General features: G+C 40.4%; 1 protein-coding gene across 1 annotated transcript; it reads right to left on the reverse strand.

Annotated features, from left to right (window-relative positions):
* Positions 1-17,350: 17,350 nt before the first annotated feature.
* On the reverse strand, positions 17,351-56,053 carry SPATA16 (spermatogenesis associated 16). The gene is given in 8 exon segments (XM_018079179.2): positions 17,351-17,468; positions 17,470-17,509; positions 20,525-20,672; positions 33,113-33,197; positions 43,274-43,363; positions 54,222-54,262; positions 54,264-54,340; positions 56,035-56,053. Coding segments are annotated over 8 exon segments (618 nt in total).
* Positions 56,054-72,089: the final 16,036 nt, after the last annotated feature.

The raw sequence follows: 72,089 nt of genomic DNA on the forward strand, positions 1-72,089 counted from the left end.
TGTCCCTACAGTGGGGCTGAATGTATTAATGGGACTCTTTGATTGCCTATGATTCTTTTGTATCACCTGAGATTCAATGGGGCAGATCTCATTTTCTGTTCACACACCCTCCCTATTCCCTCTGCCTGATCTAAAAACTTCACTCAGCACCAGGTTAGAACCTGAGCCACAGCTACTTCTTGTTCCTCTTGAGTCTGTTGCTTATTTGGAGTTAATCCTCCAGAATGTCTCAATATGAAGCCAATCTTTGGTTAACTCTAATGACAATTTTTACATTTCTACCTGGTTGCTCTGCTCTTTGGTTTCCTTCACTCTGTCTACATGAATCAGTGCCACTAATATTATTTTCCTTTCGCATTTGCACTTTTCTGACTTCATTGCACATTAGACATTACATATTAGACTTCCACTCCTGTTTCAGAAAAGGCTTTTCCTACCCTTTCCCATCCTTTGCTTTCCCTTTTCACAAGTCCATGCATTCATGAAACACCTGGCTGCATCACAGCCCCAAGAAAAGAACAAACCAGGAACCAGTTTCCTTGTATAGTTTAAGAATAGCCACGTTTGAGCCAAAAAAGTGCAACAAAACATGACTTTTGAAGCCTGCATGTTCTGAGAACAAGCACAGTTCTCAGTGGCTGTGGCGTGGGCTTGGATGACTTTATAAGATGTTACAAAGTCATATCCATCAAATAACTGTCCTGGTAGCCAGCACAAACTATTCAGCAACACGTCCACTTTCAATCAACATACCATGAATCTCCCTCCTTGCTCCTCGGACTGACCGAAAGCCCAGCAAGTCCGTGGCCCTTTTCCATGGTTTGACTTTCAATTAAGAGATGTGCTGTGGAACAGCAGTTTATCAGATAGTGTTCCCCTGCTGCTGCAGAAGGCAGAAGTATAGTAAGCAGAGGTCAACTGCTGAAAATCTATGTGCCTGGTTAAAACATTATATAATATGTTAGGCTAATTTAACCTCATTTCATATTCACATATATTAGTGCAGCTTTTGTTATATACTTATCCTTATGTAAGTTACATCTGTTCTTTTATTCACTCATCCATGTTTGCTCTGCTTTCAGATTTATGAAACAGGCATTCCACTGAGCTCAGCAAACGATGGGCATAATAACTTATCTAAATTGCAAAGTATGTGATGCCCTTGAGGTAAACTCAGTTGTGAAGGTTTTATGAAGTGTCTCACATGTGGAAGTGGAGGAAAGTGTTTATTTGCCAACTCCTGTCTCTCCTTTGGCTGTTGAAATGATGTTAAGAGGATCCTGTGAAACTGCTACAAAAGCCTAGGGGCTAAATGGAGAAGTAGAGCTGCATTATTATCTTCGTAGGGGAAGCAGAGCCATCGTGGCACTTGCACTTACACAGCTCTTCTCTCTTTGGATGTCAAAAGTTTCTGGTTGATAGGCTCTAAAGTATCTATTTATTTAATGAAATGCCTCTCACTGTAACAATATTGTGAGGATTTATTAATGAATTTATTGTTATGAGATAGAAAAGTAATCTCTTTTATTTCTTTATTTTTTTGTCTTACAAGGCTGCAGAGAAGCAAAGGCTCTGCAGAGGAAAGGGGGGGCCTTCCTGCTGTATCTGAGATACTCTTATCCCCTCTGTCCTTCTGTAGCTGCTGCAAAGTCCTGCAATGGGTTCCTTGAGTTACTCAAGGCTGAGCTTTCCCACTAGTCCCAGCACTGATGTGCATGACAGATGTCACCTACATCATGTGTAACTTTGTCAGCAAAGAAGGTCATCAATAACATTCAGATCTGGCTATTAGGAGAGTGTCCCCACCTGCTTAAGACTCAGTGCCTGGACTGATATTTATGGGATTGATCTGAATTATCATCCCAGTTCCCCCCAGTATCTCTTGGAAGTCTCCTGTTCATTGATGCTGAACCTTGTGCATCAGAGATTGCTTAAACCACTGGGCTAAATCAGACTTGTTGAAGTAATTCAAATTACATTTGACTTTATTAAGAAGGGAATTTACACTTTAAAATCCAGTAAGTAAAACCACATTTCCACCTCTGTGACTGGTGAAGACTTAAAGCCCCTTTGGAAGAGTGGATTTGGTTCTCTTTCCTTTAAAGTCTCCTGTTGGCTACTTTAGATGCTATGCATAAGGGGAGCTTTAGAGAAGTCCATTCTCATGCAATGCTGCTGGTGTGATATTTATGTACCTTCAAGACTCAACCTCTAACACAATTTGGACAGAGGCGGTAATGAAAAAAAATTCCCAAGCCCCAGTAAGGCACCTCAAACCTTCTGTAAGCCCACGGGTGTGGCCACCAGCAAGTTTAGTTTGGGAATTTCTGACACCTATAAAAAGAAGGATGGTGGTAAAATTTTTTTAGGAATACCCATAGCCCTAAAGTAGCCTGGGTATCAGTCCCTCTGTTAAATGCTGGAAAGTTCTGAGGGTGTTTGTTTCCCCAAATTTCTAATAGGAAGCTCAAATTTTATCTGGTGGACTGCAAGCACAACTGTTGGTAAAATCCTGAAGAACAGGCATTTTGGGAGACTGACCCAATCTATTTTTCCTGCCTCAGGCATTCTTCAGAAATATCTAGTACGTGGTAAAGGCTTTGTAGGAAGATGTATCTTAATCTCCCAAGGTAATCTAGGCTTTCCTGGGTCTGCTCTCCTTGTGGTTGCAGTCATAGCCCAGTAATACCAAGAAAGGCATCTTCTGCGCAGTGATGTTCTCTTGTCTCCAGCTAATTATGAGATCATTTTTCATTTCTTTGTGTTTAAGCTTCCAAAAATAATTAGCCCAATTAGTTGGCTTAAAAACGTAAATCTGTCAGTGATTTGGATGAGAGGCACAGCACCCAAAACACTTGAAGCTAAACACATATGAAGCTGCACACTTTGTCAGTCCTGCAAATTCAAAATTGTCCAAATTAATTTTAAACTGATTTGATAAACCCTCCAATGTGACAACAGGAAAAGCATTTGGGTCTCAGGCTTTGTGCCCTTTGATGTCAGATTTCAGCCTGAATGAATTTTTTATGGTTGACTCTGGAATATAAAACTCTGAAAACAGTGGTTTGTAATGGCAGTTCTGACAGACCCTTTAACCATTTGGAAAATAGGCACTGCTATAACTCTGCTGCATTAGAGAAAAATGTTGAGTGCTTTCATTAGGTGCAACAGCTGTTTCTGTTGCAAAAGCCAAACTTCACTGGTGGGAGCATAGCTGTCAGCTTTCCAGAGTTCTGCATTTACAGTTGTTTGTATAAATTCCTCTATGTTCTTTTTCGCTTTCCAGTATATTTGAGTTAATTCAATAGCAAAAATACAAATAACTGCCTTGTAACTAGATGTGTGTGAAGGTTCTTTGTCCTACAGTGTCATGCGATGAGCCAACTGAGGAATACTCAATTTTTGGGAATGGTTCCAGCACAAGTGATGTGTTAATCACATCAATTTTTAATAATCAGATTTAATCCTCCTTCTTAGTAACATGTTAGAGATCTTTAACCTAGTGTAATATTCTGATCAGAGCTGATTTAGAAAACAACCACAAACCACCAAAGAATCCAATAAACCCCTCTCCCCCAAGCTCCCTGAGTGTTCTCCTGTCTCCTCTACTTAAACTGAAATTTTTCCTAGGAACATGCAGAATATGCTGAAATGCATTATTTTAAAAAGTAAAGTTGATGATGCTTTTAATTTCTTTGTTTTGATACAATACAGAAAAATATGTTTGCATTATGAAGACATACAGTGAGTTCTTCTTGGAACAAGGTGCCTCCAATCAATTAAATGCAAACGTATGTTCAGAATGCAAACAAATTTTGAAGCACAAAATTTTACAATGGAAGAGAGCAGATTTTAGTGGATTCAGTAAACTTTTCTCCCAAATACTGACTTATGCACAGATTCATGTGGCATAATATGGGACACCAGTCTGTTCTTAAGTGCTAATTTGGTTTCTGTTAGAATTATACTGAAATTAAAAGTATCCAGAGAAATATAAAGGACGTAGGTACCTATAGACAAATACATCAAAGAAAATACCTTTTTTTACTGAATTTACAATGAAATATTGGCCACTTCCTATTGAAATATGTGGAAATAAAATTATAAGGATTTATTAATAAATATGTAAATATCTGTATCCTTGGACACAACCACAACCCATTCTCAACAGCTTCTGACCTGTGATCATTCACAGCTGTGAAAATTGGGCTGCTTATTCAAACACCTGGCAGTGGATTAAAATCCTGAGTTTTGGAAAAACTTTGAAATACCATCTTTGATATTTAAGTCTACTGTATGAAAATGGGAAGGCTAAGAACTAGAGAAGTACAGGGAACAGGCTATTTGTAGATCTATCATTTGCATTCATCTAGTTATCAGTGTTTATTATATATGGCAGGAAAAATGTCTGTAATTGTATAAATATATATAATTAATATCACATATAGAATTTGTGTTGCAAAAGATTATCCTCTGATCTGTAGGCAGGTGTGAGAGATTTAGAGACTATCCCGGTGCAATGTCAGAAAGGTAGGAATATTTATCCTTTGTTTTGCTTCATGAGCATTTGAAAGAGATGAGAGCCAGTCTATCTATAATTTGGGGCATTTAGGATTTGATTACTTTCTGAAAACATTCTGTTCTTGGAAAACTTTATTAAAAGCCACTGATCTGACAGCTAAGTGAGGCAATACACACCTACTCAGACTTTCTCTCAGAAGAGATAGATACTTTCTGAAATTTTAATTCAAATAACTTAGAAATATACCAAATATAATCACCTTGAAACACCTCAACCCTCCACCCCTGTGGATTTCTTTCAGGCATCAGTACCTTATTTGCTTACTCTGGGTGCACTGACTCAGTGCAGGCACGGTTTGGGGTTTTCAGTATCTTACCTGAAATCTGTCTGTAAACTCCAAATCCCAGAGAAGGACAATTTCAAGTTCTGCCAGTGCAGAAATTCAAACCCTCCTCCCATTGTATCCACAATCCAGAGTAAGTGTGCATCCCTCTGGGATCTGATGGAGCTGTAAGAACCATTAATAACATTTTCCCTTCCCGGTGACGCGCTGCTCACGTCCTTTTCCTCACGAGTAGCTGAAAGTCAATGGTGGTGAATGCCCAGAGCTGTGACTTGCTCTGCTTTGAAAGACTTTGTAAAAATGTAAGATGCTCCTATTACATCCCAGTCTGACCTATTATTCATTCTGTTGGGTGAGATTCATTTGTACAAAGAACCAGTGCAAGACTCCTGCATTTCACAAAGCCTTTCAGAATTAAATTGATCTGTTGCTGTGCAGAGACTCCAGAAAGGCATTTACATGTCTTTTACCTCTCACATCACCAAAGCCTCATTTGAGCTCCACTAAGAGACCTAATTTGTAGGGCTGAATTTTATTCCCTAACAATTTCCCCCCACACATCCAATTAGCACAGTACTGCAAATGACAAAGATGGAAGAGAATTCTAATTATCAGCAAAAAAGAAGCTACTCAGGTTGGTTTTTTCTTTTTTTTTTTTTTTTTTTATGTGTTAAACAACCCCATGAGACTGTTAAATGGACAAAGTTCAACCATAAGGGCTAAATCAAATAATAAATATGTATTTGTGGTTAGTGCTTGAGCACTAACAAGGTTCAAGGCCTTCGGTCAAGTTTCAAATGGCATCTACTTTCTTTCTACCTTTCAAACAGATATGACTCAGGTGGAAGTTACTCCCCAGGGAACGATATACCCTCGTGCCCTTTGCTGCAGGTTTTTACCTTCTGAATTTTAGTCCACACACAATCTTCTTCACTTCTTCCTTCAAGGATGTCCATGGCATCAGCCATTAGCGACTGCAGCTGTGGCACCGAGATAAAAATTATCAGTGTGGAATTCACACAGAAATAACTTCTCTAAATACACAGATTAAAACCTAATTAAAAAATCATTTGTACGCTGATGATTTTATTACTCATCTTTCACACAATGAGCACTGCCACCTCATCTTCGCTTCAGCCATTACACTGTTATTATTGTGGGTATAAAACACTTCACAATGGGAAAAAATCCTCTGGAAAATTTGTACTTCAGTCTATACATTTTAATGCAGTCAATGTTTATATTTAGTAAAGGAGGGCTCGGGTTGTAAAGAATAAAGGCTCCATATTTTATTCTTCAGCTGTCTGAGCTATTCTGTGTCGTACATGAATGCTTTTTAGTATTTTCTCCCAAGGCTAATGTATCATCATTTAAAGCAGCATGTAAAACCTCACAAGAGGACGACACTAAAGCTGAGATGCTTTTACTGTAGCTGGAAGTATCTAGCTCATTTTCCTTGCTTTTACTACCCTTTTCCTTTGGCAAACCCTTCCTTCTCCCCATCATTCAGCATAACAGAGCATAAACCCAAGGCTGACAATTTCTAGTGTAAACTATAAAAAGAAGCTGAGGGAAAATACTTGCTAATCAGTCCTTAGTGTGAGAGGGGAAACTAAAATTCTGGAGAGCTGTAGTGTTGTCTCACTCCAGTACCCTTCCAGGTTAGTCATAGCATTGCCTTGCCCTGCACCCTTTCTAAAAGCTTGGAAATGTTTCAGTCGCTCTTAGTTCACTAAGAGAGACACAAGGGTCAGATTCTTGAGCAACCATTAACATTGGTGTTTAGGGACAAGCTGGGAGAGACTGGTATTTAGTACCTGTGATATTGCTGTGCTCTAGTAGGTCTATTCCGAAATGTTTAGTTGGTTAAAGTGAACCCAAACAATAGGTTTTGGGGTCTCTTCCCAAATGTGTTGCTCATTACAAGGAATTGGGCAATATAAGCACTAGAATTCATGAAGAAATTGTCTCTTCCCTTGAGAATTTGTCTCTTCCATCTGTACCTAGATGGGCAGCAGTGTAATATGAGTGCATAGGTGATGAAACTTAAAACATCAGCATTTAGGCTCAGTGCACAAGGTACAAAATTCTGCCTTGAGATTGAACAAGCAGATCTGCATTTCCTCAAATTATGCTATGCACTCAGATATTTGAAGTTAAATTTATTTGTTTGTATCCCAAGACTGGATAAAGGACGCAGGAATCTTCTTTTGACTCATTAAAGAAATTTGCTGTGCTCAGTCACAGCCTGCTTTCTCTGTGCTTGTGCAGCCATTAAGTTGGATCTTGTTGGTCCAAACACTTGATAAAAACTTTTGGTGTTTTTAAGTCATGTATCAGCATTCATGAAAAACAAAACTGCAAATTCCTGCCTCTGGCTTCAATGAGAAAAGAGTTAACACGTCAGAAATTTTCCATCACAATACTTTTAAGACATATAATCTCCTTCTATGAATCCCGAATAGATACAGCCCAGATATTAAGGATATTAAGGGCAGAATGGGCAAAACACAAGTTCTGCATCAAAGCAGGCAGTGGAGTAGCTGGTCAGGGGAAGGGGAGGATGTTTCCATTGCTTTTCATAGAGTAATTCTCTCTGAAGACCTGGTTAAAGGGCACCCACTGGGGCAGGGACCAGGCTGCAGATTTCACTGCTTTGGGCAAGAAGATAAAACAAGAAATCTTTACAATTAAGGTTTCATTGATATTGATACATGCCAGTGAAAAGTGGCCAGCGTGTGCTCTGGTTTTAATTTTTATCATCCAAAGTTTTTCACCAGCTCTATTGGAAGATAAACCATGCCCCTACAAGAGTGGCAGTTGGCAAACCACAATAATTCTCCCAAAACTGATATTTTTTGGAAGATCCCCTCCAAAGAGAAATGTAGCTTTAAAAAATCAAACAAACTTGTCCTTTTCTGATTTTAAATGAAAATAGATTTTTTTCTTTTTTTTTAACAACCTTTCATCTTGATTTACGAGGTACAAATGTGGTGACATTGAAGTCATAAACCTTGGAAAGATTTTCTTCAGGGTTTTTTCTCCAGTTGCATTCAACTGTTCAAGCTAACTGAAGCCACAGAATCTTCATTTTCCCAGGGTCTGTGAATAAATACTGACCTAAAAAGGCCTCAGCTGAGGTTCTTTGTGCCATATATTAGGACTCTATTTAGTTACAGGAAGACATTTACACAGAAGAGTTTATAACTGAAATGCCTTTGGGATCCCGGAGAATTGCACTATTATAAATTCAGCGTGTTTTAAAATTTATACAACTTATTCTGTATGTGATGGCAAACATTTGGCATCTTTACCCTTTTCTAACTCCCACAATTTAACTGCCTTGCTTGGTCATAAAATCTTATCTCAGTTTTACCAGTGTAAAGTCAGAATGACCTCAGAGGAATTAGTTTAAATTTTTATTAGTCCAAGAGAGGTTAGAATTTGGCCAGCTCAGTTTTCTTTGAGGAAAAAATTTAGATCTCTAAAATGTTGGTGAAGAGCAAAAAGCACATGGGGTCAGCGTGGGTGCTGTGATTCTGACCCCATGGATATGGGGTTGCCTCTGTAGCAGTCATTGAGAGGTGCTGAATCACACCAGTACAGCCCAGTCCTCCAAACATTTAATCCTGCCTGGACCCCCGTGAAATGAGCAGAGCTGAGCAAGTGAGACTCTCTCACTCCCTGGGTGATTCAGGTGTGCAGACCCAGCGATGGGCAATGATGTTCTGTGCCTGATGATGTTGGGATGTGGTAGGAAACCGAACCCTACTGGCATAGGAAAAGCCTATGCCATGTGGGCTGGTGTCACCAGGAAGGATAAAGCCCATTAATCACTCCCTGGTGAAGTTACTCTGCAAGTTCTTGCCTGTAGTCTTGTGCCTCAACACTGTGGTGCTTTAAGTTTACTAAAATATTCCAGTTAAAAAGCAACTGAACCTCCATTTTCACAGAGAGAATAAAGATATATTTTACAGCAGGATGACAGAACAAAGAAAAATAAATGAGTTCTGAATTAATGCGGTGTAGCTGGTAGAGATTTTCTGTCTTTATTCTTTTAAAAAACATTTTTACCTTGGGCTCAGTAAACAAACAATGCATGTTTCGTTGGAAGATTTAAAGTCTGTCACTTAAATCTCCCAGCACAGACTCTTGTTCTGCCCAGTTCTACCCTTAAGAGACTGAAGACCTATGTCTTGGGTGGTCTAAGGCCTCCCCAGAAAGCTTTCCAGGAGGTCAGGCTTATGATTACTACATGACAGGATACAGACAAGACAGTAAGAGCCTCTGCTGAACGTGTGATGTACTGAAAATATTGTGCCCTGGAGAAAAATCTATCACTGAAATATGTACCAATAACTCAAGACCCTTTAGTCAGCCTTGAAATGTGGACCTGCTGAAGTTTAATACTAGACAACTTGCATCAAAAGGAGAATGTCTTTTAATAACACAGTTTCTTTGCAATGTCGTTTCCCCTTATCTCGAGCCCAGACTTCAAAGTCTGGCAACCACCTCCTGCAGTTGCAGGCTGCTGCTCCTCTTCCCTAAAGCAAGCTGCTGTGAAGCTTTAATTCTGCAGAGCTTAGGAGCTTTGCAGGACTGCAAACAAATGGCAAGGGACCGGCTTTGGGAAAACCAAGAGTTTTTAGTTGGATCATCAAAATTGGACCGCATTTAAATACAGGGACTGTGGAGGGACTTTTATTTTTTATTTTTATTTTTTTTTCTAGAATGAAACGCTTAAAATTTGCATCTACCTGAGCTCCCTCCTTCCCCCATCATAAAGCCTGACAGCCTGGAGGAAGAATAATCATACAGTGCTTTCTGATTGCAGCTTATTGATGTACTATCAGGTTATTAATGACTGGCATCACTGCCCTCCTTTCACAAAGGGAAAAACAAAGCATAGCAGGCACACAGGGTTATTCAGAGACAGGGAGCAAGTTGTGGATGGAAGCAGGAAAGAAAACCTTTTCTCTCCTTTCCCTCAGCTGTAACTAGATTCGGCCTGTTTTGCCGCAGGTGGCTTCTGATGTTAGATAACTTAAAGTAGCATGATCTGAATAATTGCAACCATTTTCCCAGACTGATTTGGGGAGGTTTGGGGGAAAAGAAGAGGTTTTAAAAATATGCCCACAGATGAGTCATGCTGGTTCTATAAAAGTCATCCTTGCAGGTGATCAGCACCTCCTCTGACAAAGCACTGAAGGAGGATTTAAAAACTACTTCAGGTCCACACATTGGAAAAATGACTTCCAGAGCAAATTGCAGTGCAAAGCTCTGCCCCTGCCCTTCCTTCCCTGGCTCCCTTCTTCTAAAGGCCAAAATAAGTGCTAGAAATAAAATTGACCAGTTTGGCACCCTCCCAAGAGACTTCCTGTAGGTAGGGAAGGGTGGCCAGCTCAGCCATCACTTGATTCATCACTTGGGACTGTTCCTCCACTCTCTGCAAGCAGCCAAGGAGGCTCATGTAATGGAACCTCTCCATCACACTTGGACATGGTCTGTGCTTGTCCTGTTTCCCCAGTAAAAGCAAGTGGATCAGAGGAGAGTCACAGAAAAAAACCCTTATCCTATAATCCCTATACCTTGTCAACCTGTACGTTTGTGCTGGTAATGCTTTGAGCAATATGGCATCCAGCAACTTTAAGATGATGTTGCTGACAATCTTTAGAGAGGGTTAAAAAAAAACACTTTCTTGCCACACTCTCACTAGCACTACTAGAAAAAATAAATATGCAGTCATAACATATGTGAAGGGGGACAGCAGATAACAAAACTTGAATACAATTTTCTCATTTGGAAATGGCTTTCCCATAATCCCCTCTATTAGATATTACCTGACTTTTATGGATTGCTTCTAAAGTTTCGGCGAAGAGGTTGAGGAAAGCACACAGTGTGTCAGCTTATGGTTTGTTTGCAGACTAGGCAAATCTAGAGTTTTCAAATATATAACCTTGAGGGACTAAAACCTGCAGAGGTGGTCTCTGATCCTCCAGGCAGCCAGGCACATGGTAAATTTTAAGTGTGTGAATACAGAAACTCAGCCAAGTGCTTGTATAAAATCTCAGCACCTGCTGAAGTGTTTGATGGATGGCAGCCTTGCCACCATATTTTCAGAAGTATTCTGATGCCAAAAATGCAAATAAGCACCCTACTGAGATTTTCAAAAGCAATTTGGCCTAGATTCCCGACGAGATGGAGCCATTGCATATCTGAATGCTCAGCCCTTCAGAGTGAGATTTCCATTCATCTAATCAGGGTTTTGAATGCACTTAAGTGCCTGAAATTCCAAGAACTGGCATCAATTTTCAAAACCACTTCCAGTATTTTTAGCAGACCTTTGTTCTGGCAGTTCCATATGGTGGCACCCTGATGCTGCCATTTCCATGCACTTCAGGTAGGTGATTCTAGGTCCAAGCATATATTGAAGAGAGTGAAAGGAAAGTTTGGAATGAGAGTGAAAGGGAAGTTTGAAATGACATTTATTGTTCAGTAAATGGTGTCCTGTTTTTAAATTGAACTCCTCTTCACAAAGAATCTTGATCATTTGGTTTGATCTTGATCTTGGTTTTGCAGAAGTTTTCACTAGGCAAGCAACAAGTGTTACCAAAATGACTATGACAGTGGTTCTTTTATCAAGTCTAGGAATTTAGTAACAGCTCTGATCTTGCTTTCTAAACCTCTTACAGGAAAAATAGTGGAAAAAACCTCAGTTTTCTTTAACTCTAGAAACATACAAATAATCCTGATACAGTTAATTTTACCCCCTTTAATATAATACCTAAGACAATGGTAAATTAGCATGAAATAAAAGACTGTGTGCTGGAGACCAATGGCAGGAATGGAGCTATAGTCTGAGAGTTCCAGAAATGAGAGCAACTGGAAAAGAAAGAGCTGAGCCAATGAACTGGTATTTCCATTAACTGAAGGAGAGAATCAGGCACTGCACAGGGAAAAGGAGCTCTGGTCAGCAGTTCTCTGAGTATTGCAGATAGCTCCAATCAGCTGTGTTTGGAGAGGTTAATTTAAACCCAAGCATCATGGAGCAGAGAATCCAGCACGGTAGGAGATACCTCTTTTGAGAGAAGTGTGCTTTGATTAGTCTATTAATGAAAATGCCAAGAGCTTATTATTCTTCTCAATAAACATAATGCAGGGCTAAATTCCAAAGAGAGCAAACAACAGAAAAGGGAAGGAGAGATAAAAGACAATGATAGCAGAAGGACCATTGTGTATAAATAGGTACAAATAAGACTGAGGTGGCAATTAAGCTTCTGATAATTCAGGTTGAAGGTCTGCAGTGTGTTTCACCCAGACCAGAAAAGACAGAAAGCCTAACTAGTTCTAAGATAAATTTTACTCAATTTATGAATAAGATATTTGGTGACACAAAGGTGTATAATAGCAGGTGATTTGACTTGAGGAGCCAGGAGAGTCATTCCAGACTCATCTTCTGATGAACTTCTGTTGAGCCATCTCTAAGAGCAGATCAGGACAACTTTCTTACAAACCATTTTTATCATTTGAGGAGTCAGTTTCTGAGGACCTGACCTAGTATTAGTGGGAGATATCAGCAAGAAAGAAGATTTCTGTGCTCTCTGATATGTGAAATTGTAAGTCTGACCCAATCTAGTCAGAGTGGTGTGAAAGCAAGGAACAAAACAGAGCTCAGTCTCCACCTGATCTTCTGTGTCTGAAAGCCAGCTATCTGTGTCCCCAGGTAGAGCTGTGTGCATTAAAATAGGGAGAAGCAATCAGTTAATGAGAAAGACAGCTCTTATCAACATGAAATAAGTCTCACAACATTTGAGATGCAGCAAATGGTTTTTTCCCTGCTATTCTTGAAATCCGCCCAAACCCTTTTTGTGTGAGCACTAAGAAATGAGTACGTTGAGTCATCAGCTGAGTAAGCAGGTAACAATCCTCTCTCATCATGCTGTGTCTGTTGGGGGCTTCTCCAGTGATTAAGAAAGCAAAGGCTAAAAAGAAAACAATTCTTTCTCTGCTTGACTCTTCGGAAAAATATGAGAGCAGACCATGTAGCTATGGGAAACAAATTGGACATCTGAGACAACACACTATGGACACAGCAATGCTGTTTGAGTTTAGAGTAGGTTGGAAGTAAATAAATAACCAAACCCAGTTTTTTTACGAAGGGATTAGAGGGGGTTCAACATTGTCAGAGGCGGTGTTTCAGTGACAATGAGAAATGCAGAAAGAGGAAGTAAATAACTGCTGCTGGCAGGAGAAAAAAATCCACAGGGAGCTGATCCACATGATGAGAATTACATGAACTATAGCAGAATCCAAGGGGCTACTAAACTGCAGTAAAAAACATAATAAAGTGACTGGGCAATCAGATGAGGATGAAATCAGCTCAGGTAGGCACAGTGAAGGTTAAGCAAATAGCAAACTCAAACGGAGACTCCAGTGGAAAAGAATTAGTTGCAAAGGAATCAACAAATGCAGTTTTATGGAGTCACAGTTGTATCCTGGTTAGAAATGCAGTAACATATTCAGATAATAAAAGACTAAATTATGATGCTGCTACTTTCTGGATGGGTCTCACCCCTATTATCTAGTATGCCAAGAAGGATTTAAAGGAAAAAATAAAAATGAGCAATTGATGGACTATCTCTTGAGGAATTAATTCATAGTGGGCAGTCTTGTCTGAGGCAGGGGTCCTCCCAAGTGGGAGCATTCCCTAGAAAGCTTTTTGCTGTACGAATTCCCTTCAAACTAAAAGCAAAAAGGGTGTTTATTCCCAGTGGCATCTTTGAAGACCTTCCTGCTGGGAGAGAAATAAGGTCCTGATGCCCGAGGATCAGCCCTGTGACATTCTCCTTCCTCTGACCTTGGGATGAAAGAGCACCCACACAAAGCAGATCAGTCAGTTCTGGAGGGAGCTTACCTGCTATTTCTAAATACCCAGCACTAACAACCAGAGCGAAGCTGGGACAGGCTTTCACTGCAAAAAGGAGCTGGAGAGCATGTGAGAGGAGTGAATCATTTGTCCTTTCATGTATTGAGAATTTCGGCACGATACCCCCACCTTTTGCTTTTCTCTATACGCAAGAAAGGAGTCATCCCTTCTGCCACTTCTATTTATAAATAAAGCTAAATTGCTGAGTGCTTAAGAAAAAGAAAAGCAAAGAGGTTGGTCAGCCTGGATTTTAAGGAGAATGTATCATATCCAAAATGCATGGTATGTTTAGCTCTCAGCTTAGAGTACCACTTTGCAAAAGCCTGCAATGCCCCTAGTAGTTCTTTTCTATTGTGGAGTCTTTGCCACTATTTTTCAGCTCAAAAATGTGAATGAAGTTATGCCTTGCAAGCAGCTCTGTAGTGTATTGCAGTAACAAGCGGAAAAAATCCATCATAATGTTTCTTTAATGCCCTTGGTATCCTTCAGAAAGTCTGTGTGCTGAAATCCATGTGAAATAAACACTTTCCCTCCACTTAAAAAATAGACAACAAACCAGTGAGATCTGTAAATATAAGCATCATGCTGTGAATCATATGGTAGGGTTTGTTCACCTTTATGATATGAGCAGTATAATAAGCCCCTCTGGCCACTGTTTCTCCTCTTAAGTAGCATCATAGGCCATCAGCATGGGATTATAGCAGGAGAAAAGCAAACTTGGTGTGTACAAAGCAGCAGAAATTACCCCAGTGAATAACTTGGAAAGAATAACCACTTGTCAGTGCTGGTAATCTTGGCTGGGATATGAGTAGTTGAAGGTCTGGCCAATAGCTACTTTTTAGGGCAAATAAAATAACCCTTGTGCCATGGTATGTATTTCTGGACAGAAGAAGTTTATGGCATTTCCCACCAGCCACAGATGACGCTGCACAGGGACCAGACTGTGACATTCTTTCTCAAATGCTTCTTGCTTTATGATACACAAATGTCCTCTTGATTTAAATGGGACTGACTGTTCTTTATGAAGAAGGGGGGGGCAAGAGAAAATTCTCTGATTTTTTAACACGAAACTTCACGTCTTGCTGACAGTGGTGTGTGTATAAAGCACATAACTAACTCTAGTTGTGTGGCTGCAAAACTGAGGTGACAGAATTGACTTAAGTATTGAGTGCTGATGTGGCTTAATAAGCTCTACTTTAGCAGTGTGATGTTTGTGTCAAAAAAATCTGATCAGGACAAGAATTTGGATTGTACATTTGCATCTTCAAATGAAAAAGAGGACAGAAAGGAATGTTGGTTCTATTAAAAAACAAAGATTTTTTTAATCTTTCTAAAGTCTGTTGTATAGCTCAAGTCTGTAGCTGAAGTTTTTAATTTAGTTTGTGTGTGATGGAAATAAGATGGGTCGTATTTCTAGCTTTAGAAAACTTCAGAATACTTTCAAGGAAGCAAAATTTGCCAAATCTGTCAGGCCCATAAAGAGATGTTCATCCCCAGTAGCAGAGCAGCTCTGGCTCTGTGCCTGCCTGTATTATCAGGTGTAATTGGCATTGTCATTTGCTCTTTGGGTCAGAGGTTCTGTCTTGCTTGCATCTTGTAATGCTATGAAAACTAAAGGGAAAGTGAATGATAATGAATATGGAATTAGTAGGTGTTCTAACTCAGTGGTAACTCCTTCCACCTGGGGGCTTCCCTCCTCTGCATTAAAGCTCCCACACTGACCCCCAGGGCTGGTTATAAATCTGTAGGATCGTGGTTCAGCCATGTTATCCCATTCTTGTGTTGCTGGAAGTGACACTGGGGTGGCCCTGGCCTGAGCCACAGGGATGCTGTGTTGACCTCCTTGAAAACATGGCAAGTTTGCTGCTGCCTATATAACTGTGATAGAGGAATCTCACCTCTAAAGTTCTATGTTATACCCAAAGAGAGAATTATGGACTCAATTTTTTTTTATTTGCAGTTTTACTGGGGCTTTTGTGAAAACTAGGGGTTTATTCTGTATCCAGTACCCAACCCACTGCCTGTTTGCACCTGTAGCTTCTTATAGTGCATTGAAGTGCAATGCCCACAGCAGGAACAGATAATTCACTTTCTCAAAGATGCTGCTTCTATTAGCCTGCTCATCAATAACTTGGGCTTTTGGTCATCCAAACCAACAGCACAAGGCCTCAGTAAAGAACTGGAGAGAAGCAGCTGTGTTTCCTTGGGGATGTCAGCCTGCTTCTGCTGCCTCCCAGCAATGCAGACACTTCGAGAGCACCCATTTTGGTTAAGTACTAAGCACCTTTACCTCCCACTAAACATGTGAGTGCAGGCACTAACTGTTGTTTCAGCAGCTGCTCTCTGAGACTAGAGGAGATAGAGCTTCCCCAAATATCTAGCTAATGTTTCTTCCTTGCTAGGGGTTGCTAAGTAGCAGTTTTTGTCAACCTCCTATCTAAGAATATAAATCCTGTGATTTGCTAGGACACCCCTGACGAGAAAATGGCTCTGATTCCTTCAACGTGCAGAAAACTCAAAACCAGTTATTGCTGGGGAAAAAGCATTAACATTAGCATTCACAATCTGGGGAGGAGAGGCTTCTTCCTCCTATTTTCAGAGGAATAATTTAAGAATTGCATTAAAACAGTCTAGTCTACATGCAAATTTGATTTTTGACCTTTTGTGCTAATCAACAGCCATGGTGCTAAGAAGCTGTGTACATTATTGAGGAAAGTATGGAGTAGAATTAACTACTATACCTTTAATATGGTTGTAGCAGATTTGAAGGTTATTTTACATACTTCAATACATAGGGTTCAGGATCTGAACCACTAGAAACGCTCTGGGTAGCAATTATTAACCCTTAATGGAGACCCTGGTGGTAGGTGTAGTATACTATGGGTATTAAACATATTAACAGTAGTTTTGGTGGTTATGTGAAGAAGGGATATAACATAATAGGCCATAAAGATTTGAGAAAATTGCATGTAAAGTCATTTTAAATAAACTGGGCACACTGTTAAATAATTAGGATTACTTAAAGGTATCTAAACCTCATTTGAGCTCAGCTCCTAATGGAATTCATGGAACACAATTTCTGGACACAGGAGGAGCATGTGCAGCATGAAGTACCACCAAAAAGCACAGGTCACACACAGACACACAGACACACACAGACACACAGACACGCAGACACAGAGGCTTCTGCCACCACACACACTACACACCAGAAAGGAACCTTATACTCATACTTATTCTGGTGTTTCTTATAAAATCCATTACTGGCATGATCTTTTTCTCACTGCTTTCTCCCAGTCTTTTTGCTTTTTCATCCATGGTAGGACTGAAAGGTGCTTTCTGGTCTAGGAAATGAAATCACAAAACCATAGACTGTGTTTATTCCATAGAGAATCTATCAGGCTGAGGCTAAACTGGAGGAGGAGTGAAGGGGATAGGGAGAGCTGTCTGGGCAGTCAGGGCTGAGAGAGAGTCCCCAAGAAACTCAGAGAAAGAGTCCCCAAGAAACCCCTCAACTCTCCTCGTCCATCAAGGATCATGGAGAACACCACTGAGCTATTCAAGCCATTAAGCAAGTTGGTGTACCTGAAAAGGTTGGCTGTTTTCTAGTTAAAGACCTTTCCAAGTTTTTTCCAACATATTTGTTTCTGAAATCTAGAGTAAGTAAGAACTGCTGGAGATGCAGCCATGTCTGGCCACATGTAAATTCCGTGATGACCTGGAAGGGAAATGAAAATAATTTCCACTAGCTCATTTTTTTCAGTTGTAAGAGAGGTTACTTTTTTTCGAGGAAAAAAAAAAGGAAGTCTAAAAAGGAGTGAAATGGATTCTAGAAAGCTTGACAGGAAAAAGGTGACGAAACCAACCCATCCAGCTCTAACAGGGTTTTGAAATTTCAGACTTTGCAACCTTCTGCATCTACAGCTTCAATTTTGCTGATGCAAAAGATAAAGCATGTTCTTCCCATCTATGCACTTTTCAGTGCTGATCATCCAAAGCATTAATAACTCAACCCTTCAGAACATAACATCTGGATCTTTAACTGCAAAAGAAGCTGTTTCGTTGTTCCCTGAATTTGTAAGGTTTAATTTCCTACAGATCTGTGCTTTTGCCATCATCACCACCATAATCCCAGGTTTCCTGCATGTCCTTTCTGATCCCCCCAGCTGGCATGTGACAGCCTGTGCTGTGGCATGTCCAGAGTTTGTGACTGCTGCTGTCAAAACCCCTTGTGTGTCAGCTGAGTGGGCCTCGCCCTGACCTCGGGAAGGACAGATGTTCAGAGCATTTGTACAAGCCACCTTTGTGTAGGGAACTGGACCAGTTCTATCCTCCCTCCCCTTCTCCTGCAGAAAATAAACCTAGATTGAATGTCAGTGTCACTTTTCACAAAGGAGTGCTCTGTTTGCAGGGAGCTCTGCTTTTAAGATGCCAGGCTGTGCGGTCACAGTGACAAATGGACAACCCCACTCGGCGCTCTCTGGACTTACCCCGATATAAATCAAAGCAAGTGGACCTGATATTTCCCTTGCAGCATATTCTGCTTCTGATGGATTCCCAATTTTGTGACAAACTGCATTGTACACTTGGATCTCGATGTGTATCTGCTCCTTTTCCCTGGCAATAAGAAAACTTTGAAATCAATTCAGTCCTTACACTCCAGCAGAACTCGGACTAAAATTGGACAGATATTTGTTACAGGATAGGAAGATTATTTAAAATAACATGTTCTTGAGATGCCTGGTATTTCACACCCACTGTTAAAATGGGACTTAGCTCCTATTTTTAATTTCACCTCTGTGAGATACAGACCTGCAGTTTGGATACTCAGTGCCACACTGAGCTTGGAGCTAAACCTGTTGCCTTTGTTGTCTTCTTTGGGTGGGCACTGTGATTTTAGGTCAGATCTGAATAGTTAAGTTGAAGAACCTCTATTGTCTCAGCTGACTTCACCTAACACTGTTTTATCTCAGCACCAAGTGTAGGAAAAGGAGCCATGTCTGCTCTGTCTGAGAGGGTTTCCAGGACAGCCCTGATACAGATATTTTTTTTTCCTTTTCTTCTATACCATTTTATTCCTAGAAACTTCAGGGGTCCTAAAACCCACTCTCAGAAAAACTTGTATAAAATTGAAGCAATTATTTTAGCTGATAGATTAAAACATATTTTAAGGCAGAACTGTTCAATCTGTCTTATAATTGACTATATATTTATAAAATTCTATAGGATTTGAATCTTTTACCCTTCCTTTTTTTCCTTCTTTCTTTTTCCTTATTGGGAGGCATAAGAAAATGACTGATGACATTTTTGGACTCATTCGGTGATTTACGAACAAAAAATCACTGAGTTTGCTTGTGTGCTTCTGAAAGTCTCGCCCTTGCTGTAAATTGAGGGAGTTTTATTTCATGCTTCTTTTAATGCCAGTGCTTTTGTCCCAGAATATTCTCCTCAGTCACATCAGCAAGTAAAAGGAAGACAGGGATTTTACAATTTTCATGATAAATAAGTCCTCATTTTCTCTCTTTGAACAACCCCAAAGCTCTTGCCAGAAATCCAATACATGGGTGCTCTGCAACTTGCAAAACACCACCTAGTTTTATACTGGTTTTCTAAAGCAAAACCAACACGAACAAAGCAAGTTTACTTGTGCTACCTCTTTGCACGGTTTTGTGGCAAACACTTGGTCTCCTAATTCCTATTTGTGTTTTAGAAGTAGATTTTATTTTCGTCTCCAAAGACGCAGTGTGTCTCCTTTTGGAAACCTGATTTATCCATTGAGTGCTGCTCTCAGTGGCGTCAGAGCTGTCCGACCTGGGGGCAACTCTTGCAGGGAGCAGGCAGCCTCTCAGCCTTTTGGATGGCTGTGTTGGCAGTGACAGTGGGAGGTGAGCTACACAGCCAGTTTGTGTGACAAAAATAGAGGCTTTCCAGAATTTGACGTGGGAAATGTACTTTTCCCTTTGTGTTTCTCAATCACCAACTCAAAGGCAAGCGTTATCAGGGTCAACTATGTTCCAAATCACCAGGTTAATGACAGGAAGAAATGCCTTTTATCCTCCTGGCTCTCTTTTGCCAAAATGTCATGTCCACTCTGCTTGAAACGAGCCCATGGTCACAAGAATTTAGGCATGTGTTTGTGCCAGGAGATGGTATTTGAGTTCACTGTGCTGGGAGATGATAACAGACCCTGATAAAGCCCTTTTTCACTCTGGATCCTACTTGTTGTCAACAGGCTAAAGGAAACCTGGCTGTCTATTCCCATCCATGCAGGTGAGATGCTCTCAAAGGTGGTGGTCAGCCCAGTAGAGCTCATAAAAGGCAAAGGTAATTTTGGAAAGGGAGGGCCCTGCTGCAGGTGTGACCATCAGTGGTCACGTAAATCCATGGAGGTGGGAATGAGCTTGAGTGTCCCTGTCACCACAATACGCTTGCAAACCTACCTTTGAACAAAAGATTAATTGCAATAATGAAATCCAACAACGGAAATATGGCGCTTTGTGGATAAAAATAATATTTATGGGGATTTGCAGTATAAAGTCTGTACTTTGCCTGAGTGCTCGTTCCATTACCTAAATCACAGACAATCACAGAGCAGATCTCAGAAGACAGTTTTCCCCCCTGGAAGTGTAGAAATATCTGGACCTCAAGCTTCAGAGTCTCTCAGCCTCTTTTTAAGTCAGAAATGCACACAAACAACACACAGTGCTTAAGAGCATGTGACATCTGCTGTTACCTGTAAATATGTGCTGCATGTAATCAGGGTGCTTTTTAGCAAAGGTTTTGTCTGCCTCCTTTATTTTGGCACTCTCATCTCCTTTCACAAATGGTTTGCACATAGCCAAAAAAGATATTTTTCTCTTGAAAGCTTCTTGAATTATAGCCTAAAAAAAGGCAAAGAAATGATACATTTCATATTACGAAATGGCTAGTTAAAAAAAATAAAATACTCCCCCCCCTACTTTCTCTGATGATATGTTCCCTTTAATAATTGCACAGTCATGCAAAGATAACATATTTTGATCTTGAATATTAATTAGAGGGGAATTTAAATTAGTTCCAGAAAACACTGCCTTTCTATACTCAGAAAATCAATTTAATGGAGAAAGAACATTTGTAAACAGTTTTCAGTGCAGTGAGCCTATGTCCTCAATGAGGAGAAAAGTATTAGCGAAATTATCTTTTAGATGAAAAGAAAAAGTGATTCCATGCTCTCTGAAGGTCACAGCTTTCATCTGAGGGTTTTATTCAGTCCTTGGGAGTTGGTTAAACAATGCTAAGCATTCACATTACCCCTTGGGTTGGCATGAATCAGACACTGTGCCGGTACGGAATATTAGTCTTAAAATATTGCATTTAAGCACCGTTTGCATTAAGAGTAAAATTCACTCCTGTGCAGAGGGCAACATGAAGCTTATGAACCTTTTCATCCCTTAAAAATGACTTACATGATGTATTGTGCTGGTGTGATGTGAAGAGGTGGATTTCACACTCAGTGGACCCCAATGAACTGGTGCTGGAGCTGCCAGGAGGAGCTGCCAGACTGGGAATAGCCTTGCTCAGCCCTATTATCCATCAGGGCCAGGGAGGCTGAGCTGCCGCTCCTCCTGGGCTGGGCTTTGGCTTAAGACCCTGTTCAGTGCTGCTGTGGCTGCATCTGTTGATAGCTACAATTTTGTCTTCTTGAGGTGGGCATTGCTTTCTGAAAACTGGGGGAACTGCAAGGCTTCATTAATGTATCTTGGCAGAAGCATAAACCTGGTTAGCAGTGGCAGGGCTAACACAAAGTTAATAGAGATGGTCAGAAAAGCATGACGTGAAAAGATATATGCATTTTTACAGGGTATATGAATCTCCCAGGTCCCCTCATCCACTGAAGTGATTCACAGAAGGCATCACTAGGGGTCCAGCTTGGTGTTTTATTAACAAGCCCTCATATTTGTTCTCCAGTCTATCCTCCACCTATGTAAAATTATCCAAGACACAGTGTGCCTCCATGAGTCACTTATTTAGCTGATGACTGTTCCCACCAAGCCAGAATGGAAGGCTGAGAGTGCCAATTAGTTAAGTATCTGTGTCTTTCTCTCAAATGGATTGAGACAACAGAACTTCTGATATGGTCTTATGCCAGTTTATTTCCATCCTGTTTATTGGTATGGGTTGTGCAGAAATACCATAGAAATGCTATAATTGTTTTGAGTAGATTTTGGGATAGGCTGCCACACGTGCACCTTGAGTGCTCTTACACTGAATACTCTGCCTGGATCTCAAGGGTGTCACTGGGGATCTGTTTATATTTTAGAAGTCTGTATTTAGTCAGCGCGTTATCCTGTATTTATTGGAATGGAAGCAGTCTGGAGTGGCCAGTTTAGCCCTGGAGAGTTAACAAGCCTCAAATGTGTGTAATAGTATCATGACCACCTGGGGCAATTCCGCCCAGGTGAGGAGAAGTTCCAGCTTTCCCTGGGCACAACCATGTTATCCATGGGCACAGTGGTGTTATCCATGGTTAGTGCCACAGATCTGGAGGTATCAGACCAGAAAATAGCAAGTGTGTCCTCCTGCAAAGAGCTTTGGGGACACACAAACGGATCCGTGCCCATTTCTTCCTGTGGGGACACACAAACGGATCCGTGCCCATTTCTTCCTGCGGGAATATTCACCAGTCTGCACTGATTCACAGGAAAGTGGTATTAGATTTTCTTATTTCTATGGACTTTAATTATCTTGTTGTTCAGGGCCCTTAGAGGATCAGCAGTAAAACAATGCCACCAATCTGACTTTCCAAGGTAAAATTTTTAAAAGGCAGAGGCTTACTTGTGCAAGTTTTGCTGAATTTCACGTGTAAATATAGGCACAGAATTAGGCCAGCCTTATTTTGTATGAGATGTTGGGTATTCTGCTTGTTTTCTATATCCTGGCAGCCCTTTCCTAATCTGGTTTGATAGGAGCATGTGAATGTGTTTTTGGGGTGTATCCATACACTTCAGACTTAAAATAAGTGTATTGAGGAAGATGAAAACGTGAGTGACTGGACCAGACAAGCTCTGTATTCTGTTTGCAAAGTTCACTTTTGGGTTTATCATCCTCAAGAACAGCTCAAAATCACACCTATGGTATCTTTGCATTGCCATGTGCCCATGGCTACTCTGCACAGAAAATAGTGACCAGCTCCGAGGGCTATAATGATAAAATGTCAGCCAGTGGGGAAAAGAACAGATTCAATTTCTGGTCCATACTATTCCTGAAGGTATTCTTATTATTATCCAAGAGCATTTATTTTCCCCAGGCTAGTGACCCTGGACATAGCCACTATTTGTTTTACTGTCCTCTTGGATTTTTATGGGGTAAAGTCTTTAAAGATATGAAACTTCAGCCCGTAAAAACTTTCGAGGAGAAAACTTTTTATGATGAAATCCCGAAGGGTTTTTCTCCTTAAGCCTTTATGCAGTGAAGTCCATCACTGTGGATGAATATCTGGCAACATATCCAGGAAACAGGGATGCCTACAGAACATTTCCTGTGCTGTACACTGTGCAGTTACTCAAGATACAGTCACAGTGTGGAGAGGATTGGAAGGGCTAAATGGACTTTCAGGAAAGTACTTGCAAAAGTGGGTAGTACAACTGTTTTTTCCCATTTTCATGTGTTTCGATGTCCTTTCATTGGAAAGCTCCTTTCTACAAGGTCCTGTCAGATACACCAGGGAGGATATTGCTGTTCTGCCCTTGGAGTGGAAGAAGTGTCAGGCTCTCTCATGAGTGTGGGGGCAGCTGCTAAATTGATAAAATGATAAAGAAAGAAGATTTGGGGTTTTATTTTTTGTGGATCTTGCAAGTGGTCTCTGCAGTGATATCTGGTCTCATGGTGCTACATTCCAGCCCTTTGTTCAAACAGAGTTAGAAAATGTGAAGTCCTTGGGGTGACCTTAAAATGGAAGAAAGAGCTCCTCTAACACTGTATTATAATGTAAGGACTATGACATGAGGCTACTGATTTTGGTGATTTACCTGGGTAGTGGACAGAATCCAGCTTCAGAAAATATGCAAAAACTTGTTTAAGAAGAGGCTGCAGAGTAATCTGGTGATAGGAAAGATTTCTTTTGTAGTTATGGGACTGACTCATGCTCTGCAATGTCAGGAGGTTTATATCCCTGTTTTGGAAGTGTGGGGAATCAGAGAAAGTCTGCAGAGAAACCATCTGGAGACAAAGTGTCTCAATGAGTATTTATATTGTCAGCACTTCTATTAAAATACAAATTAATTCCTTCACAAAGCACAAGCTTGAGGAATGCCTCAAATACGGGTTTGAGGGATGTACATTGCTATCATTACAAATAAAAAGCCAAAACCCCTTCATCAACAACAAACTTTGCTTTGAAAAAGGTTTTAAATGTATATTTGACTCAATCCCACCTCATACTCTTCTCTGAGCATCTGGACTATTCAATATCCAAGATTTTATTCCCTATGAGGGTGTGCACATATTTATTCCCTGGCACAGGTTGCCCAGAGAAGTTGTGGCTGCCCCATCCCTGGAAGTGTTCAAGGTCAGGTTGAACAGGGTTTGGAGCAACCTTGGATAGTGGAAGGTGTCCCTGCCCATGGCAGGGGGGTTGGAACAAAACGATCTTTAGCATCCATTTTAACCCAAACCAGTCTGTAATTCTGTGAGTCAACACTCAATAAAATTCTGTTAAGAACTCATAAAATGAATAGGTAGATGCACAAGAAACAAACCTTTCCCATGCCAACTTTTGATGGTAAATGATGTAACTGCTTCAATATTTTTAAGAAGCTCTTGAAATTTGCCTGCTTAGAGAGATATAGGCGAAGAAATATGGCACTGTAGTGAAAAAGTCATCATAACAGTGACAGTAGCTTTCCCCGCCACAGTCCCTAACCTTAAGCCTCTTTAACTATAGAAAGGTTTAATTTGGAAAATCCAATTATCTTGACATCTAGAATTAGCCAAAAATTTAGATATCTTCCTGGTGCCTTATCTCACAGCTGCAGTGCACACTCAGCCCCTGTCTCATTTACAGTACAGCAGGAACTGATGCTTTTATTGATGATTTTTATTAATGCAATGGTATCAGTCAGGGTAAAGCCATTAGCCTCTTCTATGAACTGCTTCCACTCCTAGGCTGGTAGTTAGAATTACGGGTGCACTGCAGCGCAACCTATGTGCTTTTCTCTATATCTTTCCAACCATAAAGAAGTCTCTGGCAGCCCTGCCACTAAGTCTGTGGCTGTTGTGATATGAATATCTTCTCACCAGCATGATCTTCTTACATAATTTTTTTTTTTTTTGTTCTGTGGGAAAAATAAGTAGACAGAATGCTAGAGCACATCCTTTTCTCAATATATTTATGGTATGAATAAATCATGCATTATACAATAAATGAGAACTTTCTGCTTATCTGCCATATAGTGCCTTCCCATTAATGTAGGTCACATCAAATATCAGCTTATTTAGGGTCTTAAGTTATTAACATATTTAAGTCTCTGTGAGTTATTTTGTATGCAGTGTATTTTGAAAGCGGATTTGCGGAGCTCCACAGCGATAGAACCATGTCTTCCCAAAAGCAGAGGCACTGCAGATGTGTTACCTTAGGCTTCAAGACCTGTTTGATACTCTATTAAGTCTCTTTTTATGTTTTGGAAGAAAAGAAATCCATGTTTTATATCCTTTCAAAGAGATCACTATTCATTAAAGAAAAATCCCGGAATACATAGCATATGGAAAGGCTGGAGGCTGCTCTGGAAACTCCCTGTCTGTGATGCCTCTGTGAACATGCCAATTATCCTCTACATTAATCCAGTGTCCAAACCCATGGTTTTTAACCAGTTTTGTTAACGTTGACACTTCTTTAAAGAAGAGAGAGTTTTTGCGGTGAGGAATACCCTGATTCCAGGGAGGCAATTCACTGTGGCTGCTCTGAGCAGCAGCTGCCTTTGCAGTGCTTGGAGAAGCCTTTTGCCATTCCAGGTTCTCAGAATGTGTTGGGACAGCTCTGCAGGGCTCCTGCTGGGTCAGGAACGGGTCACAGTCTAGCAGGTTTTTTTGTGAAAGGGGATTATAAACCGTGCTCAGCTGAACAGCTTTGGCAGCCTGGGCTCGGAGAGATGTCTGAACTCAGACAGGCAGAGCTAAAGCTTGAGGATCACTGGGTGCTTTATGTGGATGTAGTTACATCCCACTGACCAACATCTGGATGCTGCATCCATCAGGTGGTTCAGGCAAGTGCTTGAGAGACAGGGCATGAGCCTGGCAAGGAAATACTCTCGGGAGAAAGGTGGGATACTTGCTGTAAGGGGTTTTAAGGGTTTTTAACCTGAAGAAACAAAAAAGAAAAAGAAAAAGAAAAAAGCAGAAACTAACTGAAAGAGGTGTCAGTCCTTCCTAGCACTGAGCTAAACATCTTTTGGGAACTTGACTTGAATGTGAGGAGATGAATCAGACAGCCTGAGATGGTGACTGATGTGGTTAGCCTGTCAAATGGACAGCACTGCTGAGAGGGTCAGCGAGAAATCATGCCTGAGTCATTGCAACAGCAAACCACTTTATGTGGCTGAATGGCTGCTAATTTAGTAGAAGACAAGTTGACTGTATATAGAGTTGTTTCTGGAAAGTGACTCCATCTATTTTTGCGTGGCGTGCTCTGTGGTTCTACAAGAGCAACGTGGGGATGAAAAGCCACATCACCAGTAATGATCCTGGGAACAGCACACACTCCTGCCTGCAGCCTCATTTCCCCGAAGAAAGGAGAAGGTATACAAGAGAAAAGGGAAGAGGATAATGGATGTGAAAGTTCTTAAGGACCTTAGCAACTCGAGGGAACAATAAGGGCCTGAAAACAGCACCAAATGGCTGCGCTTCTGCACTGGTTTCTCAGGTTTCTTTTGTAAATCTTAAAACTCTGCTTTGCAAAGAGTAAAACCCAGAATGAATTGAAAATTCTGCTTGTGAAATATGCACATTACTTTCGAGCTGCCCTGTAGGATTTTCAAATGGTCTGGAGCTTTGCTGACCAGGTTGTTCCTGTTGAGCATCTTTGAGACATGATTTATGGGCCCCTGTTAACAGTTACAACCCTAATTGGGTTGGTGTTTTGTTTCATATTGGGATTTCAACAGCCCAGCTACAGCGAGGTATGTTTTGCCTATTACATTCATCTAGTACTAAATAAATCCATCTTTCCTCAAATTAGGGACAATTAGTACATCTGTTTTAATAATTGTGACATTTAAACTAATACCTTCTTTTAGTATTTTGATTCTATTAGTACTTATTCTACCTTGAATGATTTGGTACTGGAAGAATAGAAGTAGGTAGAAAATATGTAGAGGTTGATGTTATTAAAGAAGAAAGAATGCAAGACAAATGTTAAATTCCTTCGATTTGTACATGTAGAATTGTTTCTAGAATGGAAATATCAGCAATAACAACAGCAACGAAAAGCTCCCAAATCAGTATCAACATGATAGAAACTCTCTGCTGTGTTATTTTATTTGCTTTCTCAATCCAGTTTTCAATTACTCCATATTTTTACTACTGTACCTGGGAGCAGAATGATGCTGATTTTCTGCAGCTGAGAGTTATGTCTTACAAATAGTGTATTCCAAAGTCAGACTGCTCTGAGTCCCTGAAATGGCATACACAGGAAGAGGCCCATTCTGCCTTGACAAAATGTCATTAATTCTAATTTTAGCAAGTTGCTTCAGTCATGATGCAGTGAGAACATAGGAAACCCATGAACTGGTCAGAAGCTGCACTGAGATCATCTGGGTACCAGTGCACTGTCTTAACTGATCTTCCTACTTAGGGACCAAAATCATTTTGTTCTTTTGATATGCAGGATGAGGAGAATCGTTACTTTCCAATTTGCCACCAGAAAATTAAAAGCTCAGTGTTTCAAGGCAAGTGTTGTCCTTCAAAATGGCCATAGGTACAAAAGAAGGACAATTACCTATTGGTGTTTATGAAGAGGTATAAGAGAAATGTTATCTCTTTTCTGGTATGAGAAAATGCAAAACTAATGCTTAAAGCAGCAACAAGCTGCAGAGACCTCTGAGACAATATAGACTCAGGCATACTAGACACTTATTTCTGCCAGTACACCCACCAGTCATTGACCTCAAATGGATTTTCCCCCAGATTTGATTAAAGGCGGGACTTTATTGCAGTGAAGTGTGGCACAGCATGATCTGCTAAAATAGCTTCGAGAATTAATGAGAAATACGTTTTCTCAGTGATATGATGGCCAGGCTGCCCAGAGAGGCTGCCTGTCAGCTCCTATCAGTCATTGCATTAGGAGGATTGCAAAACATCCCTGTCGTTGCCAGCTTGGAAACCTCACGCTCCATAGCAGGGCACGGGTCAAGCGTGAGCACACAGGGCTGCTGACAGGCCTGGGCACCAGCTGGGACTGCACAGGAGGGTTTGGCTACCAAGAGCTTTTCCCCTTAACTTCCTTGCCTTGGATTTTCACCCCACAAGGTGTGAGATAAAGCTGAGCTCTAAAGGATCTGACAGCGCTCACCGCTGCGCTGTAGGTGTTCAGCCACCTCGCAGGGCTGGGTTATTGTTTGCTTTATTGTGTGATGTGCAGGTTGCTCTGTGCTTGGAACAGCCCAAATATTTTTGAAATGGAAGCACCTGATGTTCATAACAGTAACCAGAGTGCAAAACAAAGGTCTGAATACACAGACCTGCATGTGCTACTGGATGCTTTCTCTGTGGCATTGAGTTTAGCTGACAGAAATATCCTCAGAAACACAAGTTTCATTTTCAATCTGCTAAAAGCAGCTCTGTGATGGCTGCAATCTTGGCCAAAACACTGGAGTTGAACTGGAACTAAAGCTAAAAGCCTGGTTTACTCCAATGCAAATTAAAGGTCTCCATTTGAGCTGTAGCAAATACATGTTGGCTGCGTTCATGAATTAAGGCTTTTAGTACAGATGGCAATGGAAGCATGCAGATATGAACCTACAAGCTTTGAAATGCTTTCCTGGGGTTCTGTTAGTTTCTGCAACATATGCATAGCTGGTGCAATGGTATTTAGTGTGAGATTTTGGCTGGATAGGATTGACTTTGGATGTATAAGTGCATGGTGGATGCTGGATCTCAACCTCTAGTATAAAATAGGGCACACGGTTTTCAAAATGAAATAATAAAAGGAATTGTATTTGCAGTGTGCTAATGAGTTGAGACTGAGATATTTATAAATTAGGTAATAAAGGCACAACACTAAGATGGCAGTGCCAGATATTAGTGAAATCAGGCTGTGACTTTCAAGGTATTTGCAAAGTTCCTGTTTGACAGTGTTGGGAATTTTTGACATTGTCATATGGGTGTGATATATTTTTACTCACAGAATGAAACATCCAGCTTATATTGCACAGTTTTTAGCCAGTGGAAGTAGTTTGCAAAGGTGTGAATAAAACTGGACAGTTTGGAGAGGGATTCTTTCTGTGGGATGAAATATCACAAGCTTACTGTTTGTTTTGCTATTACCAGCTGATAAATGGCATTGCTGACAATAAATGCTAGGGAGCTTACCCGATTATAGTAATAAGTAAGTTTAAACTTTGTCTTGCTGCTACCACTCTGAAGATATTTACCATACTACATTTAATTTTTCCATTATTATTTATTGTGATGAACTCTATTTAATTCACCTATTTTCAATCTAACAGCCAATACACAAATCATCCAGTGCATATCTGTAGTGGGCTATGAAAAAAAGCCCATTTATTTGATGATGTGTTAACTTGGAATGTATATTTTCAATCCACAGAATAAAATATTTGAACAGAGAAAAAGGCCCAACATACTGAATAATATTATCCATTGCAAATTACTTTTCCACTGCTCATCTGCATTATACTTCTGTCTCAGAGTAGAATGGAAGATGGGTATTAATATTCAAAACCAACACAGGGCATTAGATATTACATATCACTGTACAGAAGATCCAGAAATAGATGATTTACTTTAAAGGGGACAATCAGAGAAAGCTAATCAAAAAGCTAATCAAAAAGAATATTTAAAGTTACCTTGATCATGATCCATAGATACATATACAGGGAGAAGATAACAAGTACTAAAGGTTCTTTAAGCTTTTAGAAATTAATGCATAATATAAATTGCTGAAAGTTTGGATTGGATGAGTAAGATCCCATTTTGTAAACTGGGGAGAAAAACAGGGAAAAAACATGCAACAAATCAACTATTAGATGGGCAATGGTAAATATTCTATCCTTAAACTGCTTAAAAAGGGGATTGGGTAACTTTCTCAAAACCAGTCTCTGCTTTTTTCTTGCGGTACCAATGCAGGCAGTTAAGGGTGCAATTCTCTGGTGTTTTAATGCAGAAAGTCAGATAATTCACCAATATGAGCCCATCTGGCTTAAAAATCTAGGAATACAAACCTTGCAGTGTGCCTTAGAGGAGATACACAGTCACGTGGAACAGGTTACTGCTGGAGAAGAGGAAACATGTAAAAGTTGATTATGAAGAGAGGAGCAATTTGAAGATGTTTTAAGAAGGATTTTGAAGAAAGAAGACTCCTGGCAGTTGATGTCAGGGATAGGAGAAGTTCAAAGGAAAGTATAAGACCCATATCAGGAGAAGAAAAACGGAGGAGACACAAGATAAAGACTGCTCTGAGCATGAGGAATAGATCAGGAGAGAAAGAAAACAGTGATTTAGAAGTAGGATAAATAAAGAGTTTTGCAGATGTAAATTAAGGGCCTGAATTTTTTGCAGTGAAGTTGTCAGCTCAAGGATTCAAGTGGTCTGTACAAAGATTTGAAGCCATGGCAGAAGGGGAAGACAGGCTGTGAGGAGGAAAAGCCTTTCCCAGTACTTAAAAGAATCATGAAAAGAAGAAACAAAAGTAGTCTATGACACACCGGAAGATTATATACATGACCCACTGATCAAAGCAAAGATGTATCTAATCTAAAAGTCTTTCTTCACAGAAGGAAAAAACAAACCATCCTGTTTCCCTTCTATTCCCTTCCTCCTTGGAAAATGTTACTCATGGTTGTGAGCCAATCCTGGTGAGTTCTGGGGTAGAGGAGTAGTTAGCAAGAAAAGCGTGCATCAATAGCTGTTGCTTTGGTTACAAAAGCACATGAGCATGTATAGTTGTGACAAGTTATTTTCAGCTTTACACCATGAAATAGAGAGAATATTAATAAAAAAAGATTATGCTACCTCTGCTCAGTCTCTCTGTGGTGGAAAGTCCCAGAGCAGTGTCACATGCTGCATCATCCTGCATAACTGTTGCTGTGTGCTCTAATGACATAGAAGCCACCCCTGATGCTGAGTGCACAGAACTCATCAGCTGCGGGGGGCAAAGGTTCTTACTGGTGCTGGGGATATATCTTCAGGAGCAGCTTCTCTTGAGTGCCAGCTATTAACTTGAGTGGGAGCAGCACTGGGCACCCAGCTGCCTCTCCTGCGTGCGTGTCAGCATCTCGATACCGCTGAATCCCTCGCGTAGCCCACGCTCAGGCACGCACACAAAAAGCACAAAATTGCAGAGCAATCTCTGTCTCCCGGTGGAAATCGAGTTCAGTGGGGAATCAAACAAATGGTTAGATCTCTCTACTGGCATTTCAAAGCTCCTGCAGTCAAAGATGACAGTGAACTTGGGAGAAGCACAGAGAAGGAGTGGGAACGGGGCACAAACAGTGTGGTGATGTCTCGTGGTACCACAGGGGTCCAGGGAGGCCCACACATGGACTTTCCATCAGGAAGAGGAATGAGCTGTGAGCTCTGGAGTGAAGCACTGATGAGCCAGAGTGCTACCACTGCCAAAATAATTTGGCCCTTGCTATCTGGCAGATGATGGTAATGGCTGGAAGTGATTCAATTCCCCCTTCAGTTCTGGTTCATTCCCACCTTAACCCAACCACAGCTTCTGGTTTAGACACTACAAGGAGGAAATGTGATGAATCTTGTCCTTCATGCTTCTTTTTCGGCCCTGTTACATAGCAGGACAGTCTAAACCCCTGGGGGAGAGGACAGCTATGACAGCTCCCCCTTTAAAGGTTTATTCTTTGAAGCTTCATGTCCATGACATCAAGAAGGAAAGTCAATGGATTCCAGTGTTAAGAGACAAAAAAAGACATTCCATTTGAAGAAATGACCCCTTCATAAAACCTGTTTGTGAACTCAGGATTTTAAACAAGTCTGACCCAGTGGGGAAAAAAAAATCAAACTGTTTTGTACAGAAGAAATTCTCTGCTGGAAAGCACACAGGAAAGTTCACAGGCACTGCAAACAGTAGCCCAGTGGGTAATTCTCTGAATGAGATGCACTTTGCACTCACAGCAGTACTGAAAATTCAGCAGCTCCTGGGAATGAGATTTATTCAGTTTTACCAATAAGAATGCAACTAATAATAGTTTAAAAAAGGAAAAATTTACCACGCGAGGGAAGATAAAAGATCACATTCTGAACTTTATTACTCTGGCTTACGTCAGACATGTTTTGTACCAATACATATACAGTAGAGATGTCACAGATGATCTCATAGAATAAATCAAAATAAATGCCATCAGAATAAAACCCTGAAATTTTGCTACATGGTACATATACTGTTCCTAGTATTCTTAACTTCTTTTGTGTAGAACCTGAGGACCAGGTACATTCTGGGAGTCTGCAGCAACGAGCATCTCCCAGCAAAGGATCCAGCATCCGTTCACCTCCAGGTTTGTGTGAGAGCTCTCCTCAGAGCAGGAGGGACACCCTTAAACTTAAATTTGTGCTGATTGGACTGAACAACCATTTCAAATAAGTATCACTCCGACAAGTCTCATTAAAGTCAATGGTCTACTCCCCACATAAGTAATCTTTGTAGAGTGGGGTCTTGCCTAGTCATCCTTCACAGAGCACTGCAAGTTCCTCTGAGACCAGTTTTTACAGGCATTTTCTTGCTCCCCTTCCAGATGAAGAGTTTTGAAAGGTGTCAGAGGATTAGCACCATGCAAATTCCAAAAGGAAAGTGTCACTAAGGTAGGACAACGTCACAAAAAATAGCTTAGGGGACTATACAGTATCCAGAATTGAATTTTATAGCACTCCATAAAATTGAAGTATGAGTCAAGGGTTAACAACCTTGAATTTTGCCCTTAAAATTAGTCCAAGGAAGTCTACTTCATTATAAATACAGTAGTACCATATAGTGTCCTGTTGATTGATATGCCCAAGAGCTACCTTTGTCGGCAGTCTTTTAAGCAGTAATCCTTCATTTTGATCTTAATAGTGAGATAGGTACCTCCTTCCTCATTGGGCTATCAATTTTTGCCTGCCAATACAGACGGATGAGGTCTCTTGTTGCGTACGCGGTGCCTCCCATCGTGATGAACATACAGTCAGCAATCATGGGGCTCCTGATCCCAAAAGCAGAATAAATGAGTGAGAGCAGGATGCAAATAGCAATATTTAAAGGAGGTAATATTAGAAGAGTGCAACTTGAGGTTTGTACCAAAAGATTACACATTATCTCAGTCTTTGTCCAGCTTTAAGATAAACATTTTTTGAGCTAGTTAAGAGCTATCTGCCAACAAGCAACTCTACATTTTATTTTAATAACTTTCCAGTATTTTACTCTCAGCAAATATTTAATGGCTGCTATACAATATTTTAGCCTGGTTTTTCTTTTTCTCGCTTTAAACTATTTGTAGGTGAAATATATGTAAGTACATTTGTTCTAGGAACAGTATCAATGTATATAATACCCTTTAGCTTGACAGTCTTGGAATATCACTTATCTATGGCAAACACAGATATAGCTCACCTTTGATTAAACTATATCTTAAAACCCACCCCAAACTAAAAGTAATTAACTGTCTTGTCACCTAGCTGAGTATGCTTTGGTACTCCCACTGTCTGTGACAATCATTGCATTACTCTTTCTAGGCTGAGGAATATTAAAAAACTATTGTGCAAAGGATATTAATGCAGAGTCTTAACAGACTTTAGAAAATCAGTTTGCTTTTATGGCTGCCTCTCTACATTGCTCTCTGTTTCTTTTCCTCTAGAGATTCCAAATCCAATTAAATGTGACTAGATGTAATTCCAAATTGTCACTTTAGTCAATTAAACATATAATAATCTTGTGTACCTAATTACTAGCACCAAAAGTTTATTTGTTGATGTAGTGTTATCAATGTGTACTTCTGCATGTTCCCCTTATCATTGCCTATATATTAATTGTGGTTTGACATTACTGTAAATTGAATTTGAAATTTCCCCCTAGTTAAAAGTGTCTCACAAACAGTAATCCCAATCCAGTTGTAATACCCTTTCAGAATGTACTTTCCAAGGCTGTATTATGTTCTTAATGAGATATAACCAAAAATTCATGGATTTAACAATAAACATTTCAAAGCAGGCCCAGTATCAGGGGGTAACATATTGTTACAAACAGGAACTAAATCTTCCCTTAGATGTTCTCATACAGCTCCCATTAATTTCTCTGGGAGAAAAGCAATTCAGTGGGATCCATGGATTTCTGCATAAGGATTGGATTTAGCCATAAGCTTTATCTAATGCTCATTCAAATCATTGGCAAGAATCCTCTTGACTGCACTAGAACAAAGAGCAGTTTCTAATTGAACATCGTTAGCCCAGTCGGCACAGGATGAACAAAGGATGAAATCCTCATTGCCTGGAAAATAATTGGCAAACTGCTCATTGACTCCAAGTGGTGCCAGGGTTTAATCTCAGGAATGACATATGGATCCTGTGGATGAAGCAGAGGAGGTAAGCAAAGCATCCAGCTTTGCCTGCTTGACCTGCTGATGGTTTTGAGGAAAGACCTTCTCTGTGTCCTGAGGTGCAAAAGGGAAACAACCATGTGGCACAATATTGAGGGAAGACTGAATGAATGTGTCCTGTTATTCTGTACCTTTGATCTCTTGCAAAGCTTCCAGCTCCCAAGGCAATGGCATTAGCTGGTCCATAGCAGTGTACAGGAGTGGTGGTGGCTCCTGCAGCCACCTCAACAGACAGAAGGGACTTTCAATCTAAATATATAGCAAGTCTTAAGCACTGAAGCCTTGTGTTTTTTTGGAGCCAAAAGACATTTGCAAATGGTCATTTACAATTTGAGGTGCTATAGTTATATTGCCCCCTCAACTGTTGACATTTCAAAGATTAAAACTGTCAGGTCCTTAACCTTGAGTGTCACCCTGTTGTCTCCAGAGCCCTGACACTGGTTGAACACCACCAGTCAATACAGAGACTACCACAGAGTTCTCTGCTATCCCAACTGCAAGTTGTGGGCTGAGGAAGTCAGGATCCACCCCACTGGCAGCACAACACGACACCCAGTTTGTGACCTCCCATTCCTCAGTGGTAGCCAACGCTTGCTTCTCCCAGAGTGGCACTGCTTTCAAAGGTGCACAGCGCCCTGGGCAAACCGGGAATCAACTCTCATGCAAGTCACTTCATCTTTCTCCATTTTTCAGCACCAGCTGTAAAATGCAAACACTCATATTTGACTGATTTACTGATTTGGTGTGCAAGTCCCCCTGGCTCAACCTTTTGCTAATCCTTCACAGCCTGCACAGCACAATGTCGCTCTGATCGTGGCAGAAGTCTCCAGGCATTGCTGCACTCCAGACAAATGCCTTTTCTCTTTATTCTTCCTTCTTAATTTGTCCTTATTTAAATAATCAGAAGCACACTTACATTTTCAGCATTCGTGCTTAGTTTTTCAACAGCTGCTGCTATCCCTGCTAGTTTTCTCCTGTACTGCCATGCATTACATCAGGGATGGTGAGGCACACATAGAAAACCCCTCTGAGCTTTTTGAGTGCCTCCATCCCAATTTTACTTCTCAGTTCCTCGGTCATCAGGGAACACACATGGGTCAGGACCAATGCACTGTGACCTCAGGGCTTACAAGGGACTTTAAAAATTCCACTCTGAAAAGAAACACGAGGATTAAGGCTCTGTGTGTATGGCCTGTGTCCAACCCCAAATGTGCCCAAGTAAGAGACTTTTCGTTGCAGGTCTCCGGATCTCAATGCATGGAACCAACATGATGTGCAATAGGGAACTGTGAATTTCCAGACACTGGAACAAAGGTGAAATTACAGTGCCTGAATACAATTACAGAGCTGGGCATTGAAAAATATTTAGGAACTTGAACGTTCAAAAAACAAGGGACTTCTTGAGGTATTTAGGCAGGTTAAAAGCCTGGCTCCCACTGAAATATGTGAAAGCTTAAAGCACTGAGCTGGGTCCTGATTCCCAGTGAATACCTCTCCATATGGCCTGTGGTAACAAAGATTTCCAGTATGAGATTGATGAGCCTGTAAGATACTCTGAAATAAGATTTAAGTAAGGAAATTTACTTAAGGAAATACTATTTATGAAATTATTATTTAAGATTCTCAGCTGGTGACCCAACTCATTAACATCTTGAAAGAAGAAATCTTCTGATACATAATCTGATATTCCCAAAACCAGAATGAGGGACCACTCCCTATCCTGTTCCAGTATCAATATCATATATTAAACATGATATGTAATGTCGTGCATTGGAATCAGCTGTTATATCATGGGGGGATTTTGGACAAGCAGTGTTGATCAGCAAGACCTCACTCTTTGTGCCTTGAGGGTGACTACATAGGAGTTCAACTGTGAATCCTCCTGAGCACAAGAAATATAAGGTACAAAAGAATGGGAAAATAGCTCTTATTTAGACCATGTAATGTATCTTTCTGTGTGAAATGCCATTTTTTTTTTCAGTTTTTAAAGACAGTGGGATTAATCTCTAATGGTAAAGCACCAAGATACATGCATTCTTCCTACCTCTGGCACAACTATTCATTGGTACTCAGAAGCATTTGCCTTGTATTTACAGAACCATCCACCACTGAATTTGAAATACTTAAAATATGCCTGAGTTTCAGGTGTGCAGCCCACCAAAGAACTCTGTCTGATATGAGAACTGAAGCAGTTCTGACAACACACCTCTGAAAACGCCTTAGGGGATGTTCAAAATATGACTTTATATTCTAACATTTTTATTTCCTAGTTGCTAGTTTGGGCCAGTATGAACTTCCACAGCATAACCAAACCCATCTGAGTGATGTAGTAAGCCTGGATCCAAAGGTGTTCTGCAATCCCTGCTCAATCTGGCCACTTGGTGGTGCAGAATAATAAGATATATTTCTATAAGTGCCAGTGAAGAGCAGACCAGAGATCCTGAACCGTCTCCCTCAGCCCATCTTCAGACATGCACAGGACTGTGCATGAGTCAAAGGCAGCTTTTGGTGCGTGACGGCTGCTGACACCAACAGCCAGTGCCCAGCCAAATACTTCACAGCAGCCACGCAGGTCTGTGACAAGGAAATGGATGGTGTAGGTATAGAAATAGGCAGAATTTTCTGGAATGCACCAAAGTGCTACGTTTCCAAAGAAGAAAAGAAATTAATGTTGTTGCTAAAAACTTGTGTGTTCATTTACTGTTGTAAATACTGGAAATATGTGAGGGCGAGACTCAAGGTCAGCTCATTAATCCTTGGCTGCTCCCCTTGAGCTGTAGAGAAAGGAGAGAAGCCCAGAAGGGGAGAGGATTTCCCTGCAGATGGCAGAGCCTCAGGAATAATCACAGTCCATGCACATTAGAGTAACTTTCACTCTCCTATGCTATTCAGCCTTAATTGCTGCTAAGATCAAGAGGCTGATAAATGGCTGAAAATTACCTTTGCTCCCTACTTCAAGTGAACTCACCTGGATCTGCAGTAAGTGGTACTAATAGAGGCCCTCAGCCACTGCACTGTGATGTCAATCCTGTGTAGACCTACTGTTTGGAAAGGGTAAGTATAGCTCTGTTTTCAGCTTAACAGGAACTTTAATATTCCTATTTAGAACAACTCTGATGCACACACCTGGGTATTTGAGATCTCTAACACAATCATACTGAGCCCGAGATACAAAATGCAAAACAGGCTCCTGCTCTCTTCTGGCTGACATTCTTATTTTCTTCTGAGATTAGAAAATAAAAGTGATGTTTATAACTGAAGTAAGTAGAAGGTAGTAATTTTAATGCAATTATCCTATTTGAAAAGTGAACAAAATATGAACAGTTGATTTTTAAGTACCTTCATATATCGTAATTAAGTGTACTCTCATTACTTTTATGTTATGGAGGCATTTGGAAACCATTACATGGTCAATGATAAAGAGCACTTCAGAATACTGAGCAGGTATGAAATTGTTTATGTCTGGTTTTACTTATGTGTAGACTAGCCCCATAACGGGCAAAATGTTGTTATATATGCATAACATCTTGATGTTGCTATTTCCTGAAGAAGACTGACTAAAACTTCCTTTTGAACACTTCACTAGGGAGCCTTAAATGCACTGGGAAGCTGTATAAAACACTTCTGTCCTGCCAAATCCTCCCAGGTTGGTGATGGGATACACTTGCCGCCTTTGCTGAAGTTTCTGGGTCGTGAGCCCATTGCTAGAAAGCAGAAATAAGTTTCCTGCAAGGAAAATGGCCCTTGTATTTAGAATACATTTATTGTATTTATTATTATCTGTCCCATGGTTGTGTGCGAGTAACAACTTTCTTCGTGATATTGAAATTGCTCTGCTGTGATAACAAATGTTCCTCATTTAATGGCAAGTGCCACATAAGGACACAGAAATTGCCTTCCAAACGTGAGCTGAGCGATGCACAGGGAAACGACAAGGCTTTTAAAACGACAGGGGATGCTCAAGAAAACAGGTCACTAAGTCCAGCAAGACCTTGGGCTCTCCATGACCTGGTAGAAAACAGGCTGGGTGTGCTGTACAAATCCCAGGAGGAGTGGGAGGACCCTGTGCCAATGTTGTCTTCAGAGTGGAGCTGTTTGGAGAAGGGATGGGATGGGTGGGGTGAACTGCTGGTAACAAACGTGTAATGAAACATTCAGAGGTACATGGTCCGTGTTTGTTCTGGATTTGCTCTGCTCTCCTGTTTCCTGTTCTACCTCATGCTGCCTGAGTTTGGGACAGACCTTGTGCTGCCAATGTTTGGATTTACTTCTGGCAGGGGGTGTGGAAAAACTAGCACTGAAGGCTGCCTCTTGCATCTGATGTGACAGTAAGCTGCTGTTTGACACTTGGACAGTCTCAGGTGATAAAGTGTGTGGCACTGAGATACTGGCAAATTTTAGACACGGACTAACATTGTATATTGGTGTCAAAATTAATAACAGGCCATGTGGGCTTTCCTTTGGGCTTTGACTGATCCCAGCACGCTTCAGAGCTGCTCTCTTAGATCCAGTTTGTGAAGTGCTCCTGTGTGGAGGATGGAGATCACCAGCAGAAGCTCTTGCATCCCTTCCATGTGTGAGGGAAAACCAAATCCTGTTTCATTCCTAGTTCTGGGCCATGTGTCCACTGGGCACTGGGTGTAAGAATCACTGCTTTGCAGCCCTCACTCCTGAGGGGTCAGTGGGCTCTGACCCTGGCAGCTCCTGAAATAATAGTGTAAAATTAACCCTGCCCAGCTGTGGGAGTGCTCCCTCTCCCTGTTGGTGAGCACTGAGGCCCCGAGGGATGTCTGTTTTTGCAGGTGGGGTGGAGGGTTTCTGTTGCTATGACAACAGGGTTTTCTTTTTTCCTTTTGGTCAAATTGGATTTTTTTTCAGTTTAGAAAAACTGAAACAATTAGGATAGAGACAGAAGATAAACTTTCCTGCTCTCCCACAAGGATACTCAGGCAGGATGCAGAGGAAGGTAGCACGGAGGCAGGTGTGGGCAAAGGAAGGCAGCTGGTATCCCCAACCCCAAGGATTTACACATCTTTCCTTAAGACAACTGTACGCTTCATAAAACAAACCCAGACGTACAAACTAGCTCAAATAATTCACCTTGCTTTGTCACACTACCTTTTCAAGCCTGACTAAAAGGGGACACAGACCTGAACTCTTACGGAGGGCTGATGTTTACTTCTTGCAGACCTAGTTTGCTTTTCAGCTGACAGGATTTTCTAGATTATTATTTATTTTTTTTTTAATAGGAATGTCAAAAAGCTGAGTCAGCCATCCTATTAAGATCCTAAAACTTCTTCCTCCTTACGGATTGCTTACCCCTACTCTATGCAGTCAGATGAAGATGAGTTGTTTGTTCTGGCAGAAGGACAGTCTATTTTTCCCTCCATATATACAACTAATTTCAAGTCACTGGTGTTCTAGCTGGTGATAAAAGAGCTATCTTAAGCTTTTCACAGAACGCAGTGACACTGTTAAATCAGCACAGCATTTTCATTAGCAGAGAGATGAGAGCTATACAGTTTAATGAGAAAAAGGGACAAAACACCTTTAGTGCAGCAGGTCTAAACCTCCAGTTTCAAAGGAAATAGGTGTTTTTCTGTAAGTTACACATTTTCTCTTTACTACTGGTTCAAGGCTATTCAGTGTCAGCAATAGCCTGCACTGATGGAGTAAAGAAGAAAAATTGCTTTCATGCCTTATTGCTCATCTGGTTAGACCTTTTCCTGCAGCTGCATAACAGGCAGCTGTGGGACCAGAGCCCGTGGGCTTGGGGACCTGAATGTGTATGCTCTGGTAACTTTCTCCAGGAGCTTTTAGGCTCACCCTTGGGTGCAAGTTCCTTTTCTAGAACTCTAGTCCTTTGCCAGGATGCTTCCAGTTGCTGCTGTTGTGGACTGATCCTAAGGCTAAATGCCTTCTAATGCCTAAAACTTCCTGGTAACTTCCAGACTAAATTTATATACCACACATTTGATGCCCATTTATTCAAAGGCCAAGATGGTCTTTCAACTCAAATAGATTTTCTCCCTGCTGAGGTTTAAATCTTTACCGTGCTTGTCAAGAGCAGTCTTCTAACATCAGAGATACCAAAAGAGGAGAAATATATTTACTAACTGACACTTCAGTGAAAGTGGTTGCAGCACTTTGGAATTCATCGTTTGCAGATGCTGCGACCCCACAGTGGTGTTTCTGGGATTGCTTTACAATGCCAAATGGCCTTAGGCTGCACTCTACATGGTGGCATCCTATCACAGTGCCATCCCAGAGGAACTGCTGTGCAGCTGACAAAATTCAGAAGAGATGCAGATATCAGACTCCTTACATTAATTCAGACGTCCTTGCATTTAGACTCCTTCCTATGCGTATTCTCCTGATACTGGGCTGTGTGAGTGAAAATTGCACACAGAGGAACTTGAGAGATGCTTAAATTACAGCTGACCCTGCTCTAACCTACGACTTTCTCTGAACCGAGGAATTCGGTCTGGCGTGTCTTCAGAGACAAAATCTCAGGGGATCTCAGCTTGATAGGTAGACTGAGTTAAATGTGATTATCCATGCTGCTTGTGCCAAGCTGAGCTGCTCTCAACCAAAGCCACTCCTGTTCACATACCCAAACACTGCTCTAGGTGTTTCTCATGCACTATGCAATAACTTAAAAATCATATGAGGGGGCAGGAAGGCAAGAGATACTTAAAAACAGAAAAAGGAATAGATGACCATGCTCTTTTTAAAAAACCCCAAACATAAATAAATGATGGCTTATGCTAAAAAAGCCCAAGTTTGTATTTCCAGAGAGTGCAACTGCATATCTGTATGCCATGGGCTGTCTGTAATGAGCAGAGTACATTCTGCATCATGAGTGGAGTTTAAGACCAGTGACTCCAGAGAGATGACAGAAGTAGTGCTAAGCTTAGTTTAACACAATCTGCAGAAGCAGTTCTGCACAGTTGCTATAACACTATGTTAAACTAGGCTAAACTCTGAACACTGCTATAGTCACTGCTTTTGGAACCACTCTGGAGTCAGTCTGTCAGAATGTTCCTCTCCTTTGCAAAATACATAATCTCATTTAAAATCATCTAGTTTCCTGAAAGCTACTCAGTGTGGGGAAAAAAGTCTGACAGCATTCCCTCTTGCCTGCCGATATAGTAAACTTACTGATTGCTTATCTGCAGTGACACCAATCACAATTTTGTATTTATTTTTGAAATCATATTTATAAACTCCTTCTTGGTTTATACTATCTTCTCAAATATGGCCATTTATTTGTATTACTTCTTAAGAAAGCTCAGTTTTTGAATATGTATTTTGAAACAAACTTATTACCATTATTATTTTAAAAATCTTCAACCTGACTTGTAGGGGAAACCCTTCCTTCCTCCCCAACATCCCAAAAAATTCCCCTTCTATCATTTCACCTGCTGGGATACTGGTGAATCTGGGGGTTTGAAAATATCCTGGAAAGGGTTCCTCACCTGTCTGAAACATCTGGCTGAGCAGTGAACCTCACCTGATGATGACAATTTCTCTCTGAGGGTTTTACACCCAAGTGAAATATTCCAGGTGTATCTGAAATTGCATTTCTTATGAAATTTAGACAAAAGGGTTTCCTTACTTGGAGAGCTGATTTCTTCTGCCTGTACTAAGGAGTGAAAGCTGGTGGAGATTGCTTTGACATAATCTCAACGTGTGTTCTGCTGAAGGAAAAGGGCTTGTCTTGGTGTCTTTGGCAGAAGTCCTGCACAGAAAATTGAAGTTTATCTTCCCAGATCCTCTCTGCAACTCTGCTTGTCCGCTTGGATAATGTCTTCTTCTACCCCCTGTACTAACTGTTTCGCTGCTATTTTAACAGCTTCAGACCTGTACCATAAGCATCCATCTCAAAGGATGAGCAAAGTGACCCTTTCAATCTCTTGCCTAATTCACAGTGGCTGCTCTGCCATTAGTTACCTAATGATTTGTGAAATATTTTGTGATATACCTTGTGGTCTTCAGCTGAACAGTCCTTGTAAGTGTCCAATATTAGTAGTAATGGTGATACATAGCAAGTTACCATGGCACCATGGCATTTCCTCATGCATTTCTTTCAGTGGTTAAAAACTTCTGTTGTATAGTGAAAGTTTAAGTTTTTGGCAGCATCAGTGCAAGCACACAAGCGGAGCTTCCTCCTGCAGGCTTTCCTCCTGCCAGCAGTTCCCGATCACACCAGCAATCTCATCAGCTGCACACAGGCTAAATTTTGCAGCGTAACACAGTGTACCCTGAGATCCTGATTATTTTTTTCTTCTCTCTCTTTCCCCACCCCCCCTCCCCATCATGTATTTGGAGCACATCTGAGCTTCTGCCCAGGGTTACAGGGAAACCAGAGAGTGAAAGATGCCTTTGTGCATGTAGCTTTTACCCCAGCACAGCCCTGGTTGCTGATCAGGGCTCACCCCTGTGCCCAAGAACCAGTGAGTGTTCCTACATGCATTTGCCTAACCACGACCAGGGATGTAATTGGGATTATTCATGTTGTGACAACCAGGAGGATTGGAACTCTGCTGCACATGAGATCATGTACACAAAGCCAACACAAAACTCCCACTGATTTTGGAAAAGCCTGGATATAAGATGATATCCTTACTACTGAGAGCTGGAATGAAAGGGATGTAGAGAATCCATTAGAGAGCCATGAGCAGTGCCTTGCAGCTCCAGAATATCTCCGTAAGCACCAAAATCAAGCAGCTTGGTGCAGGTGATTCTGGAGAGAAGTTGGGTTTGGAATAATGCTCCTTTAAAAGATAAGAGAGATGGATGTGTTTAAATTTTTATTACTTAAATCATTAGATGATACTAATAGTCACAGTTTTAAGACATACCGTATGCACTTATTCTATACAACTCAACATTATATCTCAAATGTGATATGGACTCTCTCTCGACAGCTGTGATATACAGACAAACATTAATAAAATTTTTATTTAGGTGTATCATAAATGCAATTTTATTAGGGTTTTGATGATCATAACATAAGCAAAACTGCTAGAGTACAACTTCGAGTTAAGCCCTTCCTCTGCTCACATGAGTGTCAGGTGTCTGATCCATCTACCTGGAGAAACTGTGCATCTAGAATGTATTTAACATGAACTTGGAAGATTTCTGTACAAGGGATAGGTTCTATGTGGGTGGACCTTGACATGTTTCTTGGACCTTAACTTTAACAGATGCAGTTACAGGTGTAACAAGTTACAGGTTTTAAGTCAATGTCAGAAAAAGATGGAAGGACAAAAATAGCAGAAGCTCAGCAGCTAGATTGGCAGGCAGGGTGGCCTTCTGAGGGGGGCAAGGGGAAGGCAGGAGTGACAGCTCCTACATCTAATTAGTTCCACCTGTGAGATCTCCAGCAAGTGACTGGTTTCTCTGGTCGGCAGCACTTCAGTGCATGGAAAAAAGCTACACAGGCCTTGTTCTAGGATGCAAAGTTTAGTATTTATCACTACATACATGTTTTATAAGGTATTTAGCTTAGAACATCAACAAAGAGATTAACACTATATTCTATTACAATGAAAACTTGCAAACTGGCTTTTGTTTCCTCACTGGGAGTTTTGAATATCATGTTAGCATAACAAACTATTGCCTTTATGATTTCAGTATATTAATAACTACAGAACTAATCCTTTTTCTAGCCAGATCATTTATTAAAGTTTATTCATCATCTTGAAACTATGGCATGAATATATATGTAAACACATTCAGCTATAAATTCCCATTTATGGAAAAAACTGGTGCATTTTAGAGGTCCAAATACTGTCTTTTCTCTATGTGTCCAGCACTCATGGACTGTATGAAAGAGGACTTCAGAAGGGGCTTTTAAAATACATTAAAACCTATAAGTATCTCCAAGATGCTGTAGCCTGGTGAATCAAATTAACTCTTCCTCCAAGGCACACGAAAGAAGGCCTGAAGCTCTGAATGGTAACATCTGCATTTGCAAGTAATTAGATAAATAAGAACATTTCTGTTCTGGCACAGTAAAGCTTTACTCTGTTTGAGCAGAGCTGCTTTGTGCTCTGGAGATGCAGTTGTGCTGAAGACCATCCTAAAGAACTAGGAAGCATCTTAGAACTGTGCTTTCACACTCCAGCATCTGAAAAAAAACCACTCAGAAAACTGTATTAAGAGAAAGCATCACTGCAGGAACTACCTCCCTGGGAAGAAGGGCTGTGTGTGTGTGTGTGTGTGTGTGTAAAACCAATGACAAATGATCTCGTAACCCAAGGCGTTACTGGAGGAAGGACAGGCCTTAGTGACTGGGAGCACATCTAAATACTGAACTAATACAATGTGAGAATGAGCACAGGATGTTAAAAATTAGTTGCTCTTAATGAGGAAATGAATCACTCTTAGCAGCAATGAAAAGATAATGCCAACAGCAAACACTGCAGCTCTCAGCCAAACATAATTTAGATCTGAAGTTCAGACAATACTGATGGTAACCAAAACTTAATTCAACCAAATCAAAATGACCAAATCATCAAATAATATCATTTAATGATTTGACCAAAACAGTAATACTTTATGTAGATGACAACTGGTGACTCTGTAAGCTGTTTTAAAGATTATTGCTGCTGTAAACTGTAGTCAACAGTTGATAATAGTAATATTGATTTTTTTTTTTTATTTTCACCCCCCTCTCCAAGTTATGGCTTCTACCACAGCTAAGCAATAACACTGTGAGGGGAACAAATTAAAAAAAATCAATGATTCCCTGGTAGTTAGCAACACATTTTCTGTAAGACTTTGAGCAGGATGTACTGGGATAGGCTTATAATAAATATAGAACTGTGGCAGATTTTCATAGAATTAGATATCAGCTCTTCATTTTTCCATCTTGATTTTTTTTTTAACGTGTCTCAAAGAGATCAACTGCTTCTCTTGATCTATAAATTCTATACTGAAAAATAATATAGCATGCCCTAAATAGCATGAGCAAACAGCAGAAGGCTACCTTTGACTCCTGGAGTTTGGTTTGATTTTGCTACACTCTCTGTAGTCTATACTCTAGAAATAATTTCTGCTGTATTCCTGCTTTCCCCCAAAGTAGCCCTTTGCTGTGCTGATGCTCCAGTTCAGTGGCCTTTGTGCAGAGCAGTGCTCATTTAACACCAGGTGTGCACCAAAGCTGTGAGGAGCTGCCCCTTTGGCTTTTAAATCTGACTCTGATGTGTTTCAGGTGATTTTGGTGAAAAGGCAATAAAAAAAAAAATGAAAAGAGGAAACAAAGGACTTGTACAAAGGTTAAGTGGAAAACCCTAATTCCAGGAAGTTTTCCTCCAAATAGGAGCAGATGGTGGACCCATCTGGCCAGGCAGAAATGTGCCAGGCTGGGCATACTGAGAACAAGTCCATGCTCCAAGATCCACCTCCAGCCGTGAGCATCTTGATACTAGGCTGGTTAATCCAGTAATTAATTAGGAGGGATGAGTTTCAAGAGTGAAGCTTGAAAGGAGAATTGGGAAGGGAAGAAGGTGGTGGACACACCAGTGGCAGCACGGTTGGGACAATTTCTGTATGTGCTTTGTGCCATGAGCAGAAGCATCTTTGGTCTTTTCACTTGTGTGCATTTCACGGGATCTTCACATTAAAAAGAAAAGGTACTTTCAACAGAAAACATCTGAAAATATTCTGAAAAGCTCTTACTTTGCACAGAGAAAACTTCTAATCGGCAAAACTGCAAATAAAGTCACTACATCTGAAGATTAAAACTTGTGTTCTTGCCAGGTTTTGCCCTCATCTGTCAAATGACTAGGCTAAAGTAAACTTGAAATAGATTTTCATTTATTTTTCATCTTCACTGTAATCCAAAGACTGCCCTGTTAAAAGCCTTTCGTAAATCATTTGGTCAGTTTTTCTCAACAAAACAGTCTTTAAGTAATGCCGTATATCAGCCCCTTTTTTGACGTTTTCATTTTTTCATCTTGACATCTTCTCTTAAAAATAATACAGTGTTTGTCCTGTTATCTTTTTTCAGACACTGGGGGTGTAGGGGGAGGAAGAAGGCATCAACTCTCTCCCCATCACAGCAATTGGAGGTATGCAAATGAAAGATGTACTCGTCAGCCTATGGTTTTCCTTTCAATCTTAATGCCCAATGTTAAGGCAAGTGTGGCAAGAAACTCAGATTGCTGCATCAAAACTGGAAGCTGGAAATCACACAGCCTTTTCCCTAAGGTGCACAGTATCAAATTCCTTCCGAAACGCAACAGGGATTTAGCTCTAATCTGACTGACATGAAGAAGTGCCTCTGCTACAATCCACCGCATCATTCGTGTTTGGCCTTTACAGGCCAAGAAAAAGTCAATGAGATAATTCTATAGATGAAACAAGTGAAAAAATACACTCCAATACTAAAGCAGATAAACTCATTTTTCTTGCTCGTCCTGTAAGTAAAAGCCAGCTGGTTTGTAGAGGTGTGTGGAGCTCTTTCTTTAATTAGAGTAGCAACTTTTTCTTTTTCCTAGTTATTCACACTTTCCTGAGATACAGTGTGGTTTAATAGTCAATTATAATTGACTGTTAAGAGAGGAATTAGGTGATTTATCAGAAGTAAAAATTCAGTGCTAAAACAGTATCTCTGCAGAGAGATGTAAAGCTGCAGGGGTGGGTGCTGAGTGACTGCACAGATGCAGTTGCTGAGCCATTCTTCACCACAGCACTAAAGACAATGTCAGTGCAAGTGATGTGTCAACCAGTGTTCAGCAGAGCCATGTATTCCAGTGCTGTAGACCAGTACAGTGCTTTTATCTTCAGTGAACAGTGTCAATCAGTACAGCTGGTGATCCAACCCCAGTATACTTGTGGATGAACCCGATAAATCCTGTATAATTACACTGAACCTCAACTTTCTCCTTTTTCTTTGTTTCATCTGTGTAGCAGGCAGCTTATTGTCTGTGGTATAGTTCTAGTCTTACATCTGTTTGAGTCTGCTGAGCTCTGTTCTGTGATCCCAAGGGCTGGTTTAAGAGCTCAGCTCTGATAGAGACAGCCAGATTCCTGAACCTTATGGTAGCCAGGAATCAATCTCATGGTATTTTCCTGTAATTTGCATGTGCAGTGATATTAAGATTTTACTTAAGTTCTATCTGAGGATCTCATGGTGGCACATTTGCTTGTAGCCAGCTTTGTGTTCTAAACCACTTCTCTTTCTGGTGCTGTTGTAGGGAATTAAGAGGGATGTGTTTTGGATGAACAAAAGTTTGCAAACATTTTTCCTCGATTTGAGAGTTTACCAAAGATGACACCTTGAAGAGGGTAAAAAAAACTCCCTGTTGGAACAAGCTGGTGGAAATATTTGGTTGGGTCATGAGAGCAGGCATGAGGAAGCTCTGTCTCTCAGAGGACAAGAGTGAGGTGGTTTGGGTGCTACTAGGTATTAAGAAGTAAAGGGAGAAGAAGGGTGTCTGTGGTGAGTAGACCCACCTGAAGAGACGTGAGGGAGACAGGACCTTTTTCCTGAGCTTGATTTCAGCCTCTTGATGGCTGGACAGGTTCAGAACAATTGGTCCCTGGGGAATTTTCATTCTCTTTCCACGAAATGCCTGGCTGTGACCATGCCCACCCTGCCCTGCACTTGGGGACTTTTTACCCCTGCATGAGTGCTCTGGTCTCTGAAGGAGGGAGCACCTTTACCTCCTTGCCCTGGCCACTCTTTTTAAAGAAGTGATATGCAAAATTAGATAACATCTCTATTACAGAGAAAAAAGATGGAGGACAAAAGGGTCAGGATTGCTTCGTAGATGTAGCTACAAGAGTAGCTGCATGGAATACTGCTTATCAAGGCAAATTTGGCAGAGTCCAGAGTGGGTCTCTCTGGTAAACTGATAAATCATTAGGCAACTCTTATATATAGCCATCACCACTGAACAAAACACTGACAATCTACCAAACCTAGGTGGATGAAGGAAGAGGACCAAATCCTCTTACACTTGAAGGAGGACACTCGACTTCTCTTTGTGCAGTTGGATTTTTTTGCATGACCCATCAGAAATAAATGCAGTTATGGCATCTACGGGTAAGGACTGTCAGTTCACAGAATAAACCATCTCATGATGTTTTCATATTTAAACAGACAGGAAGGGAGGAAGTGTGGGTTCCCAAAAAAGGTTTCACACAACACCTTTTCTCTGTCAGTGAAGTGAAATATAACTGCCATGCTAAAAGGTTTTGCAGCAGTAATTTGCTTTGAATTGCAAGCATAAGATAAATGTGCTATACAGGTCTCAATTCCTCAGCTGTGAAGGTGGTAAAAAGGAGAATATTCTCTGGTCCAGAACAAAAAGATATTTAAAACTATCTTGTTTCAAAGCTCCCAAAACATCTTAACACAAGTGAAGATACTCTGCACTCCCTGTCTTGTTTGCACAACGTACTGCCCACTTGCTTTCCAGCTGTAGCACCAAATTTTCTGCTGTCATTAGGACTGCTCTCAGGTACCTCAACTCTAAAACAGTTCAATGATGCCAGACTTTTCTTTCTACAAGGAATTGTATGTCATCATGGCTTTTGTTTTATTTTTCAAGTGTCCCTTTGCTTAATAGGATCTCATCATATGTGTAGATAAATGTTTTTGCAATATAGCATCATCAAAGTCAAGGGGGATGTAGCCTTTGACCTCAGTGGAGGAGATCTCAGCCCTTAAAATAGGAACCATGTCACTGATATGGTGACCTGGAAATAACTTATGACTCAGAGCTGAGCATCAGAATCCAGAGAAAATGATGCTCATTTAAAAGGTAATAAAAAGTTGAAGCACACGGAAATATTTGAAATGCTGCACGAGAAGGAATTATTTTTAAGAAGATTTCTGGTTTATATTATCCAGAGCACCCCAATGGAATAGCTCTGTATTAATAATATCTCATCTATTATGTATATTGTAATATGCCTAACACAATTGCTGAAGTAATTTGGTGCTGCTAATTCTTCTCTTTCTTTTTATTCCCTTTTCTGAAGAGGTAAAGAGATTAGGAGAGTAGTTTAGAGTGAAGTATACATTGCACTACAGACTTCCCACAGATTAGAACTATCAGTTATTGTATTTCCTGTTTTTCTATTTCAGCCTAAAAAATCTATGCACTTCTTGAGCTCCACTTTTATTCTGACTCCATTTTAATGCCCACTGACTGCACTGTATCATCTCATCATTGTATTACTTATTTTTGATTATTTAATATTTCACTAGAATTCCATTCTCAAGTTACTTTAATATAGTCCTATTTTAAAGGTGCCAAATAAGGAACCTAGGAAATGAAGAATTAGCTGAATATTGAATTTTTAGCCTGAAAGTTCTGAATAATCAGGGTTAAAGAGTCCTGTCTGGTCCTGTCTATAATACACTGACCAATACGAGATGTCTTTTGAGATGTCTTTTCTTCTGACATACTACATAAAGCTTCATCATTGTAAATTATTTTAAACCTTTTGTAAGTGTTTGAAAAGTCACTGGGAAAAATGCAGAGGATTTAGAAGTAAATCTGTGAGCCTTTAGCTGTTTCAGATTTTCCCCCCACTGTGCCTCCATAAGAGATTCCCTCTGTTAACTCATCACTAAAGCAATTGTGTACTACTTAACAGAGGTGCTATTTTCTACTTCATGTGTCTCCCTATGAATTGTGCAAGAGGCATTAGAGAACCCTGCCTTCCACTGAACACATAAAAAGGCATAGCAGAAAAAGCTTTACAGATTTATTGCATTCTCTATGCGTTGCCTTTCTGGGAGGGAGGGAGAGAATTGGAGCGGGTCCTGCTGTGGAGCAGAGTCTGCAAGGACACAGGAAAATCTTTGCTAACCCCCAAAGACTTTGAATAGCTCTGTACAGCAGTCCTTATTATCATGTACATATTTTTCAGGTACTACTTAGAGATAACATTGAAGAAATGTGACACAAAGTCTGGTTCCTCTTTCTCTCCTCAACCCTTACATCCATGATTTCCAGATCAAGGGAAGGATGGCAGGGATTGAAGTCCAGGAATGCTTCAGGAGGAGGCAGGACACAAATATCTTTCCAGATGGAACTTCCCAATGCACCTCTCACCACCAGTCATAGGTTTCCTATGCCACAGGAGCTATCCCCTTGGGAAGAGGTGTGATTTTCCACCTGTGGTGGGCAAACTCGTGTCCTCACTGGGGAGCCAATTTCCAGAGGAGTCCTGTGGCACCAGCAGCCATACTGCAGCTGGGCAGGGAGTGGTCACAAAGAGGCAGATATGAACCCAAATCCTTTTTGTCACTTGCTGCTGGGTAGGTGACATTAACCTCTTCTGCATTTTCTAGTGCTTGATCCACATACAGAATCTGTATGAACAACTGGGTGAAGCCACATGTCTGTCATTCCCCAAACCCTGTGTGCCATGAGGACCACAGAAGCAGGGTTAGTACAGCAGCAAAATGCATCTTTCCAATAGAAAGGTTCTCTGTTGTTTTCTCATGTGCTGACAGAAAGTCCCATGCTCTCAATGCAGATTTATTTTATCCTGCTTGGGGGGAAAAACAAAGTAAACAAAGCAACTTTAAGGGTATATAGAGTCTCATCAAGAAAGTTACTCATAAAATGTTTTGGACAATCTCCATCTTCAATTGTCCTGGAGTCCAGCATGACTCTCTCCAATTTCAAATAAAATTAAGTCTTAACTGTTGCTGAGCTGTGTCTGTGATACACCAAGGGTTGTTTTTCCATGTGCAATTGTGGCTTTCTGGATATCTCAGTTGGACCTGGCCCTCTGAAGAGTGGGTGTAATTGGGGGACTGCTCTGCTCAAATGCCATGCTCTGCTTCAAGATTGTTTTCATTTGGGGCAAATATTCAACCACTGGCATTATTAGGCTGAGCAACATAAGGCCTAAGTACTAATCTGAGGTTTCTTAGTCAGTTCTTGACTTCTCAGACCTTCACTGTTTTGCCATCTGCTATAATTGAAAATTGCCTTCTGCAACCGAAGGGAAAATCTAATTTCTCAGCAAGCCATATGGGGTTATTAAGATCATTAAACCCTGGTATGCCATAATGCCTGGGCCAAAAGGACCACAGGGCACGCAAATATTGTGTGATTCATTTTGTAGCTTCAGACTGCAAGTTAGGAATTATTTTGATGGCTATCTTATGATGAAAAGTGCTGGTCAAGTAGGTTACAGCAGATGTTGATTGGTGAGGTCAATCCATGGCATGTTTGCTCAGAGCTGTGACGGATGAGACGTGGTTTTAATGGTGTTTGATCACAAAGGGTAAATCTTTTGTATCAGCCTGACAAATGATCAGAAACCAGCCAGTGCCCTTAGTTGTGCCAGTGATGCTAAAGGCAGCCTTGAGTAATAAGAAACCAGAGAATACAATTTCTACTTTTCAGGAGGCCCCAGACTTGGCTTCTCATACAGGGTCTAAAGCTGATGATATAAATTGTACTCCCCTTCCTTTCTTAAGAATGGGAAAGCTATTCCCCTGCAGTTGCCTATTCTTGAACACTATAGAACTGAACTGCTGGAATTTTTCCTCTATTTTCTCTGTTTCTCTAGTTGTGATATTTTGTGAGATTTCTCCCTTGCAAACCCACTTCTACATATTTGATACAACCGTGTGTGAGAATATTAAAACTGATTTTTGGCTAACGAGGCTTCAGAAATGAATGCAGGAGCTGTGAAATTTACATGAAATTAAAGAAAAAATACTTCAGTAAATGCAAATAAATGCAGAAATGAATATTTTAATTTGGATTCATGATTAACGCCAAAGGATTACCAGCAAACCATTACAATGTGATGACATAAAAACTCAATGGAAATAAAAATTCTATATGCACTAGTTAACTGATGGAAGGAAGCTATTTTTAGTAGGACAGCTCAGACTAATTTATTTGTTCTTTAAAAAAAGAAGCTACTGATTGTATTTCAAGTTTTGTCTATGATAATTATGTCTCAGAATATTTTTACTGGTATAGTATTGTATCAGTTTCTGCATTTTACAATGGGCCAACCAACTATGATCACTAGATTTATACCCATTCTTTAACTTATTAAATGAATGGTATTGAAAATAGGCATTGCTGATTGTCACTTTTCTTTATGCTATGTAAATAAAGGAGTTAAGAACAAATTGTTATAATTATATACAAGAATAATATATAAGAAAAAAAAGTGAAAATTTTTTCCCTCCTTCAGTTTTCCAGTGATCTCAATCTGACTGCATTTATTTCCTCTGTACGTCCGGGGTTTCTGTAGGTCATGGTTTCTGTTTTAAGACAATAAGAACCAAAGCATGTTTGAATAGGCTTTAGTTTCTGTAGTACTGTGGTCAAGACATATTACTCTTTTGAAATCAAGACAAATTAAATTAGGTAAAAAAAAGTATTTCCTGTTCTAGTCATACTTTGACTGTCCAAATAGCTTTCGTGTTTTAGTGTCCTTGGAAATCACAGTTAGAATAAGAGAGTGATATAATTTTCCCAAAAGTTGGGAGTCCACTTATTGTTTAAATATACTTTTTTCTTTTCTTTGAGAAGCCATGAAAAAGTGTGGTTGGTTTTTAATTTGCATGAGGCGTGTGTTTTTTGAAGTTTTTGTTGTTCTCTACCCACTCCTCAGGCTGACAGCCCAGGATGGCACTTGGAACTAGTCTGAAGGATGCACACCCATAATGTGCGTAGGGTCCAGGTAGGCATAGCTTTCCAGACGCAAAATCCTTGGGAAAGGGGTGGGGATGAGTGGAGATGGGAGTTGAAGACCTTGTCGTTAGGTCAGGATTCTCAGACATCCCATGACTGTGAACCTGCTGCCAGGATGGCATTGCATTTCCATACCGACACACCCTTCCCCCCTGCCTCCTGTGCCTTAGACATGAGCCTGTGCCTCCTCTTTTGTTGTAACTACTCTTCTGTAGTTACATTCATTTGAGATGACTGTATGAAAAAATCCTCACCCTGCACTAATTGCAGTGTCCATCTTAATACATCTCAAACAAGGGGAAAAATGAACGGAGGCCTCAATAATGAAGTGTTGCTGGCATGACATGCATGCGCTTAACAGAAACTATCATTGTGTCTGAATGCTAATTAAAGGCAGCACAAACCCAGTAAAATCCTAACTCATCTGAAACTAATGGGAATTTTATCTCAACCATGTGCAAGTTTTGTTTCTGGCTTCTTTAAGCACTGCTGGTGGTGCTGTTCTTTGATGTGGATCACAAGTGAGCCCATGAGGAATTATGCAATGGAAACAATTTGAAGTCATCCCTGACCTAATCTGGCTCAAAAAATATCAAGAGCTCATAATATGCTTACTGTCATATAAGGCTGAGCACGTTTATATTTGTCTAACTTCAGTTTTGAGGGTGCCATGAACTATGGATGTGACTTCCCCTTAATATCTTCACCTTCTGCATTATCAGAGCAGTAAATGCATACATGACTACCGTGGTGAAAGTCTCAAATTATGAGAATTAGTCCAATCTAAACATCAGTGCCACATGTAAGTTGTGTTTTATTGATTCCTCTTTTTCTCATTGTTAGACTGATTCCTTCTACACAGGATATATTCATAGTCTTTGCTTAATTTTTTATTTCAGCCTTAGCAGTGTATAGAATCAAAATTTATTTTTACCTGTGTGAATGATTCAGAGCAATACCAGGTTTCCCCAGTTTTTAAGTAGCATATCAACTTTACCTCAATATCACTGGCAACAGTGCAAACATCTTTTGGGGATGTCTTCAAGGGCTGGTCTAAGAAATGCCTTTAGTGCAAAGCTGTACAAGAAACAAACTCACTAATTACTAATGTTATAATACACTGTTTGTTAGGTAGAAACACTTTTTGTCACTGATAAATGGAGAAAAATGAAGTAAAATATACCTTGGTTTTAACTAAAGTCAGTCCTAGAGAAATCAGTGCAAATATATGGGAACATAATACAAAATGTGGCGTCATATTCCCAGAAGGGAAAGAAAAAAAGGCGGAGAATGAGCTAAAAACTAAAAAACACTGTTTGGGAAAGGTACAGTTTCTTTCCTATTTTCAAAAATTAAGGCTCAAGTTCAGGCTCCCCAAATCCATGGCTGTCTTCGGGTCAAGGTCGAAGGAGAAGTCTGAGAGCTACTTACTTCAGTAAACCAGTGGTAAACTCTGCCTTAGGCTTTGCTTTGTCCCACAGGTAGGAAAGAAATGAGTGATACAAGCCAAGGAAAGCAGAAACTCTCCTCTTCATTTAATGGGAGGACTTGTTATTCCAGAAAATTGCTGTGGAAAGTAAAAGGGATGAGGTTAAGCATCTTTCCCGTTTTCTTGAGCTGTACAGAACTTAGTAGAGAGAAATATCATGTTTTCTGTTTTAAAATACTCTTTTTTTTTTTCTGGTAGATAAATCACCTGCTGTTCATGACAGCCAGTGACTTTCTCATTAAATAAGGTTCTAATTAATAATATGCATCATTAGAATTAGATAACCCACAACTTCTTAAAAATTCAGAGAGCTCTCAGCACTGGCAGAGCTGTGATACTGGGCAGGACCTACTTCAGTCTTCAAATCTTTGTTTTATTGATCTACAGGCAAACTGATTTTGTAATGCCAGAAAGTAGTGAAAATTGACATTCAGTTCTTGAGAAAATTCAACTCTAAGCACATAGATTAAGTCTAAGAGCCCTGTCTTTCAGGACAATAACCATATAGTGCTACTAATGAAAATGCGATTGAACGCCCTTTGCTTGGATAAGCCTCCCTAACGGGATTGTTTAGTGTGCAATGATTTCGTCTGACTAAGTGACTTCACTGAGAATCAGCTTTAAAAGTAGATTTCTAATGAAGACTAACAAAGTAAAATTTTTCTAGGCTGTGTGCTTAAACTCTTGGATCACATTGAGACCAATGCTGAGGACCTGCTGATGTGGATGGAATGGATGAAGGCAGCCTCTGCTTTAAGTGGGGTGTTACCAAGGGACTCTTCCTTGAATCTGTTTTGCCAATCACCACAGCTTTAAAATAGAAGGAGGGGCATCTGGCTTGTTTGTCCAGCTCCTCATCCCTAATGAGATTAGTTATAATAATTACTTTCTTGTGTCTATGTATTTACAATGCAGTGGTTGATCTGTAGGAGGTGCAATGTCAACTCAGCAGGTTGAGATCTCTTTAGATGATTAAATCTGTCAAGAAGAAAAGCTCTTCTATATATGCATTTTCCTCCCTCTGTCTGGTCCTTAAACCTAAGAAGGATTATTGATTCACATCCACACTTAGCACCCTCAGAGATAACCCTGTCTTTCATCTTTTTGTCCACTGGTTAGAGAGATCAGCTCAATTCTTTACAGGCAACAAGGGTCATTCAAGGGAGTGTCCCCACAGTTCAGGTGTGACAAATATTTTTTCTTTCCCATTCCTTCTCTGCTGAGCAAAGTTAAACAGTGTATATAATAACACCCATACCTTTAAGATTTTCTACCATCTTGTTATCAGTAGAAGTTATAAATCAGAGTATTCATCACTTTTAACTTTGCTCATGGTACCGCATATGTCTGCTGAAGTGTCTCTGTGGATAAGATGGGCTATATGTAGCTAAAAGACCCAGAGAATTATGTTCACATCAGTGAACATAAAAGTATCATCAAGTTTTTCTGTAATAACACTTTTCAGCTGAATTGGCCATGCTGTGACCTCTGTTAAATTTATGGGAATGAGAGATTTGAGGCTACTCCATGAACTTTCAAGTTCTTGAATGATTGTGAGAAGAAAAGAATCGTATAGGGATCCCTTCAGTATAAAGTACTGCAATTCAGAATTTCCTTGAGTCTTAGTGCTGATATGAAGAGTTATGTTTAGACCTACATAACCCCTCAGTTATCTTTGACAAAAACCAAGACATGAGTCTCTCTAAACCATATCTGAACAGATAAGGATTCAGAAAATATGTTTAAATACAGTAAAGATTGGATTCTGTCAAGTCTTCTCTAAGACATCTCAGAGTAAGAGTTCAAAGAAACTAATAATAAGTCAATCTTTATTCTCACAAAATCAGAGTCATATTTTAAAGGGATGTGCCTGTGTTTGGGACCATCTAAGCTGTATACCTTTTCTGTCCCAGTCTCTCTCCTGGTCTTTGTGTAGCATTTCCACAGCAGATCAGTGCAGACCAGTTTCATACAAACAACAGCAACGTGCACAAAAAGTAAGATTCAATTTAATTTTGCAGAAACTGTTCCTTCTGTACTAAGCAGAAGAGTTATGAATGTACAGACCAGCCTTAGTGTCTGGTGTTAGTGAGATGCACAATTCAATCTGCTCACTGCTGTAAGGACTTTTTTGGTAGCAATATAGACTCCACTGGTAAAGGCTTCTGTTGGGTGAACTATGTCTATGCAGCCTGAAAACCACATCGTTTTCCAAGCTCTGATAGAGATGATGCCTTCTCTGTGTGTGTGTTTCACCACCCTTTTCCTGATCTTTCTGATAAAAGAACTTGGCTATGCTGCAGGAGAAGGACTGTTCCCTGGCATTTTCCTATCTGACACTGAGTATTGAGTCTGACTGAGTGTTCTTGGGGGGTAAGGCAAAGTCAGTGCCAGAAAGCACCTGAAAAAGCTCATTTGGGGAAGTTCCCAGGGGAGGAATTAGACAGGAAGGAGACAGTGAACTGGGACTGTCAGCACAGCTGGGGATGTGGAGAAGAATTGTAGAAACACTCAAATCTGAGTTTCAAAGGGGAAGAGAAGAAGGGAAATTTCCTGGTGATCCAAAGGAACTTCTGTAGCTGTAACTTTGGAAAAGCCTGCTGTACTGAGAGCAAGGGAACAATAAAGGCTGTGCCATGTACAGACATAATGAGCAGGGAGGAGATTTGTTTGCAATTTCCACATTCCATCTGGAAAAACCGACCCTTCTTTATCTTGCTGCAGTCTGCTGTCCAATAGCACGAACTCTGAATATAAAAGGGGCTGTTGGTGGTTTGGATTGCTTTAAGTAAAAGCTAAAAACATCTCCATCACACTCCTCTGAATACCTTTAGGTCTTGTCACAAGGACAGGCAACTTTAGGTGTGGGCTTGGAGAGGTAGCTTCACTGCCATTGAGGGTTTCTTTCCCAGAGTTATGTTACAGAATTTTATTTTAATTCCAATCTGGGAAATTTGTGTATACATCTTACTTAAGACTTTCAGTCTACAAAAATCTTGCCAAAATCTTAAGGGTTATAGAGGCTATGAAATTGAAGCAAACAACTTAAACATTTGAAGCTTTACAGCCAATCTCAGGTTAAAAAGCTGAAATGTGCCATTTTATGTCCTTCTTTACCACAGCTAGAAAACCTAACAGCATCTTTTACTTTCAGACTTAGTGGACTTGAGAATACTCTGTGCAGTAGACTGGAATATTTTTCCAGAAATAATTTAATTTTAAAAAAGTGTCCTTGTTACAGGTGGAGGTCACTGTGCAAGTTTTGTGTGTACATGTGCCCTTTAGAAGACTGCTGCTGACCACTTGGAAAACCATTCAGAGTATATAAATGAAATGTAAGAAATGAAAGCACTACCTGAAATTTCTGTATTAGTGCTGAACTGACACTAATTATGTTAAACTTTTACTGATAAAGGAGGTTTCTCTTGCAATGTGTAGGACCCTAAAAATATATTGCTGAAACCACAGTTGTATAAAGGCTTGTGATTAAGTAGTTTGCCAAAGGTCACAGAACAAGTCTGTGACACTGTGACCTCAGCATAGATCCTATGGTATTAAGGCTTTAATTTTCGCAGTAAGCAAGGACATATTATGAGTAAAGATCTCACAGACATTCGTTAATAAGAAAGAGAGGAAAAGATTTCAAACCCATTGTGACTTTGGTAAAAAAACCGTGGACATGCTGATCATTAAGGTAGCTCCTAGTTATCATATGTGTAATTTGGAAGAACAAAATAAGATCTCTGGTGATTTGTACATTGACACATTGGAATTGTTTTCACTGAAAACAAGATGAAAGGTTCAAGTGTCAGAAACTGGCAATGGTAACAGTTTACTGATCACTGCTATAGTTTTTGTGTATGTTAAATTTGGGAATATGGTTTGTCTTAAAGAAGGTGCCAAGAGATATCTGTCTATATGTATGGATATAGATACATTTTGACAGCAAATTTAGCTTGGGAAAGCAAGTAAATTTGGTCAAATGGTGTGTGGCAATGAGATTTTTTTTTTAAGCTGCCATAAGATCACTCAGGCTTTCCCCTGCCAGGCTGAAAGGGTTAAGAGCTAGTTTGAATACAGCAGTAACCTGTCAGCCTTGCTGGAGATGATTACTTTCCTTTTTTTTAATTTTTTTTTTTTTTGTTAGCAGAGGAATGTTTAATCATCCCTCTCTGTTTTAAAGATAACTGCGTGGTTTTCCCTGGAGTGATTTTTAAAGTGGTTAATCAGAGGGACAAACCTGAAAAGGCAAAAAATACTTTAATTAGTGCCTTTTCTTCTGACCAGCCAACAGTCCTAACCAGATGCCTTCACTTCAGAGCCGTCCAAGTAATCAGCCTGGTAACGTCACTGCATCGCACATCAGGCACCTGGCAAGTTGAACACTGACTGCATCCCAGAAAATGTCTGCTAAGGAAGGCTACTTCTGAAAATTACTTTCAAAACCTGATAGCAAGCTTCTCACAGGGCTGGAAAGAAACTGCTTTTTGTATATTGAACTGTAATCCAGCCCTTACAACTATTAGGCACTATCAAAAATGCTGCAGGAAACCAGCATAACAAAGAACCAGTTAAAGGCAGTTTTGTTTCAGTGGAGAGAGGGAAGAAAAAAAGTCAGTATGGAGAATAGAAAGCATGAGGTTTTTCTCTCAGTGATATGGTTTCATGCAGCATAGCTTTCCAGCTTCTATTCAAAGTCGTACTGACATCTTGGTATGCAATTTCAGTCAGCAGATCAGGAATTGTATATAAACCCCCTGTCTTTATTGTTAATGAGGTTTGTGTAAATAACTTGCTAGAAAACATATTGAAAACATATAATTCACTACTAAATATGAATGCAGATGGCAGGTAAGGGGAACTAAATTTACTAGCCTTCCTGCAGCTTGCTCTGCAATGGATAATTCAAATAATATATACATATGATATTTTTGGCATATTAGCTGCTCTATGCAGAGTTAGCAATGGATTTTGTAATAATAATGTGTGTGCAGGACACATTTGCTATCTTGAGCATGTTATTGGTTACACAGTACTGGCTGTGAGCCAGCTATACCTCAGATATGCTAAGTTATGAGAAATGATCCCTATTTCTATTCAGAAAGCCATTGCTTTCCAGAAGAGCATGGATCTGGTGAGTATTGACTTTGGCAGATGAGTTTAACAGGCTGCTTACCCTCACTGTGGAGTCTGGTGGGGTGGGCTTCTGCCTGCTCTCCCCACATTACCATTGGGTTTATCTTTAGTCCTGTCTGTGTCTAGGCTTAAGCTTCTTCTTCAGCTACAACCAGGCTTTGTGCAGGAACCAGAGGCACATGGAAGGGATTTGGTGACTGGGTGGGGCAGAATGTTAGAGAGGTTGAAACCCAAATTTTATGCTCCCCAAAGGCTGACAAGTTCTGCCTACCTGTCACCGTTTTGGCCTTTTTTGGAATCAAGAGCTCTCTGCAAAAATGAGATTTCAAGTGCCCACCAAATTCAGAGGATATAACATTTTAGTTTGTGCTCATTTCTAGGTGGATGCTGCTTTATAAAAATAAACTTGACGTGAATCTTTCCCTCCCACAGGAGCTAACGATGTTCCCTGCAGCACTCCCAAGCCCAAGTCATTCCTGTTTATTGGCCCAACTTCAGATAAAGGTTTCACCTCTCCCCCATGCAAACTTAGGGGTCTTTCTCATAAAGTAAATATTTTGCTTTACAAGCATTGAATCAGGAGCAAAGGTTTTTAGGAAAATATCTGTCTGACTTCAGCTTAATCTGTATGCTATGCTATAAATCTTTGCCTCTCATTACCAGCCCCTATTTTATGGAGTGTTCTAGTTATCTCAGCACTGCCAAGGTGAGAGGAATTGTCATAGAAGAAAAAAAACCAAAACAAAACCCAACCCAAAGCTCTAATGGAACATATATAGTGGAATCATTATACTACAACAGTTTCTGAGGAACTTTGTATTCTGTGCAACACACCAAAATCTCTTTTATAGATTGCCTTTGTAACACAAAATTTGTCTGTCCTCCTCTGTGAGTCCATCCAACATCAAACCAAAGCGAGGATGGTGTAAATATTCCGTGTGAGAACCAAGCAATCAGACAAAAGTCCAAACTAATAGCAGGACCTCCTCCTGATAGGGGTGTAGTTCAAAAAGCCTATTGGACTCTGAAGCAGGAGCATCAGTCTGTTGATAGTGTTCACAGGAGGAGCTGGCCAAAATGAATGGGTTTTTTTTGAAGGGAACTGTCAGCTGGTGTGATGTGACTATATTGTAGCAAGATTCTGAGAGCTGTCATGATTGCTTGGAAAAAGCAATATAATTTCAGGCCAACTAATTTAATCCCTTTGATGCCAAGAGATTTGCTACTGCTAAGTCCAAACACAGAGATATCTCACCAGCACTTTTATTAAGGCAAACTCTGTGAAAGGTTCACTCCATTTTGATGGACAGATTATTAGGGAAAAGCAATAATTTGCTGAAGCCTTATTTTCATGCCATTTCTGGGTATGATATTGAAGTTAGCTGCAAGGCCAGCTGTCACCACCTCAGGATGGTGTGGATCTGGTAAACTCCACCAAGAATCCTCTCAACAGTATTGTCAGCATTAGAAAAACAGTGCACATCCATGCCTCAGGAATAAACAGAAATAAAGCTCTTCCCTAAAGTAACCTAACCAGAATTCATTCCCCCCTACTTTTTATTGTTTGGTTCACCTCTGTAAAGCTTTTCAGCATTTATATTCATTTTACACTGTCAAAAGCTGAACAGAAGTAAGATAACAAATGGTTCTGGTAGCAGCTGTCACCACCTACTGTCTGTGTATGCCTGTGTGAGTCTCTAAATGGAAATAAAGTACTTTAATAACACATTTTCTCTAAACTGTCCTCATGGATAAAGTTACTCTCAAATCAGCCCATGAACACTTTCCAATTCGGTGCCCACTTCAGCTTGCATCTCTGCCTCTCCCCTGCAGCCTGTGTAGGTATGCAGCAGTACGATTTAAAGATATTTCAGATCAGAAATACTTTAACAGCACACCTTCTCTGGCTGCTGTTTGCCTGTATTAGCTGCTTTTGGTCTTGGACCCTTTTCCCAGCTTGCCTAATTTTGGGCTGTATATTAAGCTGACTGTACATTGAGTTTTTGCTCAGTGTTGGCCCTAGCCAGGAAGAGTCCAGAGCCACAAATTAAGCGTGAACTGCTCTGCCCTCCCTGTTCCTGTACAATCCCTTCCAGGAGCAGATGGCAGCTGGGAGGATAAACACCTTCCATTTCTTAGGGCCCTGAACAGAAAAGAAATTACATTTTAAGACGAGTTCGAAGGTTCTGCTTTACATTGAGAGAGGTGAGGCAGCATCACACCTTTGTGCTTATCTGTCCTTGGGTGTCACAATGCCTTCAACAAATGCAGGAGCTGTGGGTTCAGGTGTTTAAAGCTTTTTAGTTTGGAAAGAAGCCCTTTGTGGGTCCAGCCAGCAGTGACATGACATGTCCTGAGCTGTGCAGGATTGTGAATGTTGAGCAGAAGCCTGAGCCCACATCTTTCAAGATGAGTTAATACCTCCTCCAAGGCTGTCCTAAATATTTTTTCTCTTTTTTTCTCTCTTTATTTATTTTTTTTTAACATTAACTACTGAGGAATCTACTACATGGACCTTGGCTTCGTTTCTCAGTGACTGTCATGTGGTTTGCATCTGTTTAGGTCAAGGAGGCTTTTGGTTGTAAGTGACAAGTGTTGGGTGATTATTTTTAGTCAAATATACTGCTTAACATTTACAAAGTATGGAGAAAATATTTGGTGCTTTTGAGCACCTGCCACCTCCAGGTAAATAATTTAAAAGCATGTGAGGAAGCCAATTAGAGTTAATTAGAAATTGACTGATCTGCTTTGGCACCAAAATTATTGGAAAATATGTCCTGTCCTTTCTGGAATACAGATTTTGCTCTTGTGCACACACATGAGTGAGGAAATATAATGTTTTATGGCCAACATGTAGTATTCCTGAGAAATAAAGCACTTCACAAGCCATATATGTAACAGCAGTTCAGGCAAGAGGAGGGGCACAAATCCTTACAGACAAATAGCCGTGCAGTTCCTCAGCTTTATTTCATGTTGATGGGCATGCTGGAAATGTCTAGAAGATTAATAGATTCAAATTCAGTGATCAGAAAATGGGACCATGTCCAAATGGATCATTACAACAGATTCTCACTTTATCTATTGCACAAGCCAGATATGAGCCATCTGTAAGCTTCATATTCCTGGTCTGAAATCTTCTGCAACCATAAAAGACAATAAGTATCAGTGGGGAAAAAAAAATCAATTTCTTGGCTTTGCAGCCTAAAAATATAGTGATGGGACTACAGGGAAAGAAAAACTGCTGATTTTTTTTAACTTTTTTTTTTTAAAGCAAGTTAAATGAGTAGGCTGTATTTAAGAAACTACTTTGTTATTAGAGGTTTAAAGAATATTTCCAGAGAGTAAAGTCAGCATTTCCCACTCAGGCTTTGGGGGGATCAGTGACTATCACCTTTGATGTTCTCTGTCTAAGACCTGGTGTACTCCCAGGAAGTTTCTAGAGGACTTGTGCTCATGATAAGATAATTTCTGAATCTGATTTTTAGCTCCAGAAAGTTGATTCTCAAAACAAGTATATAGCCTTTAACATGCTCTCATTTGATGACTTTCTTGGTGCTAAATTGTGTCTAGTCCTTGCAGAGCTCTTTTAGTGAGGGAGCATAGGGAAAACTCTATAATATAAAGTCCCACTTTCTACCCTTTTCTTTCCAGTGGATAACCAGGAATTCCAGTCTGTGTGCTGCAAAAGGAAGGGATTACACATTGTTATATATTGATGGCTTCTTGGACCTCAGGACCAGCTGCAGAAAGTGTCAGCATTGGGGCAGGAGGGGTGGGCAGAAACGTGGCTGTGCCCTGATCTTTCTGCCGCAGGTTGCGCTGATCCAATGGTCACAACAGGGAGCACATCCAAGGATCCCAATCCTATGGCACTCCCAGGACTGCCCTTGCAGCACTGATGCCAAGAAAGCTGCCTGTGCTTTTCTGTCATGCCCTACCAGTGGATAGCCTACTTAAGATAAAATCTTATTCATGTAGGTATTTATGTAGGAAACACTCATTTTTTGCTTTTCATGCTGGGAAATGGACGGAAGGCTTGGCTGGACCACGCGGCCTCGCTCTATATGGGTGTGTAACGATGTCCACAAGGCACTGGTGCCACAGTCACTCTCAAAACATAAGCTTTTTGCAGATATTGTTGCCTGGAAGAGGGTGCGTTGCCTTGACAAAGCCTTCCCTGCCAGCCGTGAATCACGAGGCAATGAGCCGCGGGAAAGGTTAATCTGAGAACCCAAGGCGCGCGAAAGAGATGGCACTAATGTTTATCTCCCTGCCATAGGAACAGTGCCTGTAATAGCCATCTGTGGAAAACGGAGATATTCCAGCGCGCGGAGGGAGCCACAACAGCACTCTGGTGGATTAATCACGCGCTGCTCAAGGCCTTTGCCTCGCACGTGGGACACGCTTCGTGTCTCTCGGATACTCTGCTCCCAGAGCTGCGTGCCGAGATACCGCAGACTTCTCCCTGTGCACAGCAGCCAGGAACCTTCCTCGTTTATTTTTAAATCACGGAGGAGGATTATTTTCGGAACAACAGGGCCTGAAATATAAATTTGGGCAGGTTTTAAACAGGCTGATGTTTCTGAAGTTTTTTTATGCTGTCTGATATTAGGAGATTAGTGTGAGACAAGATCTTTTGATCCTCATAAAGGTTTAATGTTGTTTCGTAGCTAAGCTGTTAATAACTGACTAGAGGTCTTATAGATATACGTATATGGTATGGTTTCCACTGAGGTTTTCAGCTAAAGAGTGATTTCTCATACCCTTCGTATCCCAGTCCAGCTGTTCAAGTTCTATTTCCCTCTGTTGCAACAGATGGATGCCAAAAATTTAGTGAAATTTGCAGTGTTTCTCAGTGTAGTGTATATATAATATTCTGTATTATAGAAGAGTGAAGACTATGGCCCAATTTCTGCAGCTATTTTCCGCACTAGCAGCAGAAAGTACTTATTTCTTAAGCCCTAATGGTGAGACTTCTCCAAGGGAGTATTATTTTTTCCTCTCCCAGGCCAACTATAATGAAGCTGACTAAGTCCCTCCTGATTAATTTAATGGTAGCTAAATAGTGCAGAAATAGTGAGAAGTCACCAATTCTTCTCCTGATAACTCTGCCTTCCTGATGTCAGCGATAATCAGCAGCATGCTGTCCAACATACAAAATCTCTAAATTAAGCAAGCATTTCTATTTTTCTTTCTAATAAATTTCCTTTGTTTTTTTCCCCTCCACTATCCAATAATTTCAGTGTTAAACATTCAGGGCTGGCTGTTACTTGCATGTCTGTAAAACAACATGATCTAAAGAGTATGACGAGTATATAGATGGATCTAGAAAAGACATTTTGGCTTAAAGAAGAGCCAAGAAATGTATGATATTTGCAATATGTAAGGTAGCACTAACTTTAAGGATATTATTCACATTTAATGCTATGCACGCACTTTCCTTGATCAGGATCTCTACCTCAAAATGTTACAAGGTCAGACTAAAGCCTTAATTTCCTTAAATCTGAAAAATGTCTGGAAACATTTTGCACCAGAAACCATAACTTTGAATTTCCTGACCTTTGAGCTTATTACTTACCATGTGTCACTTCATCCCTGCAAAATGCAGAGGAGTTTCTGCTTATTTCTTCAAAAAAAACCCAAGAGGCAAAACAACCACAGTTCCAATCCAGCAGCTTTAAGTTTGCTGGTTTTCTCTGCACCATCTTCAATTCGTCTATATTGGAATAAAGCAGCAAATTGGAGACAAAGCAAGTAAAACAACAAAAATGGAGAGGTTTAGAAAACATGGCCTGGGAGGAAACACCGAGAGGACTGAATTTATTTATTTTGGAGAAGAGCGAAAAAAGGTCTGCTAAGAGGTTTCAGAGAGAATAAGGTGACTAGTTGCCCTTCATGTCAGGTGAGGATACAAAACCATTATAGGGCTATTTTGCAGCATAGAAGACGTGGAAGAACTTTCTGTATCAGCTTGCTGATATAGATAAATCTGTCTCACTGGAGATTTTTAGAAACAGAGCACAGAAGTGTCTTTCAGGCGTGTTCTGTGTTTTGATTCTGAGGACAGCTGGATTAAGAGACTGCTGAGAAGCACAGCCCTACAATTCTGTGATTTCTCAGTCACTCTGCCCACAATCCCAGGAAGGAATTTTATAATCTCCAGTTATTCTTTCACCTCCTTTTCATTTCCTCTTAGGAGTAGACAAGTCCTTCTTTCTTCTCAAGTGGCAAGTGTTTTTGTTCCCATCACAGCTCATTTCTGAAGAGGGAAAAAAAGCATCTAAAAAGGGTGACACTCTCTGATCTTACTCACTCACTGCTATTATATTTATTGCCTTAAAATAAAGCAATTGTAGAAAAATATAGGAATCAGATATTTGCTTGTCAACTGAAAACATCTAATGTTTTAGAAATTCTTTTGAATTAAGTTTGGCAGTTCATTGCTGAAACAAGTGTAGTTGGACCCTTCTTCAGGATGTCAAGTGCAGAGCTGAAGTGATTGGGGTCAGAGTGGAGATAAAACATTACAGTCCAGAGAGTCCCTCTCGCAAGTTCTCTATTCTCTTCACCAACTGTGTTCCTGTAAAATAGAAAATGGCTTTTTTTTTTTTTTTTTTAAATTTTATTTGAGAAGCAGACGCTGGCCTTTAAAATCCTTACAGCTACTGAGGGTTTTTTTGCATCATGTATTGTGGAAAAAGTCAAGCCCTCATCTGCACAGTAAATGTTAGCAGCCAGGTTAATTGTGAGGATATAGGACATCTTTCAAGGTTTATAAGACAGCTGAGCTCTTGGAGATATCATTTTCACAATGCTCCGATGCTGTATCTTTGGGAACAGCCTTTGGCTGCAGAATACTACTATTTAACAGGTTTAACATTGCTAAAAATTGAGACACTGATGCCATTATTAAATTTCATTCTGCACACAAGCAAACAGTTTATCGTAGTCTGTTCCCAGCAATTGTAATCCAATTTTTGTTATCTTACATTGTTTAAAAGAGAGAGAGAGAGAGAGAAAGATACTGTACATCAATCTGATAAAAATGTTTAAATAACTGGTGCTTTTTTGTGATTATGTTGGTTTTATAGCAGCATTATGGAAACACGACAGGGTAACTAAAATCTGATTATGCCTAAGTCCTTGCCCATTATGTGATTATTATGAACCATGACTTCTACTGGCACATTATGAATTGCATGGTCATAATACAAGGGATTTCCAATATAATTAACTGAGATTAGCAGCACTGGAGAAATCTGGGAATAATGATACAACTTTGAACAATCAGTTTTACTGTAAGTGCTGCTGGCTCTGATTTCCAGGAAACAGGAGGCTGGTGGATGGAGCAGTGACCCACCTGCTGGGCTTTCCTACACCTCCTTTCTCTTCCCTCCCCTCTGTGAAATTAATTGCAACCTTACCAGACTGTTAGATACTCACTCTTTTACTCTTTTCTTGTTATATTATACTGATAAAACTCAAGGTTGGTTAAGACTGTGAAGAAAGTCAAAGGTCTGTAGATCCCTCCTTTAGGGGGCTCAACCTGAAACTGGAAAGGATTGTGCTTTTGAAAACTCAGAAATAACTACTTATTGAAGAGCAAGACCATTTAAGACAGCTCTAGTTTGAATATTTAAAGGCAGAATGTCATGAAAATCACAGATTAGTTTCAAAGATCATAGCCAAGGTCATATTATTTCTTTAGTATCTCAGGCAGCCAAGAAGTCTTTCTTTCCACAAAATCCCAGCTTTTGGACTCTTGGTTGCTGAAGAGAAGGCCATCTGAGTCCCAGGGGAGCTGCTCACTATGGGACCCTTCCTTTCTCATGCAGAATGAAAAGGATTTAGAGCCAGTGGCTTTAGAGGAAAATGGAAATGGAGGGCACAATGGAAATGCTGTAGGGGCAAAAAAAAGATAATAAAATGGACTTTTTGTTTAACCAAAGGATGTTTGACCCACTAGTGCTTGTACAGCTGGGGCAGAGTAGGAACTCCCCTGATTATTGAGATGTCATTTATCCCTGATAGAGCTGGGATTAAAAAGTGGAGCATTTTTTTTCACTCTGTGGCCTTTCAATTTCCTCCATACACAAATACAGTTGAAACATTAGAGAAAAATACAAAATCACCTGAGATTTTTTGGTTCAGTCCAGTGCCCTTCTATTATTTATATATAACTCTTAATTCTCAGGTTTCACATGAATTTGCATCTCAGGATTTTTATTCAACCCTACACATCCCAGATTTGTGCTCCTGGTTCACTTTGAACTTATTGTACCCAGTTACCACAACAACTTACTTGCACTGACTCCTCTGTGGTGATTGTGCTTCTTTAACCCCCTAACTGAGGAGAACTTGGCTGCTGCTGCTGTGTACTCCTGCTGCCTGTGGCAAGTCTTGCCTTCCCAGAAGGTCATATGGAACTGTTTTCCAATAAAGTGCAAAGTGCTGTCCTTAGGTGGCTTTTCAGGATGTTGATGTGCTGTTCGTGTGATATGAACCATCCCAAACTCAAGGGAAGTTTTGGCCTCATCAGTGTAGGCCAACTCTGTTTCAATTTCCATTAGTTTTGACACAAAAATATGAAGCAGAGGTCTTGGGAATACCCACTTGCGAGTCTCTAATTGTGTTTCTTCTTTTGTCCTGCCTTGTTTTTCATTGCTTTCCCATTTCCATTTGTGGTTTCCTCTGTCTGCACCATTTCTTTGTTGTCTTTCTTTCTGTTTCTCTGCCTCCTTCCACGACTGAAAGAAAAGAAGCAAGAGGTGAGGGGATAATTGTGTGATTTAAGGTAATTTCAACAGACTTTTTTCAGCAATATGCTGAGCAATCACAACTCCTGCTGAGTTCAATGGGGATGGAAAACCACTGGCCCTTCCCAGATAGTGCTCCACACTTGTCAGAATGGAGCTCAAAGGAATCATATTTATAGCAAGCTATTTTGAATGGCAGCAGTAAAGCAGCTGGAGAAGGCTAATGTGCTTGCATCTGGCAGCAATTTTACCTGTTTGTAAGACATTCAATCCCTTTTTAAAACAAACCATAGCATAGCCTAAAGATTGGAAGCTGCATTTTTCAGTTCTGGCTTCAGCACTAGGTAATTTAGGAAATTATGATTTATCTTCACTGTGCAGTGGAGCAGAAAGACTCCAGCCAGTCCCAGCCCCAGCCCCAGCTGAGGGGATGAGCCTGATGATCTTGGTGTCATGTCATGCCAACAGAACTGTCACATATGGGACCTGTGCTGGAGCTCCTTGTGGCCCTGCAGCATGTGGCTATAGAAGGTTCTGGATGGGAAACACAGGACTTTGACAGCCTCTTGAGTGGGTTGTTCCCTAGAGACCCTATAGAACTCTAACAAATCCTTAAGGATCTTCATCAGATTTTTGCAGGAACTTTCCCCTGAGCAGCCATATAGTACTTTGGAGCCTTCAAGGAGAATTAACAGACTCTTCTCCTTGCCAGAAAACTAACAAAGGCAAAGCCTTGTATCTGATGGGGGGTTGATACCAGTGTGAATGGCAAATTGGCTGGACCAAACTGCTTGCATGAGACTGTCTTAAGAATTTAAAAATAATTTACTCTGGAATAAAAAGAAGAGAGGAAACAGTAAAATGCAGACCAGTAATTCTTTGGTCAGTTATGGACATTTCTCTGGTGGACCAGAGAAGTGAACCTAGCTGTATCAAGTGGATTTACACTGTTCCTACTGTATTTTTAGGTATTCAAGCTGATTAACATGACTTTGGGTCGTGCAACGGAGGCACGTTATGACTCAGGCAGGCTCACTTTAATCACTGCCTCAATAAAAAAACACTTCCAGGGAAAAGCTTTTAGAAAATCATTACCTTTGTCAGTTAACTATTTTCCTGAGACTTTGGTTAAAATGTCTGGTTTTTATTTTGGAAGCATTTACTGTAAAATGCTTCTAATGAATCACTATGCAGGGGAATATATATAGACAACTTGGTGCTATAGTTAGAAGGAAACTACTCCAAATTTGTGAGTTCTCAGGAATGACCTTCCTGATCTTTTATAAGCAAATTCAGTTTTCTGCAAATTTGAGGGTTAATCTTTGCTAAGAGATGTCTGACCCTGGCACTACCAGCTACTACAGCCAAGTATTTTGTTTGGTCTATCAGTAAGTAATTCACATCTCTTCAAATGGAGAAGCTCATGTGGGAAAAAAAGCCCCAAACATGCAAAATGAACATAAGATTATTTGTCTTTTAAAATCTGCTCTTGTCTGTTGATTTCCCAATCTATCTAAGAAACCTTCCATGGGAGAGTGGCCTGCCTACTGGATAATGTAAACTTCCTTATGTGCATAATTTTATGAACCCTATTACTTATGCTTTTTGTTCTGTATCTAGTTTGATTCTGCTTTCAACACCTTCTCCTATTATCTCACATCAGATTAGAGAAGAACCTACTGATAAATCACGCTGGCATTTCAGCCAGCACCTAGTTGTTAAATTCTTTGCCAGTTCTTTGATGAGCCCTCTTTTCTTCAGAATTTAAACTTTGATTTCAAACAAAAAAAGCTTCTGCCCATGCAGTTGTGAAGTGAAACCTTTCTACACAGCAAAGGCTACAGTGCTATCTTCCTGAATCTACATACAGCAAGGCAGAACCATTCAGCATTGATTGGAGTGGAGTGGCAGGAGAGAGGAATTTCCTTCAGTAGTTCCCAGAGGGGATTAAGCTGCCTTGAAACTGGAACCATTACATTGCTGTTACCTGCTCTTTGGGATGTGAATTCTGTGGGACTGCACTGCAGACAAAGGTCTGTTTCCCAATTTCAGTAAAATCTGTCAGTAGACAGCGCAAGTCGCAGTTGCCTTTCATGGCAGAGTCTGTGGGGGAAGAAGCAAATTGAAGGTGGGATTTGTCAGTGTTGGCTTCTGGATCATACCCTGGCATGGTTTGGAGATCTGAGGGTGGGTGGGGGTGGATGATTCATCAGCTGGGAATCAGAAAGGGGACTTGAGTATGTTTCTTACTCTGATGGAGGTTCCTTACACTGACCATTTTACAGCAGTCCAAGGAGAGCTATGATCTGAGTTTGAATGCACCTTGTTAGGACTCAGAGACAAATTAAGCATCAGATCTGGAGAGAGCAGTAATTCTCTCCCCACACACCCTCCCCTGTGGTCAGAACTGGCAGAGATTGCTGTTGTCACTGTTTTGGTTTGCTTTCAGTTGCCCTGGAGCACAAGGTGGCCTGGGACCTCATCTGCTGTCCCAGAAGCTCCAGTCACTAGTATTCCATCTGTACTTTGGGCTCTCTGCTGTGAATGTTCAACGCTGCACTGTTTCTCAAGGATAACATCACAACATTTTTCATCCAGATCATGATTTTATCTTCCAAACACATGCATTATGTGCAAAGATATCCCACTTATCTGTCAGTCAGCTCCCTTGTCTCCCAGCAGCCTTATAGCTGTGTTAGCCTGATACCCCACCATGGCTAATTCACACTGCTAGAAGATACATATAATGACAACTGCCATATTGCTGTGCTGCTTAGCCAAGGACGGGACTTTTCCAGGAAGTTATAGGAATTGAACTCTTTCATCCATAACAGTCCTTTTCTCCCAGAAGGCCATTTAAAATCACAGGGCAGTCATCTGCTACAGTTCATTTCAGTGCAACTGTTGGGACAGGCAAAACTGCATCCGAACCTGTGGAGCAAGTGTAAGAAAATGACACCACTGGTACTTGTGTTATCCCACTCCTTCAATGTCCTCTAGTACAGACAGGGAAATATAGTACTACAGCAAAACACATCCAAAGCTCCACAACAGGTAGGTCATTAGCTGCCCTCCTCTATAATAATTTCACTTCTATTGAATTCCAGATATCCTGATCCATCTCTAAAGGTGAGGATGCTCCAGTTTTATCGCTTAAAAATGAAGCAAGATTTATCTGTATTAGATTTACAGACAGACTTTCTGAATGAGCATGTGCACTGACAACAGCTGTGCTGAGATCTGAACTGGAGATTTTTCCAGTCCATCTTTCAGCAGGATGACTTTTTAAGCACTTCCTTTACTGCTGAATACCACAAAGGCTCAGGCAATCTATTGATGACGAAGGTCAGCACCTCCTTAGCAGCCCATAAAGTGAGTCTCTCACAATCACGTTTCAGACTTTTTAAGATTCTAGCCATTT

Source organism: Manacus vitellinus, unplaced genomic scaffold (assembly GCF_001715985.3).
Source record: "Manacus vitellinus isolate BGI_N305 unplaced genomic scaffold, ASM171598v3 scaffold_45_pilon, whole genome shotgun sequence".
Classification (NCBI taxonomy): Eukaryota; Metazoa; Chordata; class Aves; order Passeriformes; family Pipridae; genus Manacus; species Manacus vitellinus.